We start from the raw sequence: 72,089 nt of genomic DNA on the forward strand, positions 1-72,089 counted from the left end.
TTCGGGGGTTATACCGGGATGATGCCCGCAGCTGCAGGCATCATCCCGGTACCGTTGTTCACAGCGGGCGATCGGCTACCCGTATATAACAACCGATGCGGCTAAAAGCCGCTCGGCTGTTATACCGGAGGAGCGGGAGGGGACATCCCCCCCTTTCGCCGCCTCCCGCCGCTCTTACCGGGCCTCCCGTGCGATCGGGAGGCCCGGTGTCCAATCGTCTGCCTCCGGCGTCTGGGGGCGGGCTGGAACGAAGCTGTGGGCGGCTTCGTTCCAGCCTTCTCAATGTAAACGCGGAAGCGACGTCATGACGTCACTTCCCGTTTACTCGGCTGCCAATGGCGCCAAATTTAAAAAAATACACAGTATTCAGAATCGCCGTTTTCGACGATCTGAATACTTTGAAGTGTAAAGGAGGGATGGGGGGTCTTTTAGACCCCCCATCCCTCCATAAAGAGTACCTGTCACCACCTATTACTGTCACAAGGGATGTTTACATTCCTTGTGACAGCAATAAAAGTAAAATAAACATTTTTTTTTTTTAAACACAATTTTTAAGTATAAAAATAAATAAAATAAATATAAAAAAAAAAAAATTTTAAAGCGCCCCCGTCCCCGCGAGCTCGCGCAGCGAAGAAAACGCATACGGAAGTTGTGCCCGCATATGTAAACGGTGTTCAAATAACACATGTGAGGTATCGCCGCGATCGTCAGAGCGAGAGCAATAATTCTAGCCCTAGACCTCCTCTGTAACTCTAACCTGGTAACCGTAAAAAAAAATTTGACTGTGACAACTATCAGCAGAGCGCTGGGGCTGCCTGGTTCGGGAGTTGGACTGGCGGCCGCTTTTATTCTGTTTCTGCCTGCCTGGCTGGCTGTCACTTCTCTCTCCTCTCCTTCACTCTTCGCTGAGAGATCTGAAAGCTCCGCCTCCACGGCAGCATGTGGGTGCCCAGTAAAAGTGCTGCCTTTGTAGCTGCCTGTGACGATCCTGCAGTATCGCTCATATTCTATGCGGTGCAGGAACTGCATGCGAGTTTGAACAGAAATCGCAACGCATTCCTGTTCAAATCACATGCGATTCTTCAGCAGTGCGAATTGAGCCATTCATTCTGTATGGCTTAAATCGCACCAAATCTGCACTAAAGTGGTGCAGGACCCTTATTTTTCTTGGCCAACCCAGAATCAGATCGCATGGGTGTGAACAAGTGATCCAATTCTGCAAATCACACTGCGTTTTGCGAATCGATTTCAGGGTATCGTTACCTTAACATACACACCTGCAGCGGTTCGCATGAACGGGGTGTGATTTGGATGCGGTGCGGAATCTTCACAGAATTTGTTGTGAATTCACAGCGCAAAAGTGTGAACCGGCACTTAGTTTCTTACTGTAAAAGACTGCCGCACATGGATTGCTTTTCAGAGGTATTAGACAGGCGGTGAGGAGGCGATATGTCGCTTCCTCACCACCTATTTTAACCCCCTAAAAGCTGCATCACCCTCACCACAACTATATGCATTGCACATGGTTGTGGGAAAGTTGCAGCACAGACTCTTATTTGATTTGGTTGCATTAGGTAAGCAGTAGTGCCCACCAAATGCAACTGGTGATATAATTCTTGCCGTAGTCACGAATCAAAGCATCGTGGCTCCAGCATGTGTACACCCCCAGCTTCTGCCTTGTCAGCAATTCACCCCAGCTGCTGCATTACAACATGCTGTGCTCTCTTTTTTAAGCGCTTGCCTACCATATACTGTATATATATGGTGGCAGAGCGACTCTCCTGCGCGGCATCACGTACCTAGTACATGATCCTGCACTTCCAGGTCTGGAGCGTGCGTGCACGCCGTTGGCAATCCACTCCCACTGTGATTGGACACAGCGGGAGCTAATCAGCAGATCTGGCGGACTCAGTGTCTGCCAGCACCTGCCGATCGTTCGTGGCACAAGAATGGAAGTCTGCCTGTAAACAAGACAGACTTCCGTTCTGTCAGTAGGGAAGGTATTGATCCTGTGTTTCTGCAAAGAAGGAACATGAATCAATGCCTTCCCTTAGTAAAAGCACCTCCCCCACAGTAACCAAGCACAGGCTATACACACAGTTAGCAAGCACTCCCTAGACACACAGTTAACCCCCGGGTGTCATTAGTACAGTGACAGTGCATTTTTTTTAGCATTAAACACTGTATTGGTGTCACTGGTCCCCAAAAAGTGTTACTTATGCCGCATACACACGAGCTGACTTTTCGACCGGACTGGTCCGACGGACTTTTCGAAAGAACTTTCGACGGACTTCCAACGGACTTTCCCAACGAACGGACTTGCCTACACACGATCACACCAAAGTCCGACGGATTCGTACGTGATGAAGTACGACCGGACTAAAATAAGGAAGTTGATAGCCAGTAGCCAATAGTTGCCCTAACGTCGGTTTTCGTCCGTCGGACTATCATACAGACGAGCGGATTTTTCTAATAGCGAGACTGCGATATTGCGGCAGACAAATCGGACACTTATGTACAAATAGTATACACGAGCGGATTTTCGACCGGACTGGTTCGACGGACCGAGTCTGGCGGACAATTCGACCGTGTGCGGACTTTTTCAGTCGAAAATCTGACGGACTTTAGATTTGAAACATGTTCCAACTATGCGATAATGCAACTAGTAAGGAGAAAGCTGCTTTGACAGATGGCACCTTTCTGCTTCTGCAGGCTCTTGCCCCAGATGAGGGTCTCATAAGGAGTACAGGAAGAGGCAGGGTTGTCAGTTAAAATGTTTATGGCAATTGGACGAGTGCTTAGAGATGGAGAAAAGTGCCTTCTGTCAAAGTAACCATCTCCTTGCTAGCTGTGTTGTCGGATGGCTGTGGAGGGAGGAGGGGTGCCCTGTCTGACCTCTTGGCTAGCCTTACATAGCACCTATGAAGTACCTATAAAGTCTGCATTAGTACCTTTTGTTTTTCAGTTTGTATGTTCGGTACCCCAAAGGACAAAGCACATGTGACACTTTGTCCCATCTTCCTATGTTCTGTCTAAGGCTAGCTGTGAGGTCAAACGGGCTGCCGTCCTTCCACCAGAACCATTCGATAATGCAACTAACAAAGAAACTGCTGATTTGAATGATGACACTTTTCTACTTCTCCCAGCCCTTGCCCCAGACGAGCTTCTTTCAAGAAATGCAGGAGGAGCCAGGCTTGCCAGCTAAAATGTTCACGGCAAATGCGTAAAAGCTTGGAGATGAAGATTAGTGCCGTTTGTCAAAGCAACTATCTACTTTCTAGCTTTGTTGTTGGATGGCTATGGAGGGAGAAGGGGTACCCTTTATGACTTCTTAGCTAGCCTTATGTAGCAACCTAGAGTAGCACCCTCTAGTGTGCTACTAGTGTTTGTGCAGGCAGGTTTAAGTTTATGACTCATGATAAGTTTGTGAGTCAGAAATTGGGTCAGGGTTACTGCAGGTTAGGCTGGATGGCTCCACAGAGATAGGCCTCTGGTACCTCCCCATGGATCTAGAAGTTTAAAGAAGCTTATAGAAGTTAGTGGGTGGAGGCCATGAGGTACTAATCTGCATACTTGTGGGAACTTGGACAACCCCCAGCCAAAATGTCCTGTCAGTGTGGCTAGATTAGCCCTTAAATATGGTGGACCCATGCTACCAGGGGAGTCGGGTGGTAGATGGAGTGCTGAGGAGGTTGTCGTCGCCTAGAAGGGGGGGACCTTGCCTAAGGTGTAGCAGGGAGCAAAGAGGACAGAGTGAGTACATCAACATACCCAGTGATTCACAAGGGAAGAGGCTGCCACATGTAGCAAGCTTTCAGGAGGACAGTGCTGTGAATAACCCTTCCTATCATTTCCCTAGGAGTTCTTCAAAGCAGCCAGGTGGGCTGGTGGACAAGCTGCCAGGAGGGATGGTAGTTAGAAGAGAGGAGATACTCTTGTATGCAGTTTACAACATACAATGCTATTTTCTAAAGGGGACTAAGAGCTCCTAGTCCTCAAGGGGCTTTTACTTTTGATCACTAAACACTAACGGTGTCCAGCAAGGAGAACAGTCCAGGATTTTGTAAGGAAGGAAAGGAAGTCCCCAGTTATTGTTTCCGTCAAGTTGGGCATCCCATAACTCCTTTACCTCATCCAAGTTATTACCCCCAATAAAACAATAAAACCAAGCTCAGAGACTAATTTCTTGTGTCCAGATGCGAGTGAAAAATGCTTGTTGCCTGGCTATGCAGGAATAGGGGAGCAGTTACCAGCAGCTCCAGAGGGGGTAGTGCTACACTAGTAAGATGAGACAAAGTCCTACGTCTAAGTTGTAAGTGAGATGTCGTCTTTATTTGCTTCTAACTATAGTTTTACATGACATGGTTTGAAAAACATTAAAATAAAATAGTCATTAGACTACCTTGTTTGTATAACATCTCTCCTCAGGCTGCTGTGAGCTGTATGTGCATGTAGCACCCTGGTGTTTTTTATTCAGGGTTGCTAACAAATTTAGTTTGCCAGGTAGTAATTGTCCTGGCTGATTGTTAGGAGATCCACTGACTTCCCCCTAAATCTGGAATTGATTTTCAATTACTTTTCTCTTCTGTCACTAGACGGCATTGTGGCTGGTGACATTAGATTGACAAGGGCATAGCAAGGACAGATCATGAATGGATAGGGTGTCCTAGCCAATAGGCAGGGGGTTCCTTTAGTCCCTTGTCCTGCTGGGAAAGCTTATTTATTTGGGTGGAGTCAGGTGATCGAAGTTCTCTGCCACCTGGATGGCTGTCTAGGTGGATGTGTGTTATATCGATCCAGGCAGCTAGGCCAGAAGCCTGAGGCCTATCCTGGGGACACCTGACTGCTAGGCTGCCTGAGGCCTATCCAGGAGCAGGAGAAGCCACATAGGTTGGGACTACAGGGTTGGAGTCTAACCGAGTTGTGAAGGTTCAGCCGGACAGGGAACCAGTTGTGGTCGAAGGTAAAAGGGAGGCAGTCACCACTAAGGGACCATGCACATTATTACTGGAGACTACAGTGAGTAAGCTTGAGCAAGTACCAAAGCAGCCTTCTCACCAGCTGGGGACAGTGAAGAAGTGGGAAAGCTTCAGCAAATGCCAAGTCAGGGACCCAGCAGGCTAAAGGGGGTGACGCTTGAGGACTATACAGCGGGATAGCTGTGGAAAAGCTCAGGAGATCCGGTAACGACTGGGATCTGGAAGTCTAGTAAGAGACTGGGAGCTCAGTGATTGAAGACCTACAGTGGGATACTGTGAGATAAGAGACAGATTGTTCTGTGTTATCAAGATTTAGGTACCTTTAGTGACTGTCACAGGTTCAGTGCCATAGGAAATAGCAGTCCTACCTATACAGACGTGGCATACGGCTAGAGGCCTTTCCCTGTATAGCTGTCTTCCTATAGTGTTTGGAGTCTGCCAATTAACATTGCATCTACCTAACCCGCTCTCCCACAGTTCTTGTTAAGAGACAATAAATCTCTTATTCACATTCAAAAAGTGACTGGCGCCCATCATTTCATCTTGCATTACACTCACCATGCCTTTACAAGGAAGGATGTCAGCTCTCCCTAACTGTTGAGGTCACCATTAGACCTCTGGGACTCTGCTACATGCATGACTCGAACTACAATCAGGTTTGCTTGACTCCAGCCATGTTTATCTGTCCTGTGTATGATTACCCATGGCAATCTGTGAAAAGTGAAAAGTGAAAAGTGAAAAGTGGGGGGTGGGGGGCGTGGCTCACAAGGCAAAGTGAAGAATCCAGAATGACTGCATAGCAAGAATATTATAGGTGAAGAAATGTAAAAATGGTGAACTTGGGCTTTACTATGAGCATTGTGTTAAAGCTTGGGAAGAATGTTTTACAATGTGCACAGAAAAGGAAAGACATCTCAGTCAATGGTAATTATCGTATGCAAATATCAGAAATGTCAAACTAAAATGTTGCTTAACCCGGAGAACAATATCAGCCCTATGTGACATGAAAGGCGCGTTGTTTGATTAATTACGATAAACAAGCAATAATTGTCTCCATGAAATGTGGTAAGTAGCAAGTCAAACATTTCATATTTATCTGAACAATTGTTCTTTACGTGCCATCAAATTCATTATTTTTATAGTGTTGTTAAAGCGGGGGTCCACCTATCTATCATTTTTTTTTTTTTTGGAGTTCATTCACAAACTTTTCTTCTCATGATTATCTACTCACATGTTCTGTGTAATAAGTCCGCCTGTGTCCGATTTCGTTGTAAAGAATAACTTATAAAATTCACTGAAGGCGGTTTCCATCTTCATTGTGGGCATTTGAAGCCCACAAGCATGTATTTCCTGGATGCGGTGAATGCTGTGCTCCCAGCATTCACCAAGATGTTGTGATGACGCTGTTGCACAATGCATGCTGGGAAGCCTGAGACTAGCTCCCAGGGGACTGTGGGAGGTCTGGGAGAGGCTAGAAACACGCCTACTCCCATGGGAGGAAAACAAGGAAGTGCTAAGATTAGAAAAATAAAGGTAATTACGGCGATTTAAATTTTTTTACACAGCATGTCAGCATCTAGGCAAAGAAGGGAATGCATAGAGATAATGTTCAAAATTTGGGTGGAACCCCGCTTTAAACAAGAAAAGACGGAAGTGATACAAAAGGGATCCATCTGATCCAGGCTATTGAGGCGACTCAGGGCTCAGTGTGAAATAAACACATTTTTAAAATACATTTGAAGTGGTACTAAACCCAAACAACAACAAAAATATTATAATGCAGCTTACTAATAATCAGATGTGGTGGCTGTGTTCGTTTTTTTTCTTTACAATTTATTTTCCTTTATTTTTACCTGGTCAACCTGCTAGTAAGTCTGTTATTTTTAATCTTCTTTTAGCACACCAAGCTGTTCAGCAAATGTGGGTTGAAACTATAAAGGCACTCCCCCACTCTCCTGCGGTGGACTGTCCCTCAGTGTTCTTAAGTTCATTTCAGCGCTATGAACTCTGCACTGGTCTAGATGATGTCAGGACCTTAGACTTGTGGAGTGTGGTGTAGAACACACAGCGGGCACCGGTCTACCTAAAACACACTGATACTGGCACTTAAAGAAAATTTATATATAATTTCTATACTATCTAAAACACACTAAAACTAAACATTGGAATTGGCCCTGACACTAACCTAGACCAGGCTCAAATCTAGTTATTTTAGCTTTATTTCCCTTTAACTGTTTTATTCCCAGACTTCTCTTCTAGGGAGGCAAAAAAGATGCAATGGGGTTGATTTCCTAAAACTGGGGGGTGCAAAATCTGGTGCAGCTCTGTATAGAAACCAGCTTCCAGGCTTTTTTTGTCAAAGCTTAACCTCTTCCCGCCGTGCTATAGCTGAAAGACGGCTACAGTGAGGGCCTGAATTGCCGGGAGGGCGTCCGTCCACCTGTGCATGTGCTGCTTGCGTGCCCCCTGTGGGGCGCTGGTGGAGCGCTCTGTGATCAGCAAGTCCATGAGACTCGGCTGATCACAGATCGGAGTAAGGTGCAGATCCCGGCCCTTTACCATGTGATCAGCTGTCAGCCAATGACAACTGATCACGTGATGTAAACAGAAGCCGGTAATCTGCTTTTTTTTCCCCCTCACGCTGACAGCGTGAGGAGAAAAAAATAGCAGTTTACTGGCTTGTGTAAATGGGAGATCGGTCCCACACACCAACAACCACTGCTGCTAAGCAGTGCCCAACCATGCCACCAACCAGTGCATATCAGTAATGCTAAGCAAGTCCACCAGTGCCACCTATCAACGCCCACCAATATATATAATATATATTATATATAATATTTATAATAGAATAGAATAGAAAATAATAAAAAAGAATAAAATAGAAAAACAATAGAACAGAATAGAATAAAATACAATATATGTTTTTCTAGTTTATTCTTTTCTATTATTTTCTTTTCTATTCTAATCTTTTCTATTCAAATTCAAATTCATTCTATACGAAATTCGATTTTCAGAAGCCATGTTCCGAAATTCGAATTTCGTATAGAATGAATTTGAATTTGAATAGAAAAGACTATTAAAGAATAGAAAATAATAGAAAAGAAAAGCATAGAAAAACAATAAAACAGAATAAAAAAAATATTATATATATGTATTCTATTGCTTTATGATTTTATATTCTATTTTATTTTTTAGAAAATCGATTTCTATTGTTTTCAAATTCGATTCAAATATGGTTTCGAATTCTAATATGTTTTCGAATTCGATTCGAATTTGTTCGCTTTTTTTCGGATTCGTTTAAATTCATCACTTTTGTAATTCGGAAATTCGGATGCATCCGAATTTCCGAATAATGAAAAATTCATTCGTCCGAATTTCGATTCAGAACGAAACGAAATGCACATGTCTACCAACAACCACTGCTGCTAAGCAGTGCCCAACGATGCCACCAACCAGTGCATATCAGTAATGCTAAGCAAGTCCACCAGTGCCACCTATCAACGCCCACCAGTGTCACCTATCAGTGCCCATCAGTGCTGCCAATCAGTGCCACCTATTAGTGCTGCCTATCAGTGTCACCTATCAGTGCCCATCAGTGGCCATCAGTGCCACCTATCATTGCCACCTATCAGTGCCCTTTAGTGCTGCCTATCAGTGCCCTTCAGTGCCGCCTGTCAGTGCCAATCAGTGCCACCTGTCAGTGCCGCCTCATCGGTGCCTCCTGATCAGTGCCCCCTATCAGTGCCCATCAATGCCGCATTATCTGTGCCCATCAGTGCAGTCTATCAGTGCCCATCAGTGCAACCTCATCAGCGCACATCAGTGAAGGAGAAAGATCACCTGTTTGCAAAAAAATTTAAACTGATGTAGCACTCTCCTAATTAGGCGCTAGAAGAGAGTATAGTTTTTGGGTCTTTCTGCTTATCAGGAAGATTGTCAGGTAAATTTAGATGCTCTCTGCCTACGAGGGAGCAGGGATCCATTGGTAGGGTCTGCTCATGGTACTCAGATGCTGCTCATGTTGTCTGAATGTTTCACACTGGTCCAATAGGAGGGCATATTGGACAGTGGGAGGAAACCTAACAAATGAGAGCATAGGCATAGTTAGAGCCCTGGTGATTGGCCAAGGAAAGTGCCTTAGTGCATGCTGGGTGACTGTATATATTCCAAGTGCTCGGGGTCTTCGGCTGGAGAGCGGGATCCAAAAGGGAGGGGGCGGCTGCCCCATCTCTATAGAAGCTCCCATGCGGCTTCAGGGGGTTGACCTGAGGGCCTGAATCTGTGTAAAGCTGCAACCCAGATGTCCTGCAGAGCTGACTAGAAGGGAGACATGCCAGTAAGGATCTGTTTCGGTCTACAGTGAGTACAGATCTGTGTCATGAGACCTGTCTTGTGAGGGCCTTCCCTTCAGCTAGTAGAGTCAGTGGATGGATGTAAGTCAAAGGGGATGCTAGTGAGTGTCCTGAAAATAAAACAGTTTCATCAAGTCTACTGCCAGAACAAGCAAGGGATTTAATCTTCCCATGCAAGTGTCGTATGGTATAACAGAAAGTCTGTTACCACAATTAACCTGGTGAGGCTGAGTGAGAGTTGTCCTCATCTGTAATTAGTTCCAGTTGGAGTATTCCACTATTCCCTTCTCCCATCCAAGTTCCAACAAAAAATACCACAAAAAAAACAAACACCCTGGATTGATTATTGGAAACGAGCGGATGAGAGTATGGGCGGTTGTGTGAAAACCCCTAGTAACTGGCTGCAAGATAAGAATGGGAAAAGCCAAGAGAAGTCTACCTACAGCAATCCCTATGGGGCAGGGCTACACCATGAAAACGGTTTTGTTTTTTTTTCAAAATTTTAGGTTTTTTTTTGTTTGTTTAGCAAAATATACCCCAGTGGTGATTAAATACCACCAAAAGAAAGTTCTATTTGTGTGAAAAAAATGATAAAAATGTCATATGGGCACAGTGTAGCATGACCAAGCAATTGTCATTCAAAGAGTTAAAGCGCTAAAAGCTGAAAATTGGCCTGGGCAGGAAGGGGGTTTAGGTGCCCAGGTAAGCAAGTGGTTAATTGAAGAAGCTGAAGTCAGAAGCTGATTGGCCACCATGCACAGTTGCACCAGATTTTGGACTCCAGTTTGGGTAAAACTACCCCAATGTATCTCTTTCTCCCCATGGAGAATAATGAAGAGATGGGGAAGGTTCTAAAACTAGCGATCACTGTGATAACCAGTGATCATGTGATCAGAAACTTCTCCTCCTGTTAGTCCGAGACCAGGAGCTGTTTTTGACAGTTCAGTCTTTATGCCGTCAAACACAGGTGCCCATACTGTATATGTGGCTCTAGAGAAAAAGGCCCACTTTTTGGTACAATGGGGTTCATTTTCTGAACCTGGAGGGTGCAAAATCTGGTGCAACTGTGCATTGTAGCCAATCAGCCTTTAACTTCTGCTTATTCAATTAAGCTTTGACCAAAAAAAACCCCCCAAAAACCTGGAAGCTGATTGGTTTTCGATGCAGGGCTGCACCAGATTTTGCACTCTGCAGTTTTAGTAAATCAACCCCAGTGTGGCATCAGCTGGAATGGGGTAACCCCTCCCTGCACAGCACTGCATATTTACTGTACCTTGCTTTTGCAGAATGTGGTGCAGATTGTATCTCTGCAGAGGTTTCTTGTTGTGTCAGCATACAATACCTTTATTGTACTGTATACATCTCTGTGGACATGTTACCGGTTGTGATTATATTACTTTGTTTTTTTAATTAGTTTTTGTAGTTAAGATCATAATCCTGCTATTATTATAACATTGTAAATCTTAATAAACTGGTTTTAGTTCGGTATGTTGTGTTAGCATAGAGCAGGGTGTCACAAATAAGATGGCCTAGGGGAGAAAAAAGTAATCTGGCCTGGCCCTGTAAATATTTTAATTTTTTTAATTTTTCATTTTTTTTTCCTGTAGACCCATGCATGGGATTTTATCTTTAAATTGGGCATTAAGCCCATGACTGCAGTCATTGATTACAATCCTCAGAATATCATAGTTGTGCAATACTTATACAGTAATCATGATGGGGACATCACCAGAGATTAGAAAGGCTGGACCTCAGTCCCATCTCCTTGTTGTGCGTCATAACCCTAGGTACTTACTCTGAAAAGCCATGCTTTCTTTGGCTAGTGCTAGTGTTTTGTGGAAGCCTCTTTAAACTCCTTTTTACCTGAATAATTTATCTCTCATAACATCACATGTAAAACTTCACTTGGAAATGCGATACCCTAACTACCAAGACCTGAGGTGTGCCTTGGCCTAGCTGGTCAGTACGCCTGAAAGAAGGCATACTCTGAATGTATGAATATGAAAAATGTACGATGTGTATAAGTATATGAAAGTCTGGGGGAAATGGAAAGGTCTGGGGGAAACGGGTGGGTGGGACCCTGGGACCCTGAATGCGAGCTGATGCAGGATCAGACAGAGGAGGAGGGATACATACCCCTCAGACTCCTCCTACAAATACAGGCTAGCCTCCGGCCAGCCTTCTTACTTGTAGTCAGAGTCTTCACTTGGAAATGCGATACCCTAACTACCAAGACCTGAGGTGTGCTATGGCTTAGCTGGTCAGTACATTTTAAAGAGGGCAAAAAGACACGAAAGTAGGTGATAAGAAATCTTGACTAAGGGTAGTTAACAATCCGTCTAGTAGAGTAGCGCACACCCGGATGGTTTCAATATACAGATCTGGCATGTATCAGCTATGACAGGAGGTAAACCAACGTCCCATAAATTGAGGTTAAGAAGGGAGCCCCTGTTTGGAACCTTCCCAGAACCCAAATAAATTATTTGGATTGAGCCTAATTTCCAAGAAAACCCAAGACATGAGAACGAACTGCTTGTAGTGAGAGGATACGTGGGGGAAAGGGAGCAAGGGCTGCCCGAGGAGCCCCAGCAAAAATGCAGAGAAGATCGAACACTTCAACTGGACACCAGTTAAGTAGCTCTGTGAACTTCCCACGAACCCCTGGCCTGTCTGTCTATTCTTGGTATGGGGAAGCTTGAGAGGGTGAGCCGCAAAAATGGACAAACTGACAGAAGTTTGCAGGGGACTGAAGTGGATACCTGATCGATATGTTCGATAGTGTTGGTGGATAAGGCCAACACGCTGTGGCAATCTGCATCGATTAATATGAAGAAAACATACCAGCAGGGCTTTTTTTCTCAAACAATAGGTGCTGGAACTCAACCACGACCCCCCAAAACCCCGCCCCCACACACACCCTCCAAATCACATCAAATAGTGGGTGTGGTCATATTTCACAAACAGTAGAAGGGTCTTAAAGGGCATTAAATATCAGGATTGCATTACATACAGAGTGAGGAGTTCATGGGGGTTACACACAGAGTGCAGAGCTGTCACTTGTAAACACAGAAACCAGACTTCTGTGTTTACAAGTGATTGTGGTGAGCAGGCACCAAAGGGTCTGAGCCAGAGGTGGTGGAACTGAGTTCCACCAAGTTCCCCCTGAAAAAAAGCCCTGCATACCAGACGCACAGAAAACTGGTCCCTCATGATTTAAAACGGGTCGTGCTTCTACCTGTAACCTGACAACCGAGTCGGAGTCCTGAAACAGGGCAAGGAGGGCGAGACTCCATCCTGAGGAATAATTCTCATGGCATGATTCAGCATACCCAAGAGACTGTATGCCCCCCTTGGAAGAGGCTGGGGATCGGACAAAAGATGAATGGTCTGACATACCTGAGCAGTTCTCCAAGGAACCTCGGAATCAAGAGATTAAAGCCAAGAGTGGAACCCAGAATAATGATAACATTTGGCCCGGACCTACCACTTTGTGGGCTGTCAAGGGGACGATGGCTCAGCACACACCCTGAGAGAGACTGCAGATCACTGGGAGGTAACCAGAGTCTCCATGCAACAGGAAATCAACTAATTGAATTACCCCTGAGGCCCCTGCAGTTACCCAAGATCCAATGGAGTGCTTGGCAAAGGTGTCGAAGCAAGGACTGCTTTTGACCCAAGGGTAAGGCCAGTGGTGAAACGACATCTGTGCCATTTATCTTGCCCTAGCAGCAGGCAGGTCTGCGGGAAGTAGCTTCAAGCATTGGTGATATCAGCTTGGATAGATAATACCCCCCCCCCCCCCCAACTGTAGAAAGTGCTGAATTGTCAAATCCATGGACAAGTATTTCAATGAAAATATTTTCACAGGAAAGAGGGTAGCCAAAATGTAACAAACGATATCGGAAACATGCCACTGGACACCCCGGTGGGCCGACCCACCGCCTGCAGAATGAAAGGTGAAGAACCAGACCTAGCTCCCCTTGGAAATTACTGCCTCCAGTAACTTAGTTGACAACGAAAGCATGACTGTCTGCTGAAGCCAAGATACTTTACACAAAAGACTCCGACAAGATATTGATGAGGCCCGCATGCAGGCTTGAAAATCGTCCAGCAGGGACTGTCTGAAGACCGGGAATGGGAGATTCCAACACAGCCCCTGACAAGGAACATTACTTGGCTCAGGCATACTAAACCAGAAAGCTTGACAAGGCCGGTGGACTTAAGGGGATGCTGACCTTGCCTGCAGGAACGTAGGAAGAGCAGGAGCTGGGGGTGTGCTGACACCCTGCCTCTGACCGAGCAAGATTCGATCACCTCCATCCTGTCCTACAACCGTAACAGGCCGTGTAGAGCATATTTAACCCACCTGAATCTGCGTTAAAGAATAATGCCCAGAACATGTTCAATGCTGGTGGATGAGAGTAGCTGAGGTGAAATTGGAAACAATCAGAAGCGTTCCACCTACCCGGCTGAGGCCGGGAAAGGAAAACTCCTGTGACAGATCTCCGCTGCATGCTAAATTATAGACCTTATTATAAACTCCTTAATGACGAAGTGCCACCATGCTCTGAACCCCCACATGGGATGAACGTGAATTAGTTGCTACTGAAACATGTGGCATGCCCAAACCCAAGACAAACCCACACAAACTAGAGAAAGTGACAACAGACAACCAGACCTGAGAACAACAACACCTCTCTGTGCCTACCTGAGTATAAGGACGTAAGCAGTAATGACAAGACCATAATGCGTGAATGAACCTGATGATGACCCCCACCCTAGTGTATGTAGTAAGTGAGCCCAGGTAACCTGCAGTGCAAAGACAGGTAATTAAAACTAAATACTCAGGGCTAGTGTGCACACAGAGCATGGTGGGTAGTTGTACAGGTGTAATGAAATGAAATGTGCATTGTATGACGTGTGGTATACGGACATGAAGATTGTGGTCAACAGTCATTTAAAAACGAAAACCTCAGCCCGTATGGATCTGTAAACATGACAGATCCTGAGATGTGAGAACTAGCTAACTAAACCCAGTTATACAAAGAAACCTGAACGAAAGGTACGATGAGACATGGAAACAAACGAAGATGAAAAGGCTATTGGTGTATGCCGTAACTGCATGGCACCGACATGCTATGACAGAAACATGCTGACAGAAACTGATGTGACAGAACGCGCTATAACAGAACTGCTGTGACAGAAATGCTGTGACGGAAATAGGCTATGACTGGAACACGCTTTGACTGAACAGGCTATGACTGGACACGCTATGAAAGCCCCTCTATGACTGAACACGTTAGACAGGTGCTAACTAATGCGGCCCCCCCTTGACGCCCAGTGTGAGCAGCGCGAGGAGTGAGCGGCCCCCCCATGATGCCCGGCGTGAGTCCCGGGAGAAGTGAGCGGGCGGTGGACGCTCCCCCCATGATGCCAGCATGAGCACCGGGAGGAATGAGCGGGCGGGTGGTCAGCCCCCTCCCCCATGATGCCCAGCGAGCATAAGTCCTGACAACCCTGAGGACTGAACCACAAGCAGCCCTTCCAGGAGATATCTGATAGCTATGGCTACAAGATATCTATGCCAAACAGCTGACTGAATCTAATCGGGCCTGCAACCCTCCCCCTTGTGACCTGCAGGCCGCAAGGTGGGGAGAATCACAAGTCCAGTGCTGCCTAGCAGCGACAACCTGGTGAACCAGGGAAGACTGACTAATAATGCCAAAAGTGGCAGGAGTTAATGACCCAGCCTGAAACCAGACAGGTAACCCAGCATAAGGTGGAACATGACATGACAAAGGAGGCTACCAGAGGGTGGAGGACCTGGCTCTGGTGACCGGGGTGGTCCCTGCCCAACTGACTGTACCATTCACCGACCTGTGCGTAGTGAAATGTGGGAGGCACCCCCCTGAAGACTCCCCCCGGCCTGCATTTTACCGCAGGCGTGAGCTCCGGGAGAAAGAAAATCCACCTGCTGCAACCCAAATGCCGAGCTGCCGTCTCGCTGTACGAAAACCAGAAGTGATGAAAACCGGATGTGACGAAACCGGGAGTGACGATGGAATGAACCCTGAATGCGAGCCGACACAGGATCAGACAGAGGAGGAGGGGTATATACCCCTCAGACTCCTCCAACAAATACAGGCTAGCCTCCGGCCAGCCTTCTTACTTGTTTTCTTCCTTTAAATTTTTGGGATGTAACAATTAAAGTGTACAGTGGGTAAAATAAGTATTGAACACGTCACCATTTTTCTAGGTAAGGATATTTCTAACCACTTCAGCCCCAGGAGGATTTGCCCCCTTCCTGACCAGGCCATTTTTTGTGATACGGCACTGCATCGCTTTAACTGACAAATGCGCTGTCGTACAACGTTGTACCCAAACACAATTTATGTCCTTTTTTTCCTCACAAATAGAGCTTTCTTTTGGTGGTATTTGATCACCTCTGCGGTTTTTATTTTTTGCGCTATAAACAAAAAAAAGAGCGACAATTAATAAAAAAAAAAAAAAAAAAAAAAAAAAAACACCACACAATATTTTGTACTTTTTGCTATAATAAATATCCAAAATAAAACAAATTTCTTTATCAGTTTATACCGATATATATTCTTCTACATATTTTTGGTAGAAAAAAAAAAAATCACATAAAGCGTTTATGACGTAAAGTTATAGCGTCTACAAAATAGGGGATAGATTTATGTAATTTTTATTTATTTATTTTTTAACTAGTAATGGCGGCGATCTGTGATTTTTATCAGGACTGCGACATTGCGGCAGACAGATCGGACACTTTTGACACTTTTTTGAGCTAAAAATAACCGCTGATTACTGTATAAATGTCACTGGCAGGGAAGGGGTTAACACTAGGGGACGATCAAGGGGTTAACTGTGTTCTCTAGATGTGTTCTAACTGTAGGGGGGATGGGATGAACAAGATAGTTACCACCGCTCTAGGTGACCGGGTTCAAGCTTCCCGTCCTCCGCTGTGTGGATGATTGTGAGAGCCCCAGGTGCCAGCAATTGCTATTCCAATGGTATGTGTGTGATGGAAAAATCTGGACAGCCGCACTCCGGATTGGAAAAGTGAAAAATAAAATCCTCTTTATTGAAAAAGTAATAACATGATTAAAATCCGTACATGGCTTTGTTGGGATAATGCAGCATAACCGCTAACGCGTTTCACGCTCCCATAGAGCGCTTACTCATAGCTGGTTTGTACAAAAGTGATCACAACTTATATACACATAATTTGTCTACCACATGACTACATATTGATTATCTGATTCTAAACAGCTGGTCGTTAGTCTTTGTGGGATTTTTTTGGCATAGATGTAATTGGATGTGCATCTTATAGTGGAATCACTAATGAAGACATGAATATATAAATGAAATGTGTTCATGTTGAGAAATGTCAACATATATGAATGATAAAAAATTTTTTCAAGGTTTTCGAAAAAACATATTTGTTGTTTTCCAAAATCACAAGAATGAGATGAGTGCTGGAATTTGACGTTCAAACGTATAAATTATCATACGGATAGGCGCAAGTATGGGCAAACTATGTGAACTGGTGGTTGCGGTATAATGTAAATGGTGTATAGAGTGAAAATTGGGTCTATATGCATATGGTAAAAAAAAAAAAAAAAAAAAAAGTGTGCATCCAACACCACTAGCGGTGTAAAAAAAAGCTGAATGTGTGTGTGGTGCATATATATAAAAATTTTCTCTTTCTTTTTTCCTTTTTCTTTCTCTTCCCTTTTACACCACATAAAGGTGAAAATATGAATAATAAAAAATAGTAGTAAAACGCAATTCTTTATATATGTGTATGTGTACGACGATTTCAGCTTTCAAAAAACGTGATAACGTGTGTGAATTGGAAGTTGGACAGAAAACTAGCGTTCTGTCACAATGATGTGTCCAATAATCTCCTGATTTACAGGGCTCTATGTGTGAATAAGTGCTTTTACTTCAATTCCTACATGTGTGAATTTTAATCTTTACAGCATATAAAAGATTATGAAACTTATCACTCACTAATAACCCCGCCACTCCAGTTTCACAAAAGTGCTCATTTAAAACCTTGCATTATTCCGTATGGGATGCATTCATCCCAATCAAGTAACAACATTAACGTTGCTGAACGTCTTTCTTTGAAGCAATCCCATCTCTCGATGAATTGTCTTCAAGTGTATGGGCAGAACTATGAGGTGGATAAAAATGGGGCAAAATACAGTGTTTGCGCACCTGTCACTATTCTTTTATGCATAGTGTAGTATTAGCAGTGACTATATGACAGGTTCATCCAATATGTGTTTATATCAATGGATAAGTTACAATCTCACTCAACCAATTATTATGTGAAATGAACAACTGATCTACCCCTTTGAAGACCACAGCTCTTCAATCAACTCAAAACACATGAGAACTTTGCAGAGAAAGTAATGAACCATGTATACTTGTAGTGAAAAACATTTGTGCAGAGTTAGTGTTATGGTCTACCTACAGTTGCCATCAAACAATAATGTCTAATTAGAAACGATATTCAAGTGACAGTGAATGTGAAAGATATAATGAATTATTTCTTTTTTGCTGAAAGCATATATGCATATCACTAGTCATTTGCTGGTATGAGTGGGAGGATGTGTGGCCCAATTAAATAGATCGATTACTTTCTGCTGCAGCTGTGAGCCAGGTGTACCAAGTCCCCCTCTACTAGTTTTTGGAATGTGTCAAGATTCTTACCTCTAGCTGCCACCGGATAAAAATCTGATCTACCCCTGGAGATCTCAATGTGAACATCCGTGGGATTTAGAGGACAAGGATCTGACCCATGTGCCAAATCTGTTAGATCCTGTAAAGCACGGTTGTCAACAAATAGTATGGGTGAAGAAGGGGACTCACCTGTGTCACAGCTGTCTACAGACTCATTGGGCTCTTCCACTGCACAATCAAAAAAATGTTTCCTAAGAGTTAGAGTCCTTGAAGATTTATTAATGTCCAAAATTGTTTCAAAAAGGTTGAAATGTCTGCTAGGACAAAAGTTCAAACCTTTGGCCAACAGGCTGATCTCTTCTGTACTCAGTTGTTTTTTGGACAAATTAATCACACTGTGTTTTACTTCCTCGGCGACTTCGGCGTCTTCTCCCGCAGCATGTAGCGTGTGTTTGTGGCGTTTGTGTTTCCTACCACCTCTTTTTGTCTTTTTGTAGAGGGTTTCTTTTTCTTGGTTTGTCTGGACCTGTGAGGGTTTCCAGGGGAGCGGCTATTGGTGGATCTGATAGATTCTGGTGGGGTTGAAGATCTGTCAAATGATGAATTTGACATAGTGCGTGCTAGGGTGTTGTCGGCCGACTCCCCTTCATGGTCAGAGAAGCTTACTCGTTTACCTCGGTTTTTGCGGGATCTGTTGGACTTGTAAAGTGGCTTGTGCCAGGTGTAAACCTTGTTTCCCTGATAATCATCCTTATCCCGGGCCATTTTATCTTTCTTGGTATCAATCACTGCTCTTTCCATTCGATCTAGTTTTTTGTTTAACCTTTCATCGAGTTCAGAAAAACCTTTAATTGCTTGAGAAGTGGTGAGATCTTTTTGTATTGTGGAAATATCCAGTTGTAGCTTCTCTGTTTCCTTTTTCTTTGAGGCGATCAAAATCTCCATGAGTTTAAAGGAACAGATGTCTAGAGTGTCTGTCCACTGTTTTTTGAAATCTTCATGAAATAAATCTGAGGTAGGAAATTTTTTGATTCTTAGTCCTCGAGGAATATGCAGTATTGATACATATTCTGTGAGAAAAATAATGTCCCAATAAGCTCTAATCTCTTTAGACATTAATTGTTCTAATTTCCTGAAGAGCCTTAGCAATTGTATCTCATCGTCTTCCGACGGTTGTAAGGTGTATGCTTGCAATGGCTGTCTTAGAGGATTATTGGATGGTGCTGTAAGAGTTCTGCTAAAAGCTGCTTCCACAACAGGCACTTGTGTACTGGGATAATCCATAGTTTATTTCCAATGTTGCTCTCTCACTCTGAGACCAAAAGTGGTCTTCCAAAAATCATAAGGTTATAATAAAATATATATACCTTGGTAGTGCGGGGAGATGACCGAGCTGGTGGAGAGAAATATGTAGCAAAAGTCCAGATATTTGAGATGAACAAGATAGTTACCACCGCTCTAGGTGACCGGGTTCAAGCTTCCCGTCCTCCGCTGTGTGGATGATTGTGAGAGCCCCAGGTGCCAGCAATTGCTATTCCAATGGTATGTGTGTGATGGAAAAATCTGGACAGCCGCACTCCGGATTGGAAAAGTGAAAAATAAAATCCTCTTTATTGAAAAAGTAATAACATGATTAAAATCCGTACATGGCTTTGTTGGGATAATGCAGCATAACCGCTAACGCGTTTCACGCTCCCATAGAGCGCTTACTCATAGCTGGTTTGTACAAAAGTGATCACAACTTATATACACATAATTTGTCTACAACATGACTACATATTGATTATCTGATTCTAAACAGCTGGTCGTTAGTCTGTGTGGGATTTTTTTGGCATAGATGTAATTGGATGTGCATCTTATAGTGGAATCACTAATGAAGACATGAATATATAAATGAAATGTGTTCATGTAGGTAGACCATAACACTAACTCTGCACAAATGTTTTTCACTACAAGTATACATGGTTCATTACTTTTTTTGCAAAGTTCTCATGTGTTTTGAGTTGATTGAAGAGCTGTGGTCTTTAAAGGGGTAGATCAGTTGCTTATTTTCACATAACAATTGGTTGAGTGAGATTGTAACTTATCCATTAATATAAACACATATATTGGATGAACCTGTCATATAGTCACTGCCAATACTATACTATACATAAAAGAATAGTGACAGGTGCACAAACATTATATTTTTTGTCCCATTTTTATCCATCTCATATAGTTTTGCCCATACACTTGAAGACATTTCATTGAGAGATGTGATTGCTTCAAAGAAAGACGTTCAGCAACGTTAATGTTGTGGTTTGATTGAACTCTCATGTGTTTTGAGTTTACACATATCCCCAGCAATCGATCCATTTTATTGGGCCACACATCCCCCCACTCATACGAGCAAATGACTAGTGATATGCATATATGCTTTCATTAAAAAATTAAAAAAGAAACAATTTATTATATCTTTCGCATTTTACTGTCACTTGAATCTCGTCTCTAATTAGACATTATTGTTTGATGGCAGCTGTCAGTAGACCACAACACCAACTTTGCACAAATGTTTGTACAAATGTTTTTTACCATATGTGTATATAGTTTATTACTTTCTCTGCAAAGTTCTCATGTGTTTTGAGTTGATTTAAGAGCTGTGGTCTTCAAAGGGGTAGATCAGTTGTTCATTTCACATAATAATTGGTTGAGTGAGATTGTAACTTATCCATTGATATAAACACATATTGGATGAACCTGTCATATAGTCACTGCTAATACTACACTATGCATAAAAGAATAGTGACAGGTGCGCAAACACTGTATTTTGCCCCATTTTTATCCACCTCATATAGTTCTGCCCATACACTTGAAGACAATTCATCGAGAGATGGGATTGCTTCAAAGAAAGACGTTCAGCAACATTAATGTTGTTACTTGATTGGGATGAATGCATCCCATACGGAATAATGCAAGGTTTTAAATGAGCACTTTTGTGAAACTGGAGTGGCGGGGTTATTAGTGAGTGATAAGTTTCATAATCTTTTATATGCTGTAAAGATTAAAATTCACACATGTAGGAATTGAAGTAAAAGCACTTATTCACACATAGAGCCCTGTAAATCAGGAGATTATTGGACACATCATTGTGACAGAACGCTAGTTTTCTGTCCAACTTCCAATTCACACACGTTATCACGTTTTTTGAAAGCTGAAATCGTCGTACACATACACATATATAAAGAATTGCGTTTTACTACTATTTTTTATTATTATTCATATTTTCACCTTTATGTGGTTTAAAAGGGAAGAGAAAGAAAAAGGAAAAAAGAAAGAAAAAATTTTTATATATATGCACCACACACACATTCAGCTTTTTTTTACACCGCTAGTGGTGTTGGATGCACACTTTTTTTTTTTTTTTTTTTACCATATGCATATAGACCCAATTTTCACTCTATACACCATTTACATTATACCGCAACCACCAGTTCACATAGTTTGCCCATACTTGCGCCTATCCGTATGATAATTTATACGTTTGAACGTCAAATTCCAGCACTCATCTCATTCTTGTGATTTTGGAAAACAACAAATATGTTTTTTCGAAAACCTTGAAAAAAATTTTTATCATTCATATATGTTGACATTTCTCAACATGAACACATTTCATTTATATATTCATGTCTTCATTAGTGATTCCACTATAAGATGCACATCCAATTACATCTATGCCAAAAAAATCCCACACAGACTAACAACCAGCTGTTTAGAATCAGATAATCAATATGTAGTCATGTGGTAGACAAATTATGTGTATATAAGTTGTGATCACTTTTGTACAAACCAGCTATGAGTAAGCGCTCTATGGGAGCGTGAAACGCGTTAGCGGTTATGCTGCATTATCCCAACAAAGCCATGTACGGATTTTAATCATGTTATTACTTTTTCAATAAAGAGGATTTTATTTTTCACTTTTCCAATCCGGAGTGCGGCTGTCCAGATTTTTCCATCACACACATACCTGTAGGGGGGATGGGACTGACTGGGGGAGAAGACTGATCGGTGTTCCTACTTTTTTTTTAACAAGAAAAATATTTATTCAGATTTTTACAGTACAAGCGATGCAAATACACAATTAGGCACAAAATTGGTAATATACAGATTGACACAGAAAACAGCATTATTGATATCCATAGGAGAGATGGGATCAAAGTCCTTATATCTTTTTGAATATTGGTTCAGTGGTTACATATTCCAGCACAATTACCCAAGGAGGTCACGTGGGGAGAGGGGGGAAGGAGTAGGAAGAAGGGAGGGAAAGGAGGGTGGGGGGGAAGGGGGGGGGACCTCATGTGAGTGGGTAGTTTACATACTGTAGCAGATCAATAACATACAGGGGAGCAAACCAGTGGTTTATTGTTGTGGTACATCTTCAGCTTCAATACCCTGAGCATCATCCAAAAGTTCCATCCCCCAGGCATCTATCCATCCCGACCATATTTTATCGAACTTGCCAGGGCAGTTTCGATTGATATAGGTGATTTTATATAGTAGTAACACTGAGTTCAGAACCGAGCGCCACGTAGGCACAGTAGGTGGTGCAGCATTCTTCCAGTGGAGGAATATCTCTTAGCATGCATAGAATGTGGCATAACTTAAGAACAGCCTGGTATACCTGCCTCAAACATTGGCATTAAATATGTTAAGCAGCATCATCTTAGGATCAGGTCCCAGATCCAGGGAGGTGATGCTGCCGAGGCTGTCCACAACCCCTGACCAGTAATCTTCCAAGTGTGGGCAGGACCAGATCGTGTGAAAAAAGGAGGCAGCCTGCATGTCACATCTAGGGCAGTTCACTGGGGTCTCGGGATTTATTTGTGTCAGTCGTTTTGGAGTGTAATATGTCCAATGGAGGAACTTACGGAAGTAACGGAAGGAACTTACGGTGCGTCCTGCTCACAGTGTTCAGCTAGATCCGTTCCTGTTATCTTCTTACTGACAGGCAGGCTTGTCTTGTTACAGTATATACAGCTACCTGAAGAAAATTACTGGTGTTCTTTTGATCCTATTAGTACCACAGTCAGGCAGCTAGACTATTTACAGTTAGTGTAGTGCGTCCTGCTCACAGTGTTCAGCTAAACCTACAAGTTAGTGGGGTGCGTCCTGCTCACAGTGTTCAGCTAAACCTACAAGTTAGTGTGGTGCGTCCACCTCACAGTGTTCAGCTAAACCTACAAGTTAGTGCAGTGCGTCCTGCTCACAGTGTTCAGCTAGATCCGTTCCTGTTATCTTCCTACTGACAGGCAGGCTTGTCTTGTTACAGTATATACAGCTACCTGAAGAAAATTACTGGTGTTCTTTTGATCCTATTAGTACCACAGTCAGGCAGCTAGACTATTTACAGTTAGTGCAGTGCATCCTGCTCACAGTGTTCAGCTAAACCTACAAAAGTTAGTGGGGTGCGTCCTGCTCAGTGTTCAGCTAAACCTTCAAGTTAGTGCGGTGCGTCCTGCTCACAGTGTTCAGCTAGATCCATTCCTGTTATCTTCTTACTGACAGGCAGGCTTGTCTTGTTACAGTATATACAGCTACCTGAAGAAAATTACTGGTGTTCTTTTGATCCTATTAGTACCACAGTCAGGCAGCTAGACTATTTACAGTTAGTGCAGTGCGTCCTGCTCACAGTGTTCAGCTAAACCTACAAAAGTTAGTGGGGTGCGTCCTGCTCAGTGTTCAGCTAAACCTTCAAGTTAGTGCGGTGCGTCCTGCTCACAGTGTTCAGCTAAACCTACAAGTTAGTGGGGTGCGTCCTGCTCACAGTGTTCAGCTAAACCTACAAGTTAGTGGGGTGCGTCCACCTCACAGTGTTCAGCTAAAGCTACCTGTAGAAGGTTGGTGGTGTTCTCATACTACAGGCAGGCAGTTGATTTTGCTAGCTGCAGTATCAGTACATATATATATATATATATATATATATATATATATATATATATATATATATACATATCCCAGCTTCAGCTTAGTGCAGCTACAGGCCATTAGTATGTCTGGAAGGCCAAGAAGGAGAGGCAGACAGTCACAAGCCAATAAGAGAGGGCAAGCAGGCTCTGTGTCTAGTGCTGGTCATGGAGACGGTGCATCCTCATCAGCATGTGGCCGTGGGACACGCTTGGGCTTTTTTTCGGCAGCTGGCCGTGTTGAGCCACAACATGCGGAAGACTTGGTAGAGTGGATGACCAAGCCGTCCTCATCCTCCTCATCCTCTCTCACCCATGCCCAGGGTACTTTGTCTGGCAAAGCAGCGGCCTCTTCCCTCGGCTCAATGTCATCAGTGACTCCTTCCCTAGCCCCACCATGTCCTCCTGAGGAGTCCCTCGAACTGTTTGACCACAGTGTTGGGTACATGCTCCAGGAGGATGCCCAGCGTTTGGAAGGCTCTGATTATGATACTGAGCTCGATGAAGGCAGTAACATGAGCGCAGACAGAGGGGGTGCCCAAGAAGGACAGCAATCTGGCAGTCATGCTGCAGCATACTGCCAGGTTTGCTCCAGTGATGAGGAGGGAGGGGATGATGAGGTCACTGACTCAACGTGGGTGCCTTATAGGAGAGAGGAGGAGGAGGCGGCACATCACCAACGAGGCAGGATTCCCTCCAGGGGCCAGCCTAAGGGCAGCACATTGACTGCATCACACCCCAAAGCTCCACATGTGTAGGGCGCTGCAGTCTCTGCGCGTTTTTCAAAAAGTTCTTTGGTGTGGGCCTTTTTTGAGACGAGTGCATCAGATTGCACCGCTGCTATTTGCAACATATGTCTCAAGCGTATCTCGCCTGGCCAAAACATCTCCCGCTTGGGTACCACATGCTTGACCAGACATATGTTGACCTGCCATGCAGTTCGTTGGCAAGCGTATCTAAAAGACCCACACCAAAGAACAAAGAGGACCTCTCCTTGCTCCTCATCAGCTGAGATCTCCAACCCCACTATACCTTCAGTCCTCTCTGAGACCTGCACTGAGAGGAATGAAGGTGTAGAATTAGGTGTGTCACAGCCAAGTACTTGTGGGCAATCTGCTTTTGGTACACCGATGTCAGATTGTACCAGGCAAATTTCCCTGCCCCAGCTGCTGCACCGCCGAAAGAAGTTTGCTCCCAGCCATCCACATGCGCAGCGGTTGAATGCTAGCTTGGCAAAATTGCTAGCACTTCAACTGCTGCCTTTTCAGTTGGTAGACTCTGCCCCCTTCCGTGAGTTTGTGGAATGTGCGGTTCCTCAGTGGCAGGTACCTAAACGTCACTTTTTCTCACGGAAGGCGATTCCGGCTCTCTACCGGCATGTGGAAGGCAATGTCCATGCCTCGCTGGACAGGGCGGTCAGCGGTAAGGTGCATATTACCGCTGACTCATGGTCTAGCAGGCATGGACAGGGACGTTACTTAAGTTTCACGGCGCATTGGGTGACTCTGCTGGCAGCTGGGAAGGATGCAGGACAAGGTGCAGTAGTGTTGGAGGTTGTTCCGCCACCACGCCTCCAAAATGCTAATGATTGTGACACACCTCTCTCCTCCACCCCCTCCTCTTCTTCTTCCTCCATGGCCTCTTCCTGTGCTTTGTCCTCGGAAGCAGCGGTGCTCCGTAGCCATTCAAGGGGCTACACAAGTACGCAGGTCAAAAGATGCCATGCGGTGCTTGAGCTGGTGTGCTTGGGGGACAGGAGCCACACTGGGGCAGAGGTTCTGTCAGCTCTGCAGGGGCAGGTTCAGAGGTGGTTGACACCACGCCAACTTAAGGCAGGAATGGTGGTTTGCGACAATGGCACCAACCTCCTCTCTGCCCTCCGACAGGGACAAATGACCCATGTGCCCTGTTTGGCTCACGTCCTTAACTTGGTGGTGCAGCGGTTCTTGGGCAGGTACCCGGGCTTACAGGATGTCCTGAGACAGGCCAGGAAAGTCTGTGTGCATTTCTGCTGGTCATATAATGCCAGTGCTCGGCTGACGGACCTCCAAAAGGAGTTTAACCTGCCCAAGAACCGCCTAATCTGTGACATGCCCACCAGGTGGAACTCAACGTTGGCCATGCTGCAGCGGCTGCACACGCAGCAGAGGGCCATCAATGAGTACCTGTGCGACTATGGCACCAGGACAGGGTCAGGGGAGCTTGTTTTTTTTTCCCCACGCCAGTGGGCCATGATCAGGGATGCATGCACTGTCCTGTCACCATTTGAGGAGACCACGAGGATGGTGAGCAGTGACAGTGCATGCATCAGTGACACTGTCCCCCTTGTCCACCTGTTGGAGCACACGCTGCGTGGAATAATGGACAGGGCACTTGAGGCAGAACAGAGGCAGGAAGAGGAGGACTTCCTTAGCTCTCAAGGCCCCCTTTATCCAGACAGTGTTTCTGCATGCCCGCCGATCATACAGGAAGAGGACGAGGAGGAGGAGGAGGAAGATTGTGTCAGTATGGAGGTGGAGCCTGGCACTCAGCATCAGCAGCAGTCTTTAAGGGATCAGTCCCAAGAAACACATGGACTTGTACGTGGCTGGGAGGAGGTGGCTGCGGACCATGTCGTCCTTAGTGACCCAGAGGACTCCGGACCGAATGCCTCAGCAAACCTACGCTGCATGGCCTCCCTGATCCTGCAAAGCCTGCGTAAGGATCCTCGTATTCGTGGTATCAAGGAGAAGGACCAATACTGGCTGGCAACCCTCCTTGATCCACGTTACAAGGGTAAGGTTGCGGACCTTATCTTGCCATCGCAGAGGGAGCAGAGGATGAAACATCTTCGGGAGGCCTTGCAGAAAGGTCTGTGCAACGCGTTCCCAGAGACTGGGAGGTTACAAACTCCTGTATCTGAACAACGTGTTGCTGGGGCTTCGGTCAGTCAAAGAAGGAGCGGTGGAGAAGGTGGCCGTCTGACCGATGCGTTCAGACAATTTTTTGGTCCGCAGCCCCAAGGTATGATCGGTTCCAGCAACCATCGCCAGCGTCTGTTTTACATGGTGCAGGAATACCTAGGGGCAAGATCAGACTTGGACACCTTTCCCACCGAAAATCCTCTGGGTTACTGGGTCTTGAGGATGGATCACTGGCCAGAGCTTGCACAGTATGCAATTGAGCTACTGGCCTGTCCTGCATCCAGCGTTCTTTCAGAACGCACATTCAGTGCTGCTGGAGGCTTTGTAACTGATCACAGGGTGCGTCTGTCCACCGACTCGGTCGATCGACTGACCTCATAAAAATGAATCAGTCTTGGATCACCACCAGCTACCAAGCACCTGATGCTGATGTAACCGAATAATTTTTTTAAAAATCTCAGATCCCTTCAAAGACTGCCTATGCTGATGCTGAGTGACTATCCCTGAGTAATTATCCTCTTCCTCCTCAATCATCACGCTGATAGCTTGAAAGAACATTTTTGGTTCTGGGCGCCACCACCAATGCCTAAGGCACAATTTTTCAGCCCCTGTTTAACAGGGGCGTGTGATTACAATTTTTGATGCAATACTTTGCAGCAGGGCTCGTTCCTGCTTTCCAACTAGAGTGTCTGTGAGGGGTTGCAGTGTTGTGGCACCAGCACCAGTGCCTAAGGCCCAATTTTTCTGCCCCTGTTTAACAGGGGCGTGTAATTACAATTTTTGATGCAATACTTTGCAGCAGGGCTCGTTCCTGCGTTCCAACTAGAGTGTCTGTGAGGGGTTGCAGTGTTGTAGCACCAGCACCAGTGCCTAAGGCCCAATTTTTCTGCCCCTGTTTAACAGGGGCGTGTAATTACAATTTTTGATGCAATACTTTGCAGCAGGGCTCGTTCCTGCTTCCAACTGTGTTGCAGTGTTGTGGCACCAGCACCACCACCACCACCACCACCAAAGGCCCTATTTTTCTGCCCCTGTTCAACAGGGGCATGTAATTACAATTCTTGATCTAATATTTCACAGCAGGGCCCATTTCTGCACCCACCAAGAGCGAGTGAGGACTTACAGTGTTGTGGCACCAGCACCACCACCACCAAAGGCCCAGTTTTTCTGCCCCTGTTCAACAGGGGCATGTAATTACAATTCTTGATCTAATATTTCACAGCAGGGCCCTGTGAGGGCTTACGTTGTTGTAGCCACAACAACACCTAAGGGCCAAATTTCTGCTGAGTATATAGGGCAGGCCCCTACTTTCAAACATCTAACTTACAAACGACTCCTACTTGCAAACGGAAGGAGACAACAGGAAGTGAGATAAAATCTACCCCTAGGAAGGGAAATTCTCTCCTGTAAGAGTTAATATGGGAAAAACATTTCTCCTTTCCACTGATGCTTTCCAATCCTTGTTCCACAAAAAAACCCCAAATTTTCAAAAAACATTTGTCATTGGGACAAAAAGTGGGGTGAAATCTTCTGAAGAGGAGCACAGACAGCAAAACAAATGTCACAGGGGTGATAACCCTTCCCTATGTTTTTCAAAAAGCTTAAAAAAGATTTTTTGGCTGGAGCTAAACACGTTAAAAATGTACCCATTCAAAATGACAAACAGATTCTACTTAACAACAAACCTACAGTCCCTGTCTTGTTTGCACCGCCTGTATACTGCTGTTCAGAGTATATAGAGCCTTGTGGCCCCACACCTTTCCTTATTTTAATTTGGGTGCGGGGTTCCCCTTAATATCCATACAAGACCCAAAGGGCCTGGTAATGGACTGGGGGGTACCCATGCCGTTTGTCTCACTGATTTTCATCCATATTGCCAGGACCCGACATTACATTAAACCCGCAAGCAGTTTTAAATGAGAGTTTTTCCTTTAAAAATGACATTTGGTGCAGGGACTGTTCTAAACACGGGAAACACGCGCCACTTTACAGGCATACTATAGACATCCCCCAGGTACGATATTTAAAGGAATATTTCACTTTTTTTTTTTTTTACTTTAACCATCATTAAAATCACTGCTCCCGGAAAAACGTCCGTTTTTAAATTTTTTTTTTGCATTGATACATGTCCCCTGAGGTAGGACCCGGATCCCCAAATCCTTTTTAGGACAATACCATGCAAATTAGCCTTTAAAATGAGCACTTTTGATTTCGAACGTTCGAGTCCCATAGACGTCAATGGGGTTCTAACGTTCGTGCGAATTTTCGGTCCGTTCGCAGGTTCTGGTGCGAACCGAACCGGGGGGGGGGTGTTCAGCTCATCCCTACTCAGGAGGCAGCAAAGAGCATAGTCTCCAAGTCCCCAGGAGCCATGGGGTGGGATGTATACTGACAAGTGGGAGCTGTTAGGATCCAGGAGGTAGACCCAGGTCAGTGTATACAAGAAGGCACGTTTATAAGGCAGCAGGTAAGTTTGGCCTGTGTGAGCAGGCAACCAAGTATTTATCTGCGCGGCAACGTGTTGATCCACATGGAGGCCTCCTCTGGGGATGTGAAAAACTGAACAGATTCTCCATCTTCTTCCCGCCACCTGGCCGGAAACAGCATACTGTACTTGATGTGTTTGGAGCGAAGTCTGGCTCTCACTGCATCATAGGATTTGCACTGCTTTTGGGTCTCCAGCGAATAGTCTGGGAAGATCAGAAGTTTGGCGTTTTCAAAGTGGAGGTCACCTTGGGCTCTAGCTTCCTTCATCACTGTATCCCTGTCCCGGAAATGAAGCAGCTTGAAAATAAAGATGCGGGGCGGTACTCCCTGGGGCCCCCCAGTGGAGGGTATGTGATGAGCCCTCTCAAAGTAAAAAATGGAGAAAAACATGCTGAGAGGAGTAATTGTTGCATTAAACGTTCAGCAAAGGCAGTGGGGTCTGCACCCTCGGCCCCCTCAGGGAGCCCCAGAATACTCAAGTTGTTTCTTCTGTTGAGATTTTCTGCATCCTCTGCCTGGGCCTCCAGGACCTTAACCTTGGTCTTTAGTGTATGGAGGTCAGCCCCATGGTCATGTACCTTGTCTTCGGTCTGAGAGACCCTTTGCTCCACCTCCGTCATTCGACCACAGAATATAAAAAAGGTGTCTCATTACCAAGGTGTCACACAAGAAACATCTCATGATGGTTAAAAGCAAAGAATTCTCTCAAGACCTTTGCAGCCTTATTGTTGCAAAACATACATATGGCATTGATTACAGAAAGACCTCTAAACGTCCGAATGTTCCAGTGAGCACTGTTTGGGCCATAATCCAGTAGTGGAAAGAACATAATTTCACCATAAACCAGCAACAACCAGGTGCTCCTCGCAAGATTTCTGACAGAGGAGTGAAAATAATTATTAGAAGAGTTGTCAAAGAGCCAAGGATCACTTGTGGAGACCTTCAGAAAGACTTGGAATTAGCAGGTTCAATTGTTTCAAAGAAGACAATAAGTAATGCACTCAACCATGGACTGTGGCCGACCCTGCCGCCACGGCGGGCGCCTGTGGAGCCGCCTGCACCATTGACGGCAGCAACAGATGACTGCCCATCCCCCACTGCTTTAGCCCCGATGTGACCCCCACCTCTGCTTCTCCCAGCGTTGGCTGCAGCTGTCCTGGGGGAGGGGCACCGCCCCTGATCCCATCGCCCTCCAGGCCACGACAGGTGAAACCGTAGGAGCGAGGGGTCCCGCCACAGTTCCCCTTGCCACAGGATCCCTACAGCCTGAGACCAGAGCCATTAGAAAGTGTTGCAGCAAAGCATCCCCAGAGCTCACCGCCCCCTGACCACCTGACCCACCCCCAGCTCCCGGAGAGGCCAGCACGCTAACCAGAGCCCCCCACCCGTCCCCAGCCGGCAGGACAGGCGATGGGACAGGCTTGCCACCCACTTGCAGCCCAGGAGAAGTACCAACAGGGGCCTCAGGCGCAGACACAGACTTCACACTCACAGGAACAGACATATGCAAAGATACAGAAAAAGACTTACTAGGCTGCCCAGGGGAAACTGACCGACCAGCCTGATCCCTGACGAGGTCCCTGCTGGACCTCAGCCAACACGGGCCCCTCTGAATCCATGTCTGACACTTCACCCTCCGATCGTGGGTCCCCCTGTACACCAGGGGATGCTAACGAGGTAGAAGGAACTGGGCGCGACGTCATCATCTGGCACCTGTTGGACGTCGCGGCTCCCCGCCGCCTAACTCCCACGTTAAGCCCTCTGCCAGCCTGCAGATGCCGCTCCAGGACCGTCACCGTCACTCGAGGTACCTCTACTTCTCCCAGCATTGGCTGCAGCCGTCCTGGGGGAGGGGCCCGCGCCAGTACCCGCAGATCGTCCAAACCGTGCTGTGAGCATGGGAAGGCCCTGCACGGCTTGCCGCCGAGTCCCGATCCACCGCCGAAGGAGGCCTAGAGGGGAATGGAGAGGAGACACTCCCGGCCGGGTCCCGCCAATGTCGAGGATTCCTGCCCCAGGAGTCTGTCCAGATCCTCCATAATGTGAGCAGCACAGAAAGAAAGAAAAAACTTCCTGTGCTGTTACCTCTCTGTCCTGCTGCCCCAACTAATGAAACTACCACCCCCGCCCCCAGGGGATAGTCCAATACCCAGGCCAGACCCCTTACCCTTCCATTGCTCCAGTGTAAGCCACCCCCCCGTCATGTGGGCCCTACACCTAGGTTCCCTTTGCTCCGGGCCTTTTCTTGAGGTCAGGTCAGGTTTATGGACCTTCTTGCTTTAGGAATCCTGTTGCTGGCAACAACTTGCCCCCATTGAAGCAGACCCGACATGCACCAAGCAGCCTTTTGATACCTATTGTGCGCCCTTTGTAGTTCAGTTGTCAATTTTTTTTCTGCTTCTATCCTTACTCATGCCAAAGAAGAAAAATATTCATTGGACTGGCTTAGTTTGGTTTATTTATTTCACACTTTATTACTTCTTTTTGTGCCATCCATTTGCATATGCTTTTTTCCTCTAATCTTTTATAAGGGATATTTCTTCATGTAATATTAAATGTCATACTAGTAATTTTTATGGGGCTTAGGTAACACAATTATATTGGAGCATTGAATTGTAAATTGATTTGCAGTGATCTCTAGCAATCGTATATAACATCCCCACTGTCTCCTGTACCAGGTCCTCACTCTCCAGCCAGTCCTATAGCATGTCTGTAGTATATCCAAAGTTTCTGATGATTTGTCAGTATCATTACATACAGTATCTCACAAAGTGAGTACACCCCTCACATTTTTGTTAATATTTTATTATATCTTTTCATGTGACAACATTGAAGAAATGACACTTTGCTACAATGTAAAGTAGTGAGTGTACAGCAAGTAAAGTAGTGAGTGTACAGCTTGTATAACAGTGTAAATTTAAACACACCATTAAACCCCTGGCAACAAAAGTGAGTACACCCCTAAGTGAAAATGTCCAAATTGGGCCCAAAATGTCAATATTTTGCGTGGCCACCTCTGGCTCTAATCGCCCGCTTAACCCCCCCCCCCCCATTGGAATCCATGCGTCCGGTGCCCTCCATGTAGATCAGGGGGCCAGATGCATGGATAGAGGCGGTGGCGTCTGTGGGCCGCCACTGGTTGGATCACTTTCCTTATATCTTATATTTATGACCAACTTTAGTTTTAAGCTCACATTAAAGTGGTATTCAACCCAGAAATTAAAAGATATATCTTGCAGCTTACCAATTCTTAGATGTGCCTTTTTTTCCCTTTATGTTCACCCAGTGATCTGGCCAGTAACACAATTCCTGTCTTAGGGTGTCTCCACTTTGGACGGAGGAGCAACTGAGACACCCTAGGACAGCAGCATTGTCAGTCTGGGGGATAGGTTGTGTAGCGATGCCCCTGTGGGGTTCGCTGCGTGTTTTAGTTCCACATATCACCCTGCTTGGCCAGGCATTCATTTCAAACACACTTTGCCAGTCAATGAACAGTCCATTAGCTTGTTTTTGTTGTTTATTTATTTAGGGGATTAAACTTGGATGGGGAAAAGGGTCATGGGATGCCCAAATAATGAATCTTGCTTGGTTGAATAAAGATGGTTGAATCTACATTGGCAGTCTCTAATAATGAAAAATAACAGACTTGAGGCGCATGTGCGAAGCCCGCTAAGCAGGACATGTCTGCTTAGAGCTCCGCACCGACCGGGACCCGACAGCCGTTTAAGCAGAGTCACACCGGACCATAACCTCCCTACATCACCGCATTAATCCCTGAAACTTGTGGGCACATTTTGGTGACATGTACAGCGGGAGAAAAGCGAAGCTGAAAACAACAAAGCCTCAGGAAAAGCTGACTAGAATGGTATATAAAATGGCGGCGGCACCATCACATCTCTCCTCACAGACTGTTACACAGCAGCATCACCCTCTGTGGTGAGACTGAATATGACTTGAATTTGTCTTGTCCCAATGATCATCTGAACACATATGTCCGTGATCACACAAACCAATTAATATACACTTATTGGTATTTTTTTTACCAAAGACATGTAGCAGAATACATTTTGGCCTAAATTTATGAAGAAATTAGATTTTTTGATTTTTTTTTTCTTTATTGGATATGTTTTATAACAGAAAGTAGAAATTATCAGGGTTTTTTTTTCTCAAAATGTTCTGTCTATTTTCATTTATATAATAAAATATAAAAAACCCAGTGGTGATCAAATACCGCCAAAAGAAAGAGGTATTTGCGTGAAAAAAAATATACATTTTATTTGCTTACAGTGTTGCATGACCGTGCAGTTGTAGAGAGTGAAAGGTGTCCCGGGAGCCACACATCAAGTCAAAGCCGGCTGTGTGATAGTGAATGACAATCTCAGTCTGAACCCCGCCCCAACGTGTGAAAGAATGAAGATCAGGTGTGTAAAGTAATTGCGAAGGGCTGATCATAGAGGAAACAGGTGTGCAGGAGGCTATATTATCAAATTCCTGCACACTTGTTTCCTTGCATACACTTTGCAAGAGGCTGGCCATTTAAAACGTCCTTGCAACCAGATCTTCTATGGTTGCTCTGTGTATGTACTTCCTTAAACATACAACCTGCCCTTCACAATCACTTCACACACCTGATATTCATTCTTTCACTGAGTGGTAGCCGATTATGTATTTAACCGCCCCTGTCCACCTGCAGACTCCATCCCCATGAGTAAGCCCCTGGTGGGCTGAGTGAAATGCGTTGGGTACGTGTCCTGACGGGGTCCAGGCTGAGACAGCCATTCACTATCACACAGTAGGCTTTGACTTGATGTGCAGCTCCCTGGACACCTATCACTCCCTACCAATGCCTAGAGCAAGGATACGCAATTTGCGGACCTCCAGCTGTCGCAGAACTACAAGTCACATGAGGCATAGCAAGACTCTTACAGCCACAAGCATGACACCCAGAGGCATGATGGGACTTGTAGTTTGGTAACAGCTGGAGGTCCACTAATTGCATATCCTTGGCCTAGAGCATAGACAAGCTCCCTTCCTGGCCAGCACTCACAGTGGTGGGCACAGGACTTCACTCGCATACAGCCTGAGCAGCTCACACACCTATCATGATTTGCAATTGCCAGTTAAAGTAGTGCAGTGGTGAATAGCAAAAAAATGGTGTGGTCCTGAAGGGGGAAAACCTTCCAAAGCTTAGATACAATACGCACTGCTGTTTTACAGCTTTTGATTGAAGACCAGCACTGACCATCGTTGAGAGTATTCTTTATAGTCACAAGAGTGGAGAAAGTTAACCAAGCACACTACCAGTCACACCACCATTACCACCAGTCACACCACCATTTAATAAGCTTGTAGGGTGATGTGCAAGAGAGTATGTGGAGAATCGTCTTATTCTTTTGGCAACACTGGTGGCAACATGTTAATTTTACACAAAGTTCCATTTATGTGAATGCTTTTAAGTGTTATCTTCATTTGGGGCAGTGAGCTCTCAGTATATACTGTAGTCCAGATGCATATGTCAAATTTCATTAGTTTTGTTTGTTCTTTTTAATTCTTTTTCTCCTGTTCTTTCTTTGATTCTTTTTCTTTTTCAGAGAATGATTTAACTTTCTTGGACTTTTGCCGTTGACTTTCTTTGCGATCCATGTCCTGACACGTTTACTGTTGGGGCTCACACATAAAGTCTTTTCTTTAGTGTACAATCTATGAAAATACACAAAAATAAATCACAGAAAGATGCAATAAATTAGCTGTTTTTTTTAATTTTGAAGCATGAGTTTCCACAATCTAAAATAAACAAGTCCATGGAGGAGGCCATGGATCTAGCATTACAAGCTTTTAACCCTTTGGTGATTGATGCCTGGATGCCCAGGCCAGATTTAACACCAAAACCAGAAAAAAAAAAAAACAAGCTCAACTTACCGAACAGCCTGCTAACCAACCAAATTGTCCTGTCTAACAGTAGACTAACATTTTTTTAATGCCTACTGTTAGACAGGACAATTGAGTTGGTTACTAACCAAGTAGGTTCCAAAGAAATTCCAAGCTCAACTTACCGACCAGCCTGCTAACCAATGGTTAGCAGGCTGGTCGGTAAGTTGAGCTTGGAATTTCTTTGGTTTTGGCGTTGCCCTTCTGTGTGCTCCTTGCTGCAAAGGCCTGTTATAGGTGAAGGCAGTGGCCATTTGTTTGCACAGATTTAACTTAAAGTTAACTTGTTTTACTTACTTGCAATAGTTTTGCCCAGATCCTCTTCGTTTTGGGTCCCCCGCTGGTGGTCCTGGCTCCTCCGCCCTGCCGAGTACCTCCAATAGAAAGCCTCTTGCTAGAGGAAAACTCAAGCAGGCTCGCTCCCTTTCCACTCTCTGTATGTGAATAGACCGCCCCCGCCCCGGCCCCCTGCTCTCTCCTCATTGGCTCACTGGCTGTGATTTAGTGACTAGCCAATGACGGTCAGTGATACCCGCGATCATCTCACAGAGAGGAAGAACGGGGAAATGCTGATGTAAATCAGCATTTCCCCGTTCTGCCTAGTGATAGGACACTGATCACAGCTCCCTGTAATCGGGAGCGGTGATCATTGTCCTGTCACACATAGCCCATCCCCCCCACAGTTAGAATAACTCCCTAGGACACACTTAACCCCTACAGCGCCACTTGTTAACCCCTTCACTGCCAGTCACATTTACACAGTAATCAATGCATTTTTAATTGCACTGATTGCTGCATAAATGTGAATGGTCCCAAAATCGCGCCAAAAGTGTCCAATCTGTCCGCCATAATGTTGCAGTCATGATAAAAATCACTGATCGCCACTATTACTAGTAAAAAAAAATATTAATAAAAATGCCATAAAACTATCCCCTATTTTGTAGACGCTATAACTTTTCCGCAAACCAATCAATAAATGCTTATTGCGATTTTTTTTTACCAAAAATATGTAGAAGAATACTTATCAGCCTAAACTGAGGAAAAAGTTTTTTTTATATATTTTTTGGGGATATTTATTATAGTAAAAAGTAAAAAATATTGCATTTTTTTCAAAATTGTCGTTATTTTTTTGTTTATAGCTCAAAAAATAAAAACCACAGAGGTGATCAAATACCACCAAAAGAAAGCTCTATTTGTGGGGGAAAAAGGACGTCAATTTTGTTTGGGGGCCACGTCGCACGACCACGCAATTGTCAGTTAAAACGACGCAGTGCCGAATCGCAAAAGGTGCTCTGGTCTTTGGGCAGCCAAATGGTCCGGGGCTGAAGTGGTTAATAATGGCACTAAAATTGTAATTTTGGTACAAAGCACTACAATTGCTTACCGATGAAATATTGGGGGGTTTTTTTTGCATTTTTAATGCTATACTAAATGAAAAAATTAATAAAGACAAAGTTTAAATAATAATTGTTAGAAAAACATAAAAAAAAACCCAAACAAACAAAAATAAGCAAGAAAATAATGGCTAAGGGTGAAGAAGAAGAATGAGTTAATTGGGGCTGATTAAGGTAAACTATTGAGATAATAAGAGGTTAAATAGCAACAAATAGGAACATATTTTTATTTAACACTAAACCTCAATCTGCATATAATTCAAGTGGTTTGTAAAGTCAGAAGTTTTTTTCTCCTAAAGCATTCTATGCATTATGATAAAAAAAAATGTCAGCCCCCCTAATACTTACATGAGCCCCCTCTCTATCCAGCAATGTCCACGAGTGCCTTGGCCATCCGGCACTCTCCCTCCTGATTGGCTGAGACACAGCAGTGGTGCTATTGGCTCTCACTGCTGTCAATCAAAGTCAATTAGCCAATCAGGAGAGAGATGGGGGGGCTGAACCACAGTTCCATGTCTGAATGGACATAGGGAGCTGTGGCTCAGCTTGGGTGTCCCCATAGCATGCTGCTTGCTGTGGGGGGCACTCAACATGAGGAAGGAGTCAGGAGGGCCGAAGAGGGACCCGAGAAGAGGAGGATCGGGCTGCCCTGTGCGAATCCACTGCACAGAGCAGGTAAGTATAACATGTTTATTATTTTTATAGAAAAAAAAACTGAGATTTTACAATCACTTCAAACTGAGATTATATGCAGATTAAAACTCTTCCCTTTAATCTGCATAAGAATAGAATAGAATGTTGCTTTGTATTTCTTTCCCCTGTCTGAACAGTATTTATAAACACTGTGTCAGGTCAGATATTTACAGCAATAGTATTTACATGGCAACTCCCTGCTGTTATTTCAGCTAACCAGCAAATGTGAAGGGGGTTGCAGCAGCGGGGCAGAAGCTCAGGGCCTGTGTACTTTGATTCATTTTATTTATTTATTTTTAGCATGTGTAGCACCCTCAATGACCACAGCTGGCTATTGATCAAGGTGTTCTGCATCATAGTGGCATCTTGTATCAAATGTAAAACAGTTTAATATGAATAGTAAAAGAGTAATATAAAGCAATAAATTATTACAAAACTTTAGATAAAAATCAACCCAATCCTTTGAGAAAACGCTGTGATTAAAGTGGAGTTCCAGCGAAATTTTTTTTTTTTTTTTATGGGTACTATTTTTTGTGCTATGAAAATTAAAGTAAAAGTATACAATGATCTAGAAATGTTATTGTAATAAACTTCTTACTGTAAAATGCGCGATTTAGCGGCGGCCGTAGCGCCAATTGTTTGTAACGTTGACAACAGGCGGTGACGGAGGAAGGTCCCGCCCCGTTGTTATGACAACGTAAGGAGATTACAGCCCTCGGCGCTCGCCCAGTGACTCCTGGGAAATGATGACAAATATCTCCCAGGAGCACTAGCGAGCACAGGCGCCGAGGGAAATGACGTCAGGCGCCTTGGAGAGGAAGAGGCAGATTACGAGGGACCCCCTAGCAACAGACCTGAAGAGGTGAGTAAAAAAAAATATTTTTTTCAAAAGGTTGTTCTAGGTATTGAATAGAGTTGAATAATGTTCATTTTTTTTTTTTTCTGACTGTAACCCCGCTTTAACCAAAACTGGTTAAAACAGAACATGTTCCTGCTGGCTGTTTTAATAAGGAAGAATATAATTTTCCATTTCGGAGTGCAGGGTTTCTGTTGACTGTATAATTGATTTGCTTTGGTGCAGACAAGTCATGCCAGCACCTAAAATGTGACCATGGAGTGTGAAGTCTTATGTTTACCAAAGTCATTATTCCTTCCCATTATGTCTGACCTAAACATTCAAGTTAGATTAGGAATTACCTGATCTTCCAGGTTTTATGAAAGGGTAGGGCCAAGAAAGACAGCATAAAGCTATCCATCATATATATGTAAAACATGAAAATGTGACCAGGTAATTATACTTACACAAAAGCTTGGAGGTGACAATTGCCATCACGTCTCTGGATTTTATAGCGGATCACTTTTTTTAGCATATTCTTTGAAATTCTTTCCCCAAGCTGGGTGCAACAGTTACTGCTGAAAGCAGAGAAAGCTGCTAAAATAAAAAATAAAATACATTTAGAGACAGGCAGCAGAAACTCAGAACTAAAATATAGGAACTAGTGAGCAAAACCTCAACTTCAAAAGATAAAAGATAGTACCAGACGAGAAGCTGCCAACATAGATCAGTGTACTCACACAACCCTGACAAATAAGTATTCAAATATGGTGCATATGTTGCGCTAATCTATCCTTGTGTACCAATTAAAAATATGCGAAAACCATAGTGTAATATATCAAATATAGTTTATTACAAAACACGTAGTAACTTACATAGTAATCCAAAGTGAACAGTATGGAAACAGAAGGCTTCCGGGTTCGGCCGTACCCAGGAAGTATCGGCACCTGGCTCCTCCTACCCTGACGCGTTGCGTCACACCACGTGACTTTCTCAAAGGGATCTCCCTGCTATTTTGCTAATTGCTATTATATATGCACATTGCACTTGGAAGAGGATGTCATATTTATCTATTTACTGTTGAAGCATTGTGTGGTTTTCGCATATTTGGAATTGGTACACGAGGATAGATTAGCGCCACATATACACCATATTAGAAACTCAGAACTAGCACAAGGCTCCTAAGGTGTAAAGCCAATATATATATATATATATATATATATATATATATATATATATATATATATATATATATATATACAGAGCTTTTTTTCAGCTGGAACTTGGTGGAACTCAGTTCCACCACCTCTGGCTCAGGCCCTCCGCTCCCTACTCACCATTGTCACTTGTAAACACAGAAGTTCAGCTTCTACGTTTACAAGTGACCGCTTGCCTCCCAATGGCTTCCACAGATCTGATCTCCTGAGCGGCTCCCACTGAGTTCAGGATGGGGACAAGGGAGATGCAGGTGCCTGTGGTGCAAAGCAGATGCCAACATACCAGCTGAATACAGCAACAAAAGTAAGACATGTGGAAGATGGTGGAGCGTTTAAGGAGGGGGGAGAAGGTTGGGTGGGGACAGTGGGGGGATTGCACGCCAAGGTCAGCAGAAGAGGAGTGAAAGTGAGCTGTGGATGGGGATGCAGAGGTAAGCAGTTGTGGAAGAAGACTGAACTCTGCACTTTGTGTGTAGTGCACCCCTGAACTCTGCACTAAATATTCAGTGCACCCCTGAACTCTGCACTAAATATTCAGTGAAAGGTGTGAGTATGGGGGGGGGAGGGATCATGGTTGAGTTCCTGCACCTATTTTCTGAGAAGAAAAACCCTGTATATATATATATATTTTTTTTTTAATTAGGATAGAGTAGGGAAGGCTAAAACCAGATTGTTTTTTGTTATCTGTGTACCTTTGAGGATATTTCTCTTCACTTTCTGTCCCAGAGACGCAACAGGAAGTTTCATAGGAAAGGAAATCTCATAGGCTGCATTCACACCTGGGCATTTTGAAAAGAACCTCCCTAACTTTTATTAAGTGAGTAGCTTCATGCAGTGCGGTTTGCCGCAATTGCAGCACAATTTATTGCGTGACATTTGCGGCAGAACCACATCGTGTTTTTAGGTGCCATCTCGTAAGACAGAATATAACTTCCCGCGATGAAGTAATCTATTGTATTGTAATGCATTTCTTAGTTTCTGAGCATGCACAGTTTTGTTAACTCGACCTTTTACGGACAAATACTGTACTGATTAAAACGAAAATTGTTCATTCTGTTATCAAACAAGAAAAAAATGTCATGTTTGTCCCTTCGGATAATTTCGCATGAACTGACGTGATCGGCTCTCCAAAGCTGTGTACGAACGATCAGGTTATCGGATGATCACTCCCAAAGCAGTATTTTTGTCCAATTTTCTCATTGTCTGTACTAGGTTTAAGGCTCCATGCACACTGGATGTTAAAATAATGTTATAAAAATGGCAGTAGCTTTGCAGTGAGTCTTTCAACGTTTTTTAACGTTTTTGCAATAGCGTTTATCAGCAATTTTAGTGTTTTTTTTTTGGACCAGTGACATTTATACAGCGATCAGTGCTATGAAAATCCACTGATTACTGTATAAATGTCCCTGGCAGGGAAGGGGTTACCACTAGGGGGCGATCAAGGGGTTAAATGTGTTCCCTGGGTGTGTTCTAACTCTGGAGGTGGGGGGGTGGGACTGACTGGGGAGGAGACAGATCGGTGTTCATACTTAGTATGAACACACGATCTGTCTCCTCTCGCCTGAGAGAACTGGGGTTTGTGTGTTTACTGGGGTTTTTGTGTGCTCGGTCTGTCACGAGCAATCGCAAGTGCCTGCTGAGCACTTGCATCGGCTCCAGGGACACGCTACGCGCGCGCGTGCCTCCTATAGGCCCAACTTACAGCTATGACAGCTCACCCAGGGGAGCCATCCTGCCGCAATATAACTGCGGCTTGTCGGGAACCGGTTAAGCTGCAGTAGGCAGCAGAAGGGGGTGTTTACATGTCGCAGTCGCGATGCTTCAGGCAAGCTGCCAAATCTACCCAACATGTAGCAAGAGTGTTTGTTAATCTAAACTTATCAGCAACACCAGTCTGCGTGAGCAAATTCGCTGCTAAATGCTTTTGGGGTGTTAATATGTGACCATTGAACTGGGTATGACTGAGCGTAAGGGCTCACTCAAACCTGGTGCATGCACTCACTAGTATGCTGTGATATTCAGGCATTTTGCTCAAGTGTAGTGCCTTTGATAGTAAGTCCAGTCCAGCCAAGAAATTCATTTTCAGGGCTTGGTGGCCCAGTTTTATTTAAGAAGTAAAATGTTCAGACACAAGGAAAACACAAGTAATCCTCTTTCAATGAGAGGGTTTTCCCCGCACCAGTGTGGATCTAAACCAGGTGTAAAGTGGATGATTCTCTCCAGGAGTAAAGAGCCCCAGGTGCTGGCTAATGCTGAATCACGCTGAGAGTAGATAGGAAAATCTGGACAGCCGCACTCCAGGAAAATATTATCCAAAAAAATTTTTTTTATTGTAAAATCAGGATCATACCATATACAGGACACCGTGGCAAAAAATATACAGGCAATCAGCTAACGCGTTTCGCACTTATGCCAAGTGCTTACTCATAGCTAATCCTCTTTCTATGTGATACAGCAACACATATGCCTCCTTCAGCCACACTCTTGCAACATGCTGCTCTGGTCTCAGATGTAAAGTGTTACTAAACCCACATCAGTAAAATCAGTGTGTATATGCAGTAAAGCATGCTTGTTATACTCACAGTGGAACCTAAGGAGTTAGTCTACTGCATTGTGTAAATAGGCTGTTTGATCCTATCTTCTCTTAACCTCCCTTTCTTCCACTGTCCCCAAACTATCTGCTGATAGAACAGAGGCTATGGGGCAAGTTGCACATGCTCAGTTTGGTATGGATTGCTAGAGTTTCTTTTTTATTATCTTGGGAGGGTGCATGTGATCAGCACAGGGCCAATCAGCACTGTCCAGAGGGTCAGGGTTAATGCAGCCTCATAGGACAACCAGGGAAAAATTAAAACTTCTCCTAGAAGCTTTAATCAGTTGCTCGGCCGGACATTGAAAGAAGTCACAAGACTGCTACATACTGCTGATGAGAAAAAGGTATTTAGCAGTTTATATTTACTAAAATATTTGTATTTCCATGTTCTGTGTACTGTAGGAGACCAGATATAGTGAATGCAGGGTCCTGCATTTAGTAACACTTTAAATCCTTGTCTGTCCCATCTGAGCACCTCACAGCACCAGTGTGCTCACATGCATATTCCATATTCTACATTTCTGCATGCCTCTTTACAGCTCCCTGCTGTACAGGCCCATGCCCTGACTTCTGGGCAAGGGACCTCCTGTCTCTCGGGTGGAACCCTGAACTGTGCTAATCCCTAGTAATACCTGGACCCAGGGTAAGAGACTTCATCCCTCCCAAAGCCTCTGGATTCCAAACCCCATTACGGGAGTTAGCAAGCCAAGAGAAAACTGAAAAGTCAATTCTCTCCACTCAGAGCCAAGATTATGGAGCCCCTCAACCTCATCAATGAGAACCCTGTGTGATCTTTAATAGATGCACATAGGGTAATGCGCTAATTATCAAAGTCCCCCCCCCTTAAGGACCATGTGTAGAACTCAAAACATGGGGGTTTCATATTATCATTAGACCCATATAAAGCACATCGGGCAATAAGTGAATGAAGATTCTCTGACGAGATTTTGAATTTGTTTTCTGGACAAACAAACCATAAGAGTAGAAGTATAAAAACACTGCAGAACAATAATTAGAATTAGAGAGTAGGTGGATTTATAGATTGAAATCTCATATTCCACTGGGTCTTTATGATTCCGACGGCTCCGAAAAGTGTCGGAGGGCACCGGAGATAAAAGTGATCTTGCGGTGAATCCGCCGCAGAGACTACTTTTATCTTGAAGCGGACCGCCCGCTGAAGAAGAGGATACCGGGGTTATGGCAGCTAGCTGCTGCCATAACAATGGTATTCCTCTTCAAAGTAGCTACGTAAAATGACGGCAGGCGGTCCGGAAGTGGTTAAAAGTCAGCAGCTACAGTATTTGTAGCTGCTGACTTAAATTTTTTTTTTGGGGGGGGTACTGAAGCTCCTTTTTAACCTCTTGCCACCAGCCCCCGTCATTATACTGTGGAAGGTTGGTACAGCTGTGCAAACCGCCGTAGGTGTACGTCGGCCCCTTTAAGAGCTATAGGGGGCGCCCACGGCGTGAGGCCGGAGCCGATGCGCGTGGCAACCCGCGATCGCTGTCAGGGAAGTAGAGAGAGATCTGCTGTTCCTAGTGATTAGGAACAGCATTCTCTCTCTACTCCCTGTCAGTCCCCTCCCCCCACAGTTAGAAACGCCTCCCTAGGGAACACTTAACCCCTTGATCACCCCCTCTTCCCTGCCAGTGACATTTATACAGTAATCAGTGGCTATTACTTAGCTCTGGTCGCTGTAATAATGTCACTGGTCCCAAAAAAGTGTCAAAAGTGTCCGATCTGTCCGCCGCAATCCTGCTAAAAATCGCTGATCACCGCCATTACTAGTAAAAAAAAAAAATAATAAAAATGCCATAAATATAGCCCCTATTTTTTAGAGGCTATAACTTTTGCGCAAGCCAATCAATATACGCTTATTGCGATTTTTCTTACCGAAAATACGTAGAAGAATACATATTGGCCTAAACTGATGAAGAAATTTGTTTTTTACATTTTGGGGGGGGGGGTATTTATTATTGCAGAAAGTAGTTGCATGAACGCGCAATTGTCAGTTAAAGTGACGCAGTGCCGTATCGCAATAAATGGCCTGGTCAGGAAGTGGGTAAATCCTTCCGGGCTGAAGTGGTTAAGGAGTATTGTTACTCCCAGAAAATATGGCCATTTTTATGACAAGCAGAATTTATGTCTGTATTTCTCCAAAATTTAAAGTGATTGTAATGTTAAAGTTATAAAAACAAAACAAACATGTCATATTTACCTGCTCTGTGCTGTTGTTTTGCACAGAGCAGCTCTGATTCTTCTCTTCTCGGGTCCCCTGTTTGCGCTCTTGGCCCCCCTCTTCTCTGCATGCCACCATAGGAAGCGATTTCCTATGGTGGAACACATGCGGGCTCGATCTTAAGCCAGGCTGTGTGCATCTATTGACACACTCAGCGTGGCTCGGCCCCGCCCCTGCTTCCTCCTCCCTGGATTTGATTGACAGCAGAAGGACCCAATGGCTCCTACTGCTGCCTCTGTTTGCAGTGAGAAGAGAGAGGGAGAGCAGGGCCACTGCTCTCAGGCACAGGGCTGGATCGACAGTGGGCTCAGGTAAGTATTTTGGGGGGCTTGGGGGAAGCTTACACTAGAAGGTTTTTTTTACCTTAATGGAGCCTTTATAACCACTTAATTTTAATATAGTTAAAAAGTACTTTTAAACCAGCTACTGTAATACATCCCAGGTGCATACAAGAAAAGATACATGTCCATACAGCATTTAGATATTTACATTTCTACATCGATTTCATTTTATTACATTTACGTTTTTATGCATTATATGCATGTACATTCATTTACAATTGTTAATATGTGTACATGTATAAATTAATGCCTTTTCGACTGTACAGTGTGAAGAGTTTACTTTTCTGTCCCAGCCCTGAGCTGCCCATATTTGTGAAAGTTCAAAACAAATTGCAATGGCCGCCGCTCCCAGCACAAGGACGCGGCGATGACGTCAGCACGTAGGCCCCTTCTCACGCCTCCAGAGGTGGATCCTGATAACATGGCCATGCTTGAGCATGAAACGCGTCAGTGGGGCCTACATGCTGACGTCATTGCCGCAGCGTCCCTGTGATGGGAGCGGTGGCCATTGCTGTAAGTCTACCCAGTTTGTTTTGGATTATAATGCTTATGCTATAGCTATGTACTTGTTTTACAACGATTTTAAATAAATACTACCCTATATTAGCACTTTGTGGGCTCCCGTTGGTGACCTTTTATTATGCAAGTGCTTTCCTGATCCATCCCTCCGTCTAACTGGCAAGAGAAGCTGGGAAGACCCTACTCTATTTGAGTTGATAAAGGCATACTTCCGGTTAACCTCTGGTGAGTGTATATGCTGGTGGAGGCTCGGATGGGTGTTTTTGGTTTCACAACACTGGGTGGAATATTATTGCGGTTTAAGGCTATTTATTTATACACCTCTGGTGAGGGCATAATTGAGCGGTATTGAATCACTGGATGATCATTTATGCACATGGTGGATGTACACGTCATGCAAAGGACTATTTTCGACATCTTTATTTTATTGTTATTATTATACAGGTTTTATATAGCACCAACAGTTTGCGCAGCACTTAACAAAATGAAGGCAGACATTACAGTTACATTACAATTTGGTACAAGAGGAATCAGAGGGCCCTGTTCATTAGAGCTTACAATCTAAAAAGGAAGGGTCAATTGATACAAAAGGTAATAGCTGTGGGGGGATGAGCTGATGGAGGAAGTAAAACAGAGTTAGTTAGAAGCAGGATAGGCTTCTTAAAAGAGAAGGGTTTTCAGGGATTGTCTAAGGATGGATAGATTAGGGGACAGTCAGACAGATTGGGGTAGAGAGTTCCAAAGGATGGGAGAAGCTCTGGAGAAATCCTGGAGGTGAGCATGGGAGGAGGTGACAAGGGAGCTAGAGCAAGAGGTCTTGGGAGGACCGAAGAGAGCGGCTTGGTTGATATTTTGGGACTAGGTTAGTGACGTAGCTGGGGGCAGAGTTATGGATCGCTTTGTAAATTATTGTTAGTACTTTGAATTTTATCTGTTGGGTGAGTGGAAGCCAATTGAGGGATTGGCAGAGAGGGGTGGAGGACACTGAATGGTTGGTACGGTGGATGAGTCTTGCAGCAGCATTCATTATGGACTGAAGGGGGGATAGTCTATGTAAAGGTAATCCAATGAGGAGGGAGTTGCGGTAGTCGAGGCGAGAAATTTTACGACTGTATCACATTTTTTGCATATTTGGTTTTGAATGTTATTTAGGGAGTTGTATGATCACTCTTATGTGCTAGCAGCTGCAATTTCTTCTTTTTATATTAAGGGCTCACTTTTCACTTTTGGTTTTTACATATTTGTGAAAGGACATGAAAGATCGGATGGTTGCATACCAGTTTTACAGGTTAGCAGAGTCAATTGCAATTGTCTGGAAGCACAGACTTTGCATTGAGGTCATGCACCTGTCAAACTCAGCTGTATGAGCCCTTGCACACTGGGGCGGGGGCGGCGTCGGCGGTAAAACGCCGCTATTAATAGCGGCGTTTTACCGTCGGTATGTGGCCGCTAGCGGGGCGGTTTTACCCCCCGCTAGCGGCCGAGAAAGGGTTAAAAACCACCGCAAAGCGCCTCTGCAGAGGCGCATTGCCGGCGGTATAGCCGCGCCGTCCCATTGATTTCAATGGGCAGGAGCGGTAAAGGAGCGGTATACACACCGCTCCTTCACTGCTCCGAAGATGCTGCTAGCAGGACTTTTATTACCGTCCTGCCAGCGCATCGCTCCAGTGTGCAAGCCCTCGGGGCTTTCACACAGGAATACATGCAGCAGCACTTTCGGGGCGGTTTGCAGGCGCTATTATTAGCGCAATAGCGCCTGCAAACCGCCCCAGTGTGCAAGGGCTCTATGGGTGAGTGCGAATAGCTAATGCGTGTCCATTCACTAACATGGGCTGCCTACATGGAGCTCAGTGCTAGGACGGGAAAGTAAATGAAGGGCTCTTCAAGCTCTATGGGGCTGAATGCCCATATGATTGAGCCCTTAATAGATCTGGACGAATGCAAACTTACTGATTTTCACACTCTGTGGACGTGATGATCCCATAGGATATAACAGAACTGTGTTGAAAATCCGTAAAGAAAATGCAGTCCTGAAAAAAATGCAGAATTTTTGTGTGTGCCGTGTGCATAAGCTCAAGAAAGGATATGACACAGATAATAGATACTGCATACACTATGATTCCTACTGTTAAAATACTGAATAAAAAAAAAAAAAACATAACTAGACGCCACTAAGGAGTTTCTATTAAATTATGCCTGCATGTCCTCACATACACTGTAAATTATCTACATTCACAATGGCATGTAACATAGAGTGCGATTACTCAGCTTAACATTATTTATCTGCAATTTACTACATTACAAAGTTCATTTTTATGAGCTAATACTGCAGGGTTTCACAGTTCTCTGTTTTCATTTTTCCAGCTCTTATCATGTTTTCAGGCGATAGCTTGAGTATGGTATGTTTAGGTTCCATCAAAATATGTTTGTGCTTCCTCCTTCTTTGTTCACAGTGTGAGAAAATACGACTGTGAACGGAGGAAAAAACATATCTGTGAGTCTGTGGGCTGCTATTAGGCTTAGTCCTTCTGCCCCTCGGCAGTTTCTCCCCTCGCACTTGCCGGCAATCCCCAGCTGTCAACACAAGTTGTTGTGTAACTACAGCAGCTGTAATAGCTGTATAGATGCAAGATAGAGACATTGAGGCCTCATGCACACTGGACGCTTTTTGGACGTTTTTACAGCAGCTGTTTTTGGCAGTAGACGTTTTTTTCTACAGTCATTAAACTCTCCATCATGTTATCCTATGTGTCCATGCACACATAGGCTGTTATCAGCAGTTTCGGGCAGTGGCGTTTTTGAGAAGTAAAAAAAAAAACAAAACTAGCGGGTTCTGAGAGACGTTTTTCAGCTGTAAAAACACTCTAACGCTGATAAACGTCAATAAACGCTCAAAAACGTTGCTCACCAGCGTTTTTTTTAACGTTTTTGATCCATTGGAAAAAAAAAAATTTTCTTCAAAAAAAAAAAAAAAACACTAAAACACTAACGCGGGAAAAATGCTAAAAAACGCTATTGCAAAAATGTTGAAAAAAGTTGAAAAACGTTGAAAAACTCACTGCAAAGCTACTGGCATTTTTATAGCGTTATTTTAACGTCCAGTGTGTGCCTCAAAGTAGCCTCATTTTTCATGTGAAGATCACCTGATGTGCTTCATTCTGAATACTGTATAATGATGACAGTTAGAGCAAACTGACAAGTAAAACAAATGCTTTATTGTTTTTTGTGTGTAATAAAATGTCTCGCTAATCAGCCATAGTTAACTCCTTCTTCCTATTCTTTCCTTAGCTAATATTTTCCTGCAATTTTAATTTTTTATTTCTATTTGTGTTCCTTTTTTTTTTTTTGCTTTTAGTTTTAATCATTATTTTTTTAAGTGTCACATAAAAAAAAAAAAAAAAAAAAGGAAAAAAAAAAAGGACCTTTATTTCATTTGCAAAAAACTTTGTAACGCTTTGTACCAGGATCATAACGTTAGTGGGTTTTTTTTAACCACTTCAGCCCCGGAAGGATGTGCCCCCTTAAAGACCAGGCCATTTTTTACGGCACTGCGTCGCTTTAACTGACAATTGCGTGCTTTTTTACCCACAAATAGAGCTATCTTTTGGTGGTATTTGATCACCTCTGCGGTTTTTATTTTTTGCGTTATAAACAAAAAAAGTACATACAGTACTTCTTTATCTAATGAGACTAGCACCCTTGTCTTGAGGGATGGATTTGGATCTACTAAAGACAAATAGACTGTGCACTTTGCAAGTGCAGTTGCACTCATTTTCATTAGTAAATGTAGTAAAGCTTCGCTCTGTAATGAATACCCAATCAGGTGCAAGGAAAATACAAAAAACAGCATTTTTGCTTGCACATGATTGGATGATGGAAATCAGCAGAGCTTTACCGCATTTACTAAGCTCTGGGGAAAATAGGTGAAATTGCACTTGCTGAGTGCACAATCTGCCTTTAGTAAATCCTTTGCAGTGCATCTGATAGTGTTAAAAAGGGAGCAGTAAAAACGTACCTTCAGTCAGACACAAGACACAAAGAAAGGACAAGGCCAGTCTGAGAGCTGTCATTGTGGAATCCGGAAAGTGTGGAACAGCCTGTCTCCTATATATACATACAGGTAAGGAGAGCCCTGCCTAGTATCTTCCATGTGGTCACACCTTTATCTCAGCAATAACAATTATATCATTTTGTTGCGGATCATTTAAGGCAAGTCACATGATCTACTATACACATTCTGCATATTAGCACCAGAATTTACAAAACTCTAATTCTCACACATAAATTATTTATAATAATTATAGGGGGTTTCCTTCCTTCCTCATCAAAAGAATGAGAATGAAGAAACGCCTTCATTCCAAAAATAACTTACTCTAAACTCTAAAAATGGACTTAACGCCTTCATTCCAAAAATAACTCTGACTCTAAACTCTAAAAGTGGACTGTGAGGTTTTTTTTTAATCTGCCATAGGATTTGTATTTTTGTCCATCCAAACCGTGGATTTATACAGCTCTGCCACACCGCATAGCCCTATGTTTCAGGGCAGAAAACCTGAAACCAGTCAGGGACCAGCATTGCTGGAGCAGAGTGATGCCCCTAGCTGCCAGGGGAAGAACTCCTCCAGTGAGAGTGGGGGGGAAGCCAAGGGGAAGGAAAGGAAGATTCTGATGGTAGGAGACTTGATTCTCAGAAGGACAGAGAGGCCAATCTGTCACAAGGACCTGAAGCACCGAACTGTATGTTGTCTACTGGGGGGGGGGGGGTTTGGGTTCCTGTTCCTGTTTTTTTAACCACTTCAGCCCCGGAAGGATTTGCCCCCTTAATGACATTTTTTGCGATACGCCACTGCGTTGCTTTAACTGACAATTGCGTCCTTTTTTACCCACAAATAGAGCTATCTTTTGGTGGTATTTGATCACCTCTGCAGTTTTTATCTTTTGCATTATAAACAAAAAAAGACTGACAATTTGAAAAAAAAAAACAAATTTTTTTACTTTCTGCTATAATACATATCCAAAAAAATATATAAAAAATAAAATGTGTTCATCAGTTTAGGCCAATATATATTTTTCTACATATTTTTGGTAAAAAAAAAATTGCAATAGATGTAGATTGATTTGTTTGCGCAAAAGTTATCACGTCGACAAACTATGGGATAGGTTTAGGGACTTTTTTTTTTATTGTTTTTAATGGTAATGGCGGCGATCTGCAATTTTTAGCGGGAATGTGACATCGCGGCGGACAAATTTGACCCCAAATGACACTTTTTGGGGACCAGTGACATTATTACATTGATCAGTGCTATAAAAATGCACTGATCAATGTAAAATTAACACTGGCAGGGAAGGGGTTAACACTAGGGGGCGATCAAGGGGTTAAGTTTGTTCCCTCAGCGTGTTCTAACTGTTGAGGGGGTGGGCTCACTGGAACATGACAGAGATCACTGTTCCTGATCACCGGGAACTGAAGATCTCTGTCATGTCACTAGGCAGAACAGGGAAATGCCTTGTTTACATAGGCAGTACCCCATTCTGCCTGTGTACAAGGCGATTGCGGGCCGCCAGCGGACATTGAGTCCGCGGGATCTGCGGGCATTCTCCCGCGGCGGGTGCGCGCCCACTATCTTACTTGTATGTACTGACGTACTGATACGTCAGTTCCCACAGGAGAACCGACCTGCCACAGTATATCTCCGTGAGTAGGTCAGCAAGGGGTTAAATCAGCTGAAAACATTTTTTGTATGGTTGCACCGATACTGTTTTTGTTTTTTTATTTATACAAGAAAGGAAGCAGTAAGAACATCATTACAAACATAAATTGTTTCTTATAACCTTATTATTTTAAGGCGGGAATAATATTCCTCAAATTATACAAATATATATACATATGTTTACCCCTGCCCGTATATATAACCATATTCATCCTTAATCTTTTCCACCCAGGCATATTAATATCTTTATGATCTAAACAAGAAAGGAGTGCCATCGTGGCCTCCGATTCTATTCCGTGAATTTCTTATTGGACTTCCTGTTCCTCTCTTTTATTTTATTTGTTTACCTATTACCCCGAAAACGAAACTCAACCCCAAAAATAAATAATAATTTAAAAAAAAAAAACCTCCCTCCCCCCATATCTCCCTTTCCTATGGGGACCGGGGCGACTTCCACATTCTTATATGATTCCTAGATGGATGGACCTCCCTCCTCATTTATGTTTCCCAACAATCTCTTCCCCTCTTCTGAATAGACATATGTGTCCCACTCTGCCCATATTTTAGTATACTGCTCTTTTTTATTTTGAGCCGAGAGCACCAGGTCCTCCATGGCCCCAACATTTCTGACCCTATTGAGCCACAATGCAATCGATGGTGGCTTTGGGTCTTTCCAACACAAAGTAACTCAAGTTTTAGCTGCATTAACTAAATGGCATAGAACAGAGTTTTTGTATGTCTGTAGAGGTATTTGTGTGCAGTGAAGCAGAAAAAAGGCGGGGTCGTCTGGTATTGGAAAGACTGTAAATTTTTGGCAAATCCTTTGTACCTCCCTCCAGTATTGTCTGAACTTTGAACAGGACCAAAATATATGGACTAAGGTCCCTTGTTTCTTATTACATCGCCAACAGCGATCTGAGGCCTCTGGAAAGAACTTACAAAGTCTTGACGGGGTGTAATACCATCTCGCCAGTAATTTATAATTTGACTCCTGGGTCCGCGTGCAAATCAATGAGTTCAACGACAGATATATTATCTTCTGTCGTTGAACTGGCGTAAAGGTCTTATTAAGGTCTCTTTCCCACTTTCCAATTCCGGGCATCTCAAAATCCTCTGAAGGGGTAATTAACAACGCTTATATCCTAGAGATCGTCTGGGGGGAGAGGTTCTTTCCCCTCACAGTATAATTCAAATGTGGTCAGTTGTCATCGATAATTAATCGCTGGTCCCAGTGATTTAAAGAAATGGCACAATTGTAATGCCTGCCATAAATTTATTTCATATCGCCCCCCCCCCCCCCCCCCCCCGGTTGCATCAGTGAGACAACGGTAGGCCATGTCTCAGAATGTAAGAAATGTGATGCCTGGATACAGCCCTTCTCTAAGAGCCCTTTAAACGCCCCTGGTTCCATACCTGGGCTGAAACTAGGGATTCCCATAATGGGCAACAACGGTGATTGTGCCGATGAGTATTTGGGGTCCTGACAGATCTTTGAGCCTATCCGCAAGGTAGGGCCTATAAGGGGTTGTGTTTTAAAAGAGTCTGGTAATGTTGCATAATACCAAAGTGCTCTACGCAAAGGTACCGGGCTGAGCTGTTGTTCCATATGCGTCCAATACCGTTTTTTTATCGGCGAGTACGAGTACTGATACTTTCGGTCACGTACTCCCCAATACCAAGTGCCGATACTTTGCGGTGTGATTTGGGTCAATACAAACCAAAAAATTTGGTGCAAATTGCCCCTGTCTGAATCAAATTCAGTTTCCCCCACTGCTCGTGTGTGTGTGTGTGTGTGTGTGTGTGTGTGTGTGTCTATATATATATATATATATATATATATATATATATATATATATATATATACATATATATATATACAAAGGGATTAAAGCACCATCTACTGAGGTTAAACAATGTTAGAACTCACAGTACAAATCTGGTAGCAAATCGGGGACTACAATTAGAATTGTCACATTTGTTGTATTTAGATGCACAAGTCCTATCCTCTATATATTTTTAGTTGCAAAATAAAGTTTGTTAAAAAGATTACCCTTTCCCCATCAGTAGGATGTTCCTGACGTCTAAAAAATGAAAATAATTTGTTTTATCTGTAACCTTACATCTATTTATTGGTGTATTGACATGTGTTGCATTGCTTCTGCTCATTTCCTATGAGCCCCTAATCTGTATCAATGGACCAAAACACTGTTTGAAGATACGTTATTGCTTCTTAAAACGTGTGACTGCGACAAACAGAGAATACTGTGAACGGGTCCTAACAGAACGTGAATCATTTTGGTATGCATTAAAATATGGTTGATAGAGATTTAAAGGGAACACTCCTAACCCGAACTTAGGGACTTCGAACATCTGTTGTCACAGGAAAACAGCAGGGAAGAACAATTAAAAAAAATGTGAACCTCCTGGTCTATGTGTCATTACTTATCCCCGGAAGAAGTCCCATTGTGAGGAAACCGGTCGGGCAAGGAGACTCTAACCTATTCCATCGTGATTTTTTACTCTGTGTAAGCTTTTTAGCTACAAATTCTGCTGCAGCATTTTTACCTTATGCACTTCAGAGTTCCTCTGTTGATGTGCTAATAAATACCTTTAAGGTTTTACACTATCGGAGGTCCTTTGCTTTTATTTTATTTTGGGTACTGCCGGGTTTCCATGATGGTTTATTCTTAGTGTGGGAGAAGCGGCTGGAGAGACGTGGACATAGTGTATCTGGGTTTTGCAAAAGCATTTGATACAGTTCCCCATAAACTTTTACTGTACAAAATAAGGTCCATTGGCATGGACCATAGGGGGAGTACATGGATTGAAAACTGGCTACAAGGACGAGTTCAGAGGGTGGTGATAAATGGGGAGTACTCGGAATGGTCAGGGGTGGGTAGTGGGGTTCCCCAGGGTTCTGTGCTGGGACCAATCCTATTTATTTTGTTCATAAACGACCTGGAGGATGGGGTAAACAGTTCAATCTCTGTATTTGTGGATGATACTAAGCTAAGCAGGGCAATAACTTCTCCGCAGGATGTGGAAACATTGCAAAAAGATCTGAAAAAATTAATGGGGTGGGAAACTACATGGCAAATGAGGTTTAATATCGAAAAATGTAAAATAATGCATTTGGGTGGCAAAAATATGAATGCACTCTATACACTGGGGGGAGAACCTCTGGGGGAATCTAGGATGGAAAAGGACCTGGGGGTCCTAGCAGATGACAGGCTCAGCAATGGCATGCAATGCCAAGCTGCTGCTAACAAAGCAAACAGAATATTGGCATGCATTAAAAAGGGGATCAACTCCAGGGATAAAACAATAATTCTCCGGTTCTACAAGACTCTGGTCTGGCCGCACCTAGAGTATGCTGTCCAGTTCTAGGCACCAGTCTTCAGGAAGGATGTTCTAGAAATGGAAGGGCAAAGAAGGGCAACTAAGCTAATAAAGGGTCTGGAGGATATTAGTTATGAGGAAAGTTTGCGAGCGCTGAACGTATTCTCTCTGGAGAAGAGACGCTTGAGAGGGGATATGATTTAAATTTATAAATACCGTACTGGTGACCCCACAATAGGGATAAAACTTTTTTGCGGAAGGGAGTTTAACAAGACACTTGGCCACTCATTAAGATTAGAAGAAAAGAGGTTTAACCCTAAACTACATAGAGGGTTCTTTACTGTAAGAGCGGCAAGGATGTGGAAATTCCTTCCACAGACGGTGGTCTCAGCGGGGGGGCATCGATAGTTTAAAAAATCTATTAGATAAGCACCTGAACGACCGCAACATACAGGGATATACATATAATCACACACATAGGTTGGACTTGATGGACTTGTGTCTTTTTTCAACCTCACCTACTATGTAACTATGACTGCCTGCACCAATTATCCTTCGGACGCCTTACCAGCAGACATATTGTGAGCACGTTTGACCTTCCATAATTAGAGGGTCCACCATGCGGGTAAGGGCACACCTTGACTAAATGGTGGTGACATCTCTTGGTGGAGGATATCACTGGATACCATAATTTATGAATTTTATCACCCATTGCTGATCGATTTTGGATCATTTATATCACATTGGACTTGTGTTTATGTTCAAATAGTGCAACTTTTTCTTTTGTTTATTGGTTTGTTATGTTATATCTCACATTTCACTGTTGCAGCTTTTTGTTTCACTCTAATATTTGATTGTTTTTACATACACCAGCGCAGTATTGTTTTGTTTTTTTCATTACTTATCTGCATTTCAGGTATGGAATAAGGAAGATATTCCCCCAACTCCTAACTAGCCATGATGGAGTAATCACAACCCCTATTCTCCCCATCATACCCCTAGCCTTTACTCTCCTTTCCTACGGTCCTTCTCAACTGGTTTCTATTTAGTAACCTCTTTTCCCACTATACTAGCCTTATACAGTAGGTTCACATATTCCCTGACAATTTTACAATTTAATTATTCTACCTTTAATTGTTTCTCCCGAAGACGGTAACATCCAACCAATGGGGCTGGGCTGCCTCCCAATTTCCTCCTAGATGACCCGAGATAGTGCTCAATCACTACTGCCTTTTGCGTTCCATCATCGGAATCTAAGTGTCTCTACAATTGTATGATGTGTATAATATATTGCAATATATTGGAAGGTCTGAACCAAAATACCCCTGTACTTTCTCTATACTTTGTACCTGTAACTTCTGTTTAAAAAAATATTCAATAGAAGATGGTGGGTACATGAAATGACTGATAAAAGATAGGATAGGAAGTGATTATGGGGACATTTATTAAAACTGGAGCACTCAGAATCTGGTGCAGATGTACATGGTGGCCAAACAGCTTCTAACTTCAGTTTTTTGAAATAAGCTTTCACAATAAAACCTGGAAGCTGATTGGTTTCTATGCAGAGCTGCACCAAATTTTGCACTCTCCAGTTTAAAGCGGTGTTCCGCCCAAAAAAAAAAAAAAAAAATTAAGAACCAGCAGCTACACATACTGCAGCTGCTGGTTTTTAACAATAGGACACTTACCTGTCCTGGAGTCCAGCAATGTCGGCACTGCAGCTGATGTTTCCATCAGTTGTCGGATGCTGCCACCGCCATTCCGGGTAAGGGTACCCAGCAGTGTAGCCTTACAGCTTCATGCCGGGAACCCTACTGCGCATGCGCGAGGCCCCGCTCCTCTCTCCTACTGGCTCAGCTACAGGGAAAGGAGGAGGGAGCCCCGCGGTGATGTCACAGGCCGCGGCCCAGACTCCCGCAAGTGGGAACAGGACACCTGTCAAAGATAGGTATCCTGTCCCCCCCCCCCCCCCCTCCGAAAGGTGTCAATTGTGGCACCGGAGGAGGAGAGGAGACAATTGAGCGGAAGTTCCACTTTTGGGTGGAACTCCGCTTTAAGTACATTCCCCCTATGTGTCTGTGGGCTAGTCCTGATTTTTGTGGACAATGCTGCAACAATAGATCTTCATGGAATGAATCCCTCAGTCGGGCGGCTGGATGTTGTCATTTGTTCACTATTGTTAGCCTGAGTGCTGGAGGTATATGCCGAGAGTAAAAATATGCAAGTTTGCCTGCTATGATCAGGAGTGTATACACCCCAACTTTCTTAAAAAAGTTCACCTCTCTACGCTAAGCTCACATGGGTTTGGATGCAGACATCCATTTGCTTCATGTAGTTACATAGTTAGGTTAAAAAAAAGACATAAGTCCATCAGCTCAACCAACAGAAAAATAAATAAGTAGAAAAACGTTCATATACACAATTCTATAACCACAGTTGATCCAGAAGAAGCCCAAAAAAACAAACAATAAAGCATGATGCAATTTGCTCCATCAGGGGAAAAAATTCCCTCGTTCTGGCTGGATTTTTACATTTGTTCACTATTGTTAGCCTGAGTGCTGGAGGTTTTATGAGCAGATTTTCCTGTTATAATCAGGAATGTATACACCCAAACTTTCTGTAAAAACATCACATGTTCAGACTTCTGTTCTAAATCCATGGGTACTTTATAGCTAAGTTCATGTAGATTTGGATGCAGATATCCATCAGCTTCATGATACATAGTCAGGTTAAAAAAAGGCTGTCTGGTTCAACCAACACACACAAAAACAAAAAACTAAATATAATAAATAGAAAACCTCCATATACAGAACCCTATCACCACAGTTCATCCAGAGGAAGGCAAAAAATCCTAATAAAGCATGATCCAATTTGCTCCAGTGGGGGAAAAATAAATTCCTCCCTTTCCCCCATAAGCCAATTGGATTTTCCCTGGATTAACTCGTTTAGCTGTGCTTCTCCTGTGGAAGTACCAATGACAGCTGATGTCACAGAGCCAGTCCAGGCTGGGGAAAGATCCCGACCATATGGTCGAGCTAGCCGCTGAGAGCGTGAGCCAGTCGGCCCCCTTCATAGCCCAATGCTCCAGTGAGTGGCCGAAAAGGGGGTGGGTTCGGAGCAGAACAGAGCTGGTGACTGAGAGTCACAGAGCACTGAGAGCTGAGCGATCAGCAGTGTTTGATGGCTCAGTTCTCAGTCTTAGAGCCGGCAATGGACAGATGCAGCATCCACCTAGGTAAGTATGATAAAAAATGTTTAAAAAACTTCTCTTTAACTATAAATGTTAGCATCCAGTTATATTTTGTGTATTTAGAAATGCATCCAGCTCTTTACTGAGCTGGCCTGAACCAATTCTTGAGGGGGTCTATTGTACATTTTTTTACAGCTTATACTGTGAAGAAACCTTTCCATATGTGGAGGTTACATCTCTTTTCCTCCAGACGTAAAGAGTTCCCCTTTGTCCCTTGTAATGACTTTAAGCCGGTCATAGATGGTTCGAGCCATGTATGGGCAGGCTGAATGTGCCCAAGTTGATCGATCAACTTGGGTACAACCAGCCTGTCGTATTTTACATGCCATTATTGCTAGACGCCATTATAGGTGCTAGCAATAATCACTGTGTTCTCCCAGTGGGGATGAATTCCCCGACCCCCCCCCCCTTTGCCAGGAGAACACAGCAGTGGCGTGAATAGGCTTTGAAAAAAGGGTGGGCTCGGAGCGCAGAACACTTGTCATGCCAGTTGTGTGTCAATAGCGAATGAATAATCGCTATTGTCACACTGATTATCCCCCCAGCCAATCAGGAAGCGGGTCTTGAGACCCGCTTCCTGATTGCCCGAAAAGAGAAGCGATGTGTTCCAGTGATGGCTGTCGTTTTTTTCGGAGGGGCAGGCAAACAATGCACCCACCCACAGCCACACACCCCCTCCCCACCCACAAAAAAAGAGAGGGATTCCCCCATAAACACTGACTGGGGGTTGATTTACTAAAGCAAATAGATTGTGCACTTTGAAAGTGCAGTTGCTCCAAAGCTTAAAAATGAGCAGAAACTCTGCTGACTTCCATCATCCAATCATGTGCAAGCAAAAATGCTATTTATTGTGAATTTATTAAGTGAATCTTTACCTCATTTACTAAGCTCTTGAGCAACTGCACTTTTCAAACTGCACAGTCTATTTGCCTTTAGTAAATCAACCCCACTGTGTTGATGGTGGAATCAAGCTTTTTTCTTTCCTGTAACCCGTGATTTGCTGTTTATGTGAAATAGATAAGTAGATCATAATGATGCAGAGAAGACTGAAACAATGGTAGAAATACATTTTACTCTTTCAACTCCTGCTATATATCGGCAGACCAGTCAGCAGTGGAAAATCAATTTAGTTTTTTTTTTAATACAGTCTAGAGCTCACAGCACTCTTGTTTGCCTGGCCATCAGATAATTACTCCAAATAACCCAGATGCACCCATTAATCATTAATAGTTATATTGCCAAACTCAGTAGAAACATACAGTACTTCTTTGTCTAATGAGACTAGCACCCTTGTCTTGGGGGGTGGATTTGGATTTACTAAAGACAAATAGACTGTGCACTTTGCAAGTGCAGCTGCACTCATTTTCATTAGTAAATGTAGTAAAGCTTCGCTCTGTAATGAATACCCAATTAGGTGCAAGGAAAATAAAAAAACAGCATTTTTGCTTGCACATGATTGGATGATGGAAATCAGCAGAGCTTTACCGCATTTACTAAGCTCTGGGGAAAATAAGTCAAATTGCACTTGCCGAGTGCACACTCTAGGGGTTATTTACTAAAGGCAAATCCACTTTGCACTACAAGTGCAAACTACAAGTGCAAAGTGCACTTGAAATTGCACTGAAAGTGCACTTGGAAGTGCAGTCACTGTGGATCCGAGTGAACCACGCAAGGAAAAAAAAACACCATTTTAGCTTGCACATGATTGGACAAAAAAATCAGCAGAGCTTCCCCTCATTTCAGATCTACCCCTCAGATTTACAGCGACTGCACTTCCAAGTGAACTTTCAGTGCAATTTCAAGTGCACTTTGCACTTATAGCGCAAAGTGGATTTGCCTTTTGTAAATTAACCCCCAATGCCTATAGTAAATCCTTTGCAGTGCCTTTGATAGTGTTAAAAAGGGAGCAGTAAAAACGTACCTTCAGTAAGACACAAGAGACAAAGGAAGAACGAGGCCAGTCTGAGAGCTGTCATTGTGGAATCCGGAGAGTGTGGAACAGCCTGTCTCCTATATATACATACAGGTAAAGAGAGCCCTGCCTAGTATCTTCCTTAAGGTCACACCTTCATCTCAGCATTCAGCCTCATATTATTTTGTTGCGGATCATTTATGGCAAGTCACATGATCTACTATACACATTCTGCATATTAGAACCAGAATTTACAAAACTCTAATTCTCACACATAAATTATTTATAATAATTATAGGTGAATTCCTTCCTTTCTCATCAAAAGAGGAAAACACCTTCATTCCAAAATATATATGAAAGGGCAATTGGCGCTGTTCACAGATCAGATTATTAATTCACACCTCACTACGAGAAAAATATTTGTGCATCCACGTGCATCAACCAACATAATAAAGGTACAGTGCAACCAGGTCGGTTAAAATATATGTGTCATGAGAAATATTGAATATTAAATACCTCACTAGGAGAAAATTTTTTGTGCATCAAAGTGCATCAACAAACATAATAAAAAATATATAATAAAAAAAAAAAAAAATGTATATAATAAAAAATGGGCAGTGCAACAAGGTTGATTAAAATATATGTGTCATGAAAAATATGGAATATCCAAAAAGCCACAATAACATGTAAAATAAAATAAAAACTAATGTGGGTGAAGCTGGAACATCAATTGTATCCTCAAAATAATCCCACTAATAAATGTACAAAGAAACGTGACACATAGAAATGACAAAAAACTCTTAATATTGACTGAAAAGTCCCAAAAGTGATATTCAACGAACAAAAAAATATTGTCAAAAAAGTGTATGAGTTATGTAGTGAAAGTTGTGTGGTAGTACTCCATGCAACCAAATACTCCAAAAAATTAAAAAATTAAAAATTAAGAATTGTATTGTCCAATACAGATTGTCCTATGGATGTGAAAAAAATCCCTGTGAGCAGGTAGTGTGTGCATCCAAACGATCCCCGACAGGTTTGATGTGGCTGATGTTAACTTTCTTTGATTGAACCCCCACTTGTCCCCTCACTCACCGGAAAGCCCAACCCCTGCAGGGGTAATGGGCAAGTGTATGTCGATCCAGTAGCCGGAGTCCTGAACGATCCGTGTTCCTCTCACTGAATCTGAGGCCTCCTTTCCACTTAGATCACCGCTGTCTTTTTACTAGTATCCACCGGAAAGTGTAGAGAAGAGAGGAGCCTCATAGCGTAAATCCAACAAATGTATTGATTAAAACAATGCATCTGCCAAAATGAAATAAAACTAGGAGCTGACAGTGCTCCGCTGGCTAGCTACAGGCCAATGGCCGCAACAATGGAGTGGTAGCGGCGTGCGTTCCACGGCCCGTCTATCAAAACCGGAAGATAGTGCAAAGTCAGAAGCTGGAACGACGTATGCGTACCGCGTGACCACGCCTTACGCGTTTCGTCATCAAGACGTCATCTGAGGCGCGGCCATCTTGGTACACCATACGTCCTATTATACTACAAGGAGGCGCCGCGGTATCCAATCAAAAGGATGTGACATGCACACCCACCCAGCGGGGAATTGATAGGTAACCACTATCAGGAAAACAGGGCAAAAATAAAAGTAAACACCCCAGGGGGTGCCAGGCATTTACTTTTATTTTTGCCCATGCAATTTTTTTTTTGGTTCGGGGTTCCCCTTAATATTCATACCAGACCCAAAGGGCCTAGTAATGGACTGTGGGGGGTCCCATGCCATTTTTTTCAATGACCTTTATCTGTATTGCTATGAACCGACAATTCATTATAGCCACTAGTACTTTTAAATTACTTTTTTTCCTTTAGAAATGTAATTTTGTGCAGGAACTATTCTAAACACGGGAAAAATGCGCCACTTTACAAGCATACTATAGACACCTCCCAGGTACTAAATTTAAAGGAATATTTCACTTTTATTGTTTCACTTTAAGCATTATTAAAATCACTGCTTCAGAAAAAACAGCCGTTTTTAAAACTTTTTTTTTGCTTTGGTACATATCCCCTGGGGCAGGACCCAGGTCCCCAAACACTTTTTATGACAATACCATGCATATACGCCTTTAAAATGAGCACTTTTGATTTCTCCCATAAACACAATTCATTATAGCCGCGAGTACTTTTAAATGACTTTGTTTCCTTTAGAAATATCATTTTGTGCAGGGACTTTACAGGCATACTATAGACACCCCCCAGGTACGAAATGTAAAAGAATATTTTACTTTTATTGTTTCACTTTAAGCATTATTAAAATCATTGCTTCCGAAAAAAATGTCCGTTTAAAAAAAAAAAATATTTCATTGATACATGTCCCCTGGGGCAGGACGTGAGGTCCCCAAACACTTTTTATGACAATAACTTCCATATAAGCCGTTTAAAATGAACAATTTTGATTTCTCATGTTAATGTCCTATAAACTTTAACGGTGTTCCGAATTTTCCCTGAACACCGCATATTGTTCGGTGTTCGCAGAACATCCGAACAACCAAAGTTCAGCTCAAACTTATGCTTGGGCCGAACCGTTCGCCCATCCCTACTGTATATCAAAAATGATATACAGGTGAATGTGAGGGATGATATCACTAATGGAGAAAGGGAAGAGGTGGAATCCTTATGGGTAGAGTTACAAAGGGAGGAAACCAAGGAGAAAGTAATACTAGGTGTATGCTATAGGCCCCCTAACCTCAGGGAGGAGGGGGAGACGGACCACCTATCACAGTTTGGAATGGCGGCAAGGATGGGAAGTGTCATTATAATGGGGGGATTTTAATTATCCAGACATAGACTGGGAGGAAGGAAACGCACATTTCATGGGTCAGATGGTAAATGCACCAACAAGATGCGTTACTAGACCTACTAACTACTAACAATACAGACTTGATCGTGGATGTAGAAATACAGGGCAACTTAGGAAACAGCGATTACAGGTCAATTCGTTTCAGCATAAATCACACTAATAGAAAGCATAAGGGGAATACAAAGACACTGAATTTCAAATGAGCCAACTTGCAGAAACTATGCTCCTTGCTAGAAGATACTAAATGGGATAAAATCTTAGGAACAAAGAACACGGAAGAAAAATGGGTGTGCTTTAGGAGCATATTAAATATGGATATTAGCCAGTGCATCCCAAAGGGTAATAAATTTAAAAGAGCTAATAAAAGTTCTGGTTGGCTTAACGCCAACGTATAAATTCATATAAAAGCAAAGGAGAAGGCCTTCAAAAAATACAAAGCTGAGGGAACATCGTCAGCATTCCAACTGTACAAAGATTGCAATAAGAAATGTAAGGGTGTAATCAGGGTGTAAGATAGAACATGAAAGGCACATAGCAGAGGAGAGTAATAAAAATCCCAAGAAATTCTTTAAGTACATAAATAGTAAAAGAGGGAGGACAGATCATATTGGCCCCATAAAGAATGATGAAGGGATTCTGGTTACAAAGGATGGTGAGATGACAAAGGTTTTGAATGCATTCTTCTCAGTCTTCAGAAGGGAAACGGGGAGCTTCAGTAACCAAAACTGCAATGTTTATCCTCATGACACATCACAGGAAGAACCAACATGGTTAACAGAGGATAAAATCAGAAACAGACTTGAAAAACTTAACATAAATAAGTCCCTGGGACCAGATGGCTTGCACCGAGGGTCCTTAAGGAACTCAGCCAAGTAATTGCCAGACCGTTGTTCCTAATTTTTTTTACGAACAGTCTACTGAGTGGTATGGTACCAGCTGATTGGAGAAAAGCCAATGTAGCACCAATCTTTAAAAAAGGGCCAAGATACATCCCTGGGAACTACAGACCAGTTAGCCTAACATCAATAGTATGCAAGCTCTTGGGATGATAGGGACTATATGCAAGATTTTAGTAATGAAAACTGTATCATTAGCAGTAATCAGCATGAATTTATGAAAAATCGTTCTTGCCAAACAAATCTACTAACCTTCTATGAGGAGGTGAGCTGCCATCTAGATAATGGAAGGCCTGTAGAAGTAGTGTATCTCGATTTTGCAAAGGCATTTGATACAGTTCCCCACTAATGACTACTATACAAGCTAAGGTCTGTCGACATGGACCAAAGGGTGAGGACCTGGATTAAAAACTGGCTACAAGGGTGAGTTCAGAGAGTAGTGATAAATGGGGAGTACTTGGAATGGTCCAATGTGGAAAGTAGGGTCCCTCAGGGTTCTGTCCTGGGACCAATCCTATTTAATTTATTCATAACCTGGAGGATAACCCCATTTATTTATTCATGACCTGGAGGATGGGATAAACAGCTCAATCTCAGTATTTGCCGATGATACTAAGCTAAGCAGGGCAATAGCTTCTCTGCAGAATGTGGAAACCTTGCAAGAAGATCTGAACAAATTAATGGGGTGGGCAACTACATGGCAAATAAGGGTTTAATGTGGAAAAATGTAAAATAATGCATTTAGATGGCAAAAACATGAATGCAATCTACTCACTAGGGGGAGAAGCTCTGGGGGAATCTAGGATGGAAAAGAATCTGGGGGTCCTAGTAGATGACAGGCTCAGCAACGGCATGCAATGCCAAGCTGCTGCAAGCAAAGCCAATAGAATATTGGCATGCATTAAAAAGGGAATTAACTCTAGAGATAAAAATAGGATTTTTATAACAGCTTACCTGTAAAATCCTTTTCTTTTGAAGTACATCACGGGACACAGAGCCATATTAGTTACTATGTGGGGTTATAGGCCACCTTCAGGTGCTGGACACTGGCACACCCTAAGCAGGAAGTTGCCTCCCTATATAACCCCTCCCATACCGGGAGTACCTCAGTTTTGTAGCAAAGCAATACACGTGTATACTAGAAAGAGGGGCGGGACCTCTGTGTCCCGTGATGTACTTCAAAAGAAAAGGATTTTACAGGTAAGCTGTTATAAAAATCCTATTTTCTTTAATCATACATCACGGGAAATGAATGAATTAATTGTATAGCGCTACCTATGCGAACTGAATCGCCTCAGGGCGCTTTTGCCACCTGTGTCCATCTGCGGTATAGTGCGGTCCTTTGCCCCATGGGGTCCTGACATGCTTACAAACACATACACATACAACATACACATATTTGGCCAATTTTTTCAACAGGATCTAATTAACCTACCAGCATCTCTTTGGAGTGTGGGAGGAAACCCATGCAGGCACAGGGAGAACATGCAAACTCCAGGCAGATGGTGTCGTGGTCGGGATTTGAACCAGCGTCCCTATTGCTGCTAGGTGAAAGTGCTATCCACTACACCACTGTGTATATTTCTAGTGAGTGGGGAAATATGCCCATGGAGGTATGCACCCTTGACGTCGATCGACGTAAAATGTTCTCCTCCTTGTAAGATGGAGACAACTGAATGGATTGACTCCATGCAAAAAAGAGCGGATATTCAGGAACCAGTTTAGATTCCTGAGATCCAAAATGGGTTTGACATCTCCATTCGATTTTGCCGTAAAAAAAGGTTTGAATAAAACCTCAACTCCAGCTCTTTTATGGGGACCAGCAAGACAACTCTTTGCTAAAGTATGGTCCAATGCTAGAAGAGAGACTTCTCTTTCTCTGGATCTTAGGAACGTTTAATCTGAGAAAACGAGGAGAAGGGACTTCTTGAAACCCCAGATTGTACTCTAGAGCTATTGAAGAAGCCACCCATCTGTCTCGACATTCTTTCTGCCAGACCCTTGAGAACTGCAGAAGTCTTTCCCCCCCGAGCGAGCGGGGGTGCCCCCTCATAAGGAGGCTTTAGTATCTTGTTTGTAGGTTTTTTTTGTCCCTGAGGATTACCTCTTGAACTTGATGGCAGAAGCTGTTATGACTGCCTGGAGGCTGATGCCCCTGGCACTGGAAAAGGAGCTTGTCTAAATGAAATACATTTACTCCTTTTCTTAAATGGCAAAGGGGTACCTTTCCACTAGAAATTCTTTAGATGAATTATCCAAGATATCCCAAACAGCTGTTCACCGCAAAAAGGAAAACCAGCCAGGAGTTTTTTTTTTATATATGACGCTTCGGCTGACCAATTTTTCAACCATAGTATTCTATACATATGTACCAGCCCAGCGAAAGGCGTGAGTCCTGAAGATAGAATCTCTCATAGCGTCTATTGCCAACATAAAGCTACTAGGAGCTTGCCAGAACCTGGGCCTGCTGAACAGGGATAACTTTGAGTACCTTTTTAAAACTGGTCTCTCAAGGATTTGACATATACCAATTACTGTCAGCACAGGCTGAGACACTCAACATGTCAGAAAAACAATATACGTTTTTTTTTTTATTTAATAGGAATTCCAACTCTTAATCTGTTGGATCCCTAAGTATTTGAGCATTGTCTGCCGGACAAGTCAAATTTTTAATCAGAAGATATAGCAGCGTCAATTGCTGGTATCTTCCACCTTTAGAACGTTTTTTTTTTTTCCATAGGATAAAGTGTGAAAATCTTTTTAGGAGGGAAAAAAAGGCTTATCTGGGGTGATCCCACTCAGAATACATGAACTTTCCCAACAATGAATGGACAGGAAAGGCATGCACAGCTTTGAGGAGGCTTCAGCGAACCCAAAACAAGAAGTGGACACTCTGTTAAGGGTAGCATAAAATGTGGAGCGGACCAATTCAGTAAGAAATTGCACCCACAATGTGAATCTTCCGCATATGACCCCTCAGAAGAGGAGTCATCAACCTGTTCACGGTCCTCTGAGAGAAAACATCTTCTCCCGCCCCCAGATCCTCAGTTTGAGGGTCCTAGGGTAATGGAATGGAATCTGTAGCATTTTATCCCAATCTGGGATGCAATTAAAGTAGCTAACCTTTTTCCCATCCTATCATGGCTGAGAAAAAACCTTTTTAGAAGTTCGGCCCCCCTCCTCCTTCCCCCGCAGCCAGCTTCGCACATGCGCAGTAGGGGACTGGCTGTGAAGCTGAAAGGCATCACTGCTGGTTTCCCTTAGTGGAGATAGCAACGGCAGCACCGATAGCTGATTGAAAAATTGGCTCGGGTGAGGACCCCCCTGGATTAGTGGACAGGTAAGTGTCTTAACATTAAAAGTCAGCAGCTACAGTATTTGTAGCAGCTGACTTTTAATTTTTTCTAAAGGAGCCTGGAACTCCTCTTTAAGGACCTTTTTAGATCGGCTGGTTGATACTATGTATTTTTCCCCATCACTCCTCAATACTGATATAGGATGGATAATGTTGATGAGATAAACGCACCACACTATGTGATTGCAGTTTTTGCATCTGCTGAATATAAGTTCTACCCATTTAGATGACACTACATATGCTGCTGCCTCTGTGGACTCTTGTGACTGAGTGTTGGATATCCAGGAGGGTGCTCACTGTTTGCTGTCCTTATTTGCCTCTGCACAGCCTAAGGATCTGTGATCATCTCCCCTGCTATACATTGTTGCTAGGTATTGAAATGACATGTAACAAGGCATCTGTCATTTTAAAATATGTCCTGAAGAAGAAGCAATGACCACAAAACACGTTGTTTTTTTGGATCGATGACAATTGCCATTTGCTACTTCTATACCTAAAAATACCTATTGATGGTAATATCATTTTGGATCTGTGATTAATATGACTTTTTCATTTTTAGATTACTTTTTATAATAAAATATACATGTTTTAATGAATTCAGTGTAATACTGATACTGATAGGCCATCCTTGAACAACCTTTACTTTCCTTTTTTCTTAATGCTACATACTAGATTGAGTTGATGACCAATCAGTATAGGGCTGGGTTAGCCCTAGGGTTGCCACCTGTCTGGGTTTTACCTGGGTAGTCCAGGTTTTAAATGATGTGTCTGGGTTTCCGTCTGCCCGATACCCGGACACATTATATAGAACAGACAGCGCAGGGAGTGACAAGTCTGCTCTGCATCTGATGTATGTCTCCTCTCTACACTGTCTGCCTGTCTCACTCACAGCAGAGTGGATCGAAGCTGCCGCCTCCTCCTCCTTCTCAGCTGTTTACAAACAGGAGGAGGAAGGAGGGACACGTGCTGATCTGAGATCTGTAGAAAGTTTATATTCTGTAGATGGACAGGGGAGGGAGGCAGAGTAACTGGGAAAGGGAACAACTTAAAAAATGTGTACACTTGGTGGAGTGATTAAGGCGTGGGGGGTTATGAGGATATGTGCTGGAGGGGGGCGCTTTGGCAAGGGAGAAGACATATGCTAGAGGTGAGGGTTGGATTTGAAAGTCCTCTCCCCTCCCAAGCACTCCCCAGCACATATCCAACCCCTCCACCCCCCACCCCCCGCTAGCACTAGCCCTCTCCCCTCCCAACCCCCCCCCCCCCCCCCCAAGTATATACATATAGTATTTCACAAAAGTGAATACACCCCTCACATTTTTGTAAATATTTTATTCTATCTTTTCATGTGACAACACTGAAGAAATGACACTTTGCTACAATGTAAAGTAGTGAGTGTACAGCTTGTATAACAATGTAAATTTGCTGTCCCCTCAAAAGAACTCAACACACAGCCATTAATGTCTAAACTGCTGGCAACAAAAGTGAGTACACCCCTAAGTGAAAATGTCCAAATTGGGCCCAATTAGCCATTTTCCTTCCCCGGTGTCATGTGACTCCTTAGTGTTACAAGGTCTCAGCTGTGAATGGGGAGCAGGTGTGTTAAATTTGGTGTTATCACTCTCACTCTCTTATACTGGTCACTGGAAATTCAACATGGCACCTCATGGCAAAGAACTCTCAGAGGATCTGTAAAAAAGATTTGTTGCTCTACATAAAGTTGGCCTAGGCTATAAGAAGATTGCTAAGATCCTGAAACTGAGCTGCAGCATGGTGGCTAAGAACATACAGCGGTTTAACAGGACAGATTCCACTCAGAACAGGCCTCGCCATGGTCGACCAAAGGAGTTGAGTGCACGTGCTCAGCGTCATATCCAGAGATTGTCTTTGGGAAATAGATGTATGAGTGCTGCCAGCATTGCTGCAGAGGTTGAAGGGGTGGGAGGTCAGCCTGTCAGTGCTCAGACCATACACCGCACACTGCATCAAATTGGCCTGCATGTCTGTCCTCCTAGAAGGAAGCCTCTTCTAAAGATGATGGACAAGAAAGCCCGCAAACAGTTTGCTGAAGACAAGCAGACTAAGGACAGGGAATACTGGAACCATGTCCTGTTGTCTGATGAGACCAAGATAAACTTATTTGGTCAGATGGTGTCAAGCGTGTGTGGCGGCAACCAGGTGAGGATTACAAAGACAAGTGTGTCTTGCCTACAGTTCATTGAGGGAACCATGAATGCCAACATGTACTGTGACATACTGAAGCAGAGCAATGACCCCCTCCCTTCGGAGACTGGGCCACAGGGCAGTATTTTAACATGATAATGACCCCAAACATACCTCCAAGTCCACCACTGCCTTGCCAAAGAAGCTGAGGGTAAAGGTGATGGACTGGCCAAGCATGTCTCCAGACCCAAACCCTATTGAGCATTTGTGAGGCATCCTCAAACGGAAGGTGGAGGAGCACAGGGTCTCTATCATCCACCAGCTCCATGATGTTGTCATGGAGGAGTGGAAGAGGACTCCAGTGGCAACCTGTGAAGCTCTGGTGAACTCCATGCCAAAGAGGGTTAAGACACTGCTGGAAAATAATGGTGGCAACACAAAATATTGACACGTTGGGCTCAATTTGGACATTTTCAATTAGGTGTGTACTCACTTTTGTTGCCAGCGGTTTAGACATTAATGGCTGTGTGTTATTTTGAGGGGACAGCAAATTTACATTGTTATACAAGCTGTACACTCACTACTTTACATTGTAGCAAAGTGTAATTTCTTCAGTGTTGTCACATGAAAAGATAGAATAAAATATTTACCAAAATGTAAGGGGTCTACTCAGTTTTGTGAGATACTGTATCTTTCCCCCGCTTTCTAGCTCTAGGTGACCAAAATGAGGGACAAATGAGGAGGAAAGTGGGTCAAAGGTACTTCCTTCCCAATGAAGGACAGTCCCTCAAAATCAGGGACAGTTGGGAGCTATGGTGTTGCCATGGGTTTTTTCTGTGCAGTGCCCTTTAGCAAGCGGCAGTGGGAGAAGAGGAGGATCAGGGCTGCTCTCTGCAAAACCATTAGACAGAGCAGTTAAAGCAGAGTTCCACCCAGACATGGAACTTCCGCAGATCTGATTCCCCCCCCCCCTCCGATGCCACATTTGGCACCTTTCAGGGGGGAGGGGGGAGCAGATACCTGTCAAAACCAGGTATCCACTCCCACTTCCGCGAAAAGATCGCCGCAGTCTTGTGACCTACACAATGTCCGGCCCTCCCCCCCCGGCCGCTGCCTACTGGGAGACATATTAAAAGTCAACAGCTACAGTATTTGTAATTTTTTTCACCCAGGCGGAACTCCGCTTTAAGTATGACATGTTTGTTATTTTTTTAAAAAATTTAAAAATTGCCTTTAGAATAACTTTAACTGTGCAATCCAGTGCCTATAACTTCATAATTGTATCTGCAGTGTGAGATCTAAGGCATTCCTGCCTCTAAATGCTAGTTTCACCTGTAATGGAGTGGGATTTGGTTACTATTGTGCTACTTAAGTGGAGTTCCACCCTAAAGTGGAACTTCCGCTCATCGGATTCCTCCCCGCCTCCGGTGCCTCAATTGGCACCTTTCAGGGGGGAGGGGGGTGCAGATACCTGTATAATACAGGTATCTGCAACCACTTCCGGTAATAGCTAGCCGCAAATGCCCACCCACCCCCATTGTGTTCCCACAACACAATGGGGACCAGTGTAGACGCGCAGCGCGACTCGCGCATGCGCAGTAGGGAACCGGGCAGTGAAGCCGCAACGCTTCACTTCCTGATTCCCTGACCGAGGATGGCGGTGGGGGCAGCCGAGAGACGAGCGATCGATCGGCTTCAGCTGCCGACATCGCTGGACCCTGAGACAGGTAAGTGTCCATTTATTAAAAGTCAGCAGCTGTAGTATTTGTAGCTGCTGGCTTTTAATATTTTTTTCTTCATGCGGAAAGGATCTGGACAGCCGCACACTTAGATGAGCCAATAAAATCTTCTTTATTCAAAACATGAAGTAATACAGTACATGACACCGCTGGAGCAACACAGCTTAGCAGTTGACGCGTTTCACGCTCTTGCAGAGCGCTTACTCATAGCTGGCTAAAATAAAAGTGATGACCACATTTATACATAAAACACATATCATGTGACCTAACATTGATGAAATAATGCTGGGCGGCTGAGAGCTAGCCGCATGAGATCTCAGCACTCATTAGCTAGGTTAATGACATGAAGTCAAGGGAAATATAAATAACACTGCGCTTAACCCAATACAAAAAGCGGCTACATAAAATATGACCAATATTATAAACAAAAATGAAAGTAAAATGCAGCGCTAATGATGATAGCAGATAGTAAGTGACACATCAATAATGATGATCATTACAGATATGCACATAACTGGAACGAATGACACATAAAACAAAATGTTCGGTGTTAAATGAAATGTAGTAATGTCCCAATATATAGCTATAAATAAGACACCAAAAAGTCCCAAACATAGGCTGGGTGTGGATGTAACTGGTGTGGGAGTCTCCTCTTGTATATCCTGGTAATATCCCAATGTAGAGCTATAGGTAAACGCAATAAAGTCCCAAACAGGGGCTGGGTGTAGAATATTAAACTGGTGTAGGGATCTTCTCCTGTGTATCGTGGATTATACGGTCATAGAATGAAAAAGATGGAATACGCTTACCAACAGGAGTGGATTCGGATGTGGTTAACACCGAATCAAACGAGCTTTGAGATCCTTAATGGACGATGGTTGGTCCTGGAAACCCCGGATCTCAAGGGGATCTATGTTCTACGGTCCACGTCACAACTGTTGGTTCGCAAGCCCAAGGAGGGAGTCTCTGCCACAGGAAATTCTCCGGAGCATGGATAGTTCCCAAAAAGATAGATAAAACGCCAATAGTGCAAATCAAATGACATTTTTATTGGATGTAACCAATAATAGGCAAACAGTATAAAAAACGTGATCACGGATAAAACAATAAAATCAAGTGCAGGAAAGAGTAAGGCTCGCCCGACGCGTTTCGTCCACATAGACTTCAACAGGGGCATCTGACATGACGTGAAGTGGAAACACACTTGATACAATATAGAATGGATAAAACAAACAAAAATGAAAATAATGAAAGTAAACGACCTATGTAATTTGTCTATTTATCACATTGGATTATAATTAATAATAATGGAACATAAAAGTGAGGTCCAAAGAACAAGAAACGAGAAATTAAAATTAAAATATCCAAAAAGGATAATGTGAAATAAATATAAACATATGTGTGAGGTGTGTATGAATTTGTATATATATGGGACATAGGTGTCGTTAGTGGAAATAACAAATATATATATATATATATATATATATATATATATATATATATATATATGTGTGTATGTATATAGTAATGATTCAAAACCTAGCCCAATGAGAATATGTGTTTATAAAACGTTACTGACGGCGTCACTTCTTTTTTATCCAAGGGATCTATATCCTTTCAAACATCTTACACATATGAGTGTTCACAGATTGTCTATACATTTACTCATTTATAGCCTTGATCCCCACATAGATCATATATATACATACGTACATACACCCAGATACGATAAC

The 72,089-nt window shown here is 43.4% G+C and overlaps 1 protein-coding gene across 2 annotated transcripts; it reads right to left on the reverse strand.

The window, feature by feature from the left end:
- Nucleotides 1-32,879: 32,879 nt before the first annotated feature.
- Nucleotides 32,880-59,500, reverse strand: CCL28 (C-C motif chemokine ligand 28). Of its 2 annotated transcripts, none has more exons than XM_073621976.1 (3): nucleotides 59,356-59,500; nucleotides 38,693-38,822; nucleotides 32,880-35,075 (listed from the first exon to the last, which is right to left on the reverse strand). In XM_073621976.1, exons 1-3 carry the CDS (start codon nucleotides 59,408-59,410, stop codon nucleotides 34,901-34,903), a joined length of 360 nt encoding a protein of 119 aa, XP_073478077.1. In that variant the 5' UTR covers nucleotides 59,411-59,500; the 3' UTR covers nucleotides 32,880-34,900. The 2 variants fall into 2 exon arrangements, with proteins under 2 accessions (XP_073478077.1, XP_073478082.1); XM_073621981.1 differs by lacking the exon at nucleotides 59,356-59,500 and adding an exon at nucleotides 49,150-49,284.
- Between the last annotated feature and the right edge of the window lie 12,589 nt (nucleotides 59,501-72,089).

This window comes from Aquarana catesbeiana, linkage group LG01 (genome assembly GCF_042186555.1).
Source record: "Aquarana catesbeiana isolate 2022-GZ linkage group LG01, ASM4218655v1, whole genome shotgun sequence".
Lineage (NCBI taxonomy): Eukaryota > Metazoa > Chordata > Amphibia > Anura > Ranidae > Aquarana > Aquarana catesbeiana.

What these genes read in the sequence shown, in the direction of transcription:
- CCL28 (XM_073621976.1), bottom strand. Translation starts at nt 59,410, where the DNA reads ATGACAGCTCTCAGACTGGCCTCGTTCTTCCTTTGTCTCTTGTGTCTT. An exon ending in TCTCTTGTGTCTTACTGAAG is followed by an intron (nt 38,823 to 59,355) that starts GTACGTTTTTAC and finishes TTTTTATTTTAG; the next exon opens with CAGCTTTCTCTGCTTTCAGC. An exon ending in TGTCACCTCCAAGCTTTTGT is followed by an intron (nt 35,076 to 38,692) that starts GTAAGTATAATT and finishes GTATTTTCATAG; the next exon opens with ATTGTACACTAAAGAAAAGA.